This window comes from Cynocephalus volans, chromosome X (genome assembly GCF_027409185.1).
Source record: "Cynocephalus volans isolate mCynVol1 chromosome X, mCynVol1.pri, whole genome shotgun sequence".
NCBI lineage: Eukaryota > Metazoa > Chordata > Mammalia > Dermoptera > Cynocephalidae > Cynocephalus > Cynocephalus volans.
Window position 1 is genome coordinate 26,007,733 of NC_084478.1, and position 72,089 is coordinate 26,079,821.

General features: G+C 38.1%; 1 protein-coding gene across 1 annotated transcript; it reads left to right on the top strand.

Annotated features, from left to right (window-relative positions):
• Positions 1-26,496: 26,496 nt before the first annotated feature.
• Positions 26,497-52,441, top strand: BEND2 (BEN domain containing 2). Its single transcript, XM_063084511.1, is given in 11 exon segments — positions 26,497-26,520; positions 26,679-27,123; positions 28,771-28,896; positions 31,104-31,229; positions 32,557-32,706; positions 39,305-39,442; positions 40,953-41,153; positions 42,234-42,355; positions 44,050-44,260; positions 46,460-46,663; positions 52,272-52,441. Coding segments are annotated over 11 exon segments (1,917 nt in total).
• The last annotated feature ends 19,648 nt before the right edge of the window (positions 52,442-72,089 follow it).

Genomic DNA, 72,089 nt, shown 5'->3' on the forward strand with positions numbered 1-72,089 from the left:
TTACTATGCGTTTATCCAAAAGCAACCCTTTTGTAAGTTGAGGAGCATGTGTACACACCATTCTATCAAAATAGTGAAAAATTAGGAGCATATAAATATCCCACCATAGAAAACAGATAATATAAACTGTGGGTATCTGTAAAATGAAAGATTATGCATATATTTAAAAATCTTTTAAAAAGTATAAATGACATACAAAATTGTTCAGTATGATTCGAATGAGATAAAATATATACGGAGTATGCAAAAGAAAAGGAAGTATATCGAAAGGCTGTGATATTTGTTGGTGATGTCTTATTTAGATTCTTAATTTTATGTAAGGAGCTTAATATTTTTAGATAAATTTTTTATAAAATTCTATAACATAAAAATATGCACAAATCATCAATATACAGCTTAAGTCACTTTCAAACTAATATACATATGTAACCAGCACCCATACCCCAAAATACAAGGTATAAGCTTTCCAGAATCCACTTCGATTGCCTTCTATTCTCTACTCCCTTGCAAGGTAATCACTATCCTGACTTTTCCCACCATTCATGGATTTTGCCTCTTTTTCAGCTTTCTATCAATTGAATCATATACTACATTATCTTTTGTGTCTGGTTTCTTTAATCAGTGTTGTGCTTGTGAGATTCATCCTTGTCGTGTGCAGCAGCAGTCCGTTTCTTCTCATTGCTATGATTCTTCCTTTGTTTGAACACACCACAATTTAATTACTCATGGCTTGTATTAGTTTCATAGTCAGATGAAAACCCTAACAGTTTTGGTTTTTTTTAAAATAAGATTTGGTTGAAGTTACGGCTCAAATTGGAGGTATTTTATAACTTGAAAATTTTAAACAACATTTGTCTGCATTTATCCAATTTGAGGGTTAATTCTCCCATCTTCTTTACCTCCTTTTGATTTTTTTCCTTTGGGGCCTTTGGTCACTAGTCTCTCTACTGTAGAATGAAAGGGAAACCAGAAAGAGATGAAACCTGAATCCCCTAATTGTGCCTCTCCTTACTGCTGTGGCTCAGGATGGATGAAGTGAACTATCTCTTTCATTAACCTGCCCCTCCCAGTCACTATGAGGCAGGCGTTCAAATCAAATCTCTAGTACAAGATATAACACGATATTGTTGCAGTCAATGTCTTTTTCTAGTTCCATCGTTAAATGACTCAGAGCCATAACTGAACCTTCATAATTCTAGATTGTTTGGCTTATATTTCACATCCATTGATTTAGATTTAATATAAAATGTAACTAATAAAGCAATCATAATTTTAGACCTGAAATGGATCTTAGAGATAATCTCAACTGGTTTTCACCAGGCAGACGAGGAGGTGGTGTCTATAGTGGTCTGTCCAGTACACATAGTGAGGCCCATTTCAGAATAGACTCCTGGTTTACATTTTGGGGGCGTGCTGCCTCCCTAAGAAAAAGCCTTTTTGAACTTCCTTACTAAAGCAGTTAGCCATTGTGTTCTCTTGTTCATTTGTTTCCAGCATCGACCTTGCAGACATTAAGTGGCAAAGCATTCGCTTCACAATTTAGAATTGTGTTTGATTCTTATTTCTGCTCACGGGCAATATAACCCTTCAATTTTTAAAGACTTATTCTAAATCACTAATGGAAGAATTCTCGTTTTGCCATTCTCGAAAATTCAACCAGGACTCCAATTTGAGGTAGCAGTCTGAGAGCATATCCATACTAAGTATATTAAGGTAGTAATGTGTGTGAAATAACTTTTTTATGTGTTGATTTACAGGAGCTGAAGGTTTAGGAGTCCAGGGTGGCCAAGCAGTTTTACAAATGAACCATCCAGCGAATTTTAGAAGATACAACCCCAACTCAGTCGAGTTTATCCCATTGAACAGAGAAGGACAACCATCTACTGTAAAGGAGAATAATACGGTTTGTGCATTAAAGTGAAAATTTTTGTTTTTTTCATTCTGCTATATTTCCTCTTGTAAAGTTGAGTTTAATTTCATCCAGTGAAAAGCACAGAGCTTAAGTGTACAGTTTAATGAGTTTTGCTAAACATGTACACCTGTACCCCATCAAGACAACAAGCATTTCCCTCACCCCGGAGAGTCACCTCATGCCTCTCCCAGCAGGTCCCCATCTCTGTTAACCTTGGGAGTAATAACCTTCCGATATTCTTTCCTCCTAGCTTATTTTTGCCTATTCTAGAACTCCATATAAATAGGATCGCACTGTATGTACTCTTTTGTGTCACAGTCTCTTTTCCTTAGAATAATGTTTTGGAGGTTCATTTTGTAGTAAGATACTGTGTTTATAAATATTAATCTATATTACAATCTCATATAATTTTGTTTCCTAATATGTTCATAATGCAGGTCTAATTCAGGTATTTTTCTTCATGTATTTTCAAACAAAGACATTGATAACTACTTCTTATGATCATATTAAGATTATTCTTACAGTCCATAATTCATCCTTCGAATAAAGAGTTATTATATTGAAATATAATAGTTATCAACTATTTACTTATTTATACCTTGTCTTCTTCCAAAAAAATGTTTTAGGGTGATTTAGAGGTTGGGTAAAGGTATAAAGACATATCACAATTTGTATGAATGAATATGCTAATAATAAAAAATAAAAATTTGAGAAAAATTTTTAAAAGAAAGAAAAATAGGTGGTTAAGTCTTTCCTATCTGGTCCATGGTGTGTCACTGTTGGATTATTTGAAAATCAAAAGCCATGTAACAATTGGTTCTTTGTTCCTGGTTAGAAATATTTGCTTTTTAAGTCAGTTCTGGTGCTAGTTACTGGAAGACTAGCCTTTTTATCCTGAAGTACATAAGAGGTGAAGCTGGATGGAAAGTGGTGTCATGGGTTGTGCAGTGTAGCTGGGTTAATGAGAACACAGCTCTGCAAGTGCACCTTTTCATATTGCTGTAGTATCTTCAATGGGCAAAGGTCCTTTGACATCGCAAATAAGCCTTTGGCACTTCCTGAAAACAAAATAGAAGTCCTGAACTTTTCCTTCAATTCTTTTTTCCCTATTTCCTTCTGGTTTATTGATAAATCTTCCTAAACAAGGATGAAAACCTGATTGGAAAGAACGTGGACATGTCATTAATGAGTGTATATTAGACTTTGAATATTCGCATAAAATTGTTTTCTTGTGGGGTAGGTTGTGCGGAGGCGGGCGGTAGGAGACAGAGGGCTCTGCTTTGAGCGGGGCTCTCCCTGGCCTGCCTTAGCTTTACCTAAGTGTCCTGGAGGCCGAGGTCTGCACTGCTCAGCCAGGGGCCCCCTAGGCAATTGTTCCAGCTCGGGTGGGGTCAGCATCTGGGATAAGGAGGGCCGAGGTTCCAAAGTCACACCCTGAAGTGGGCCATCACGGCTCCTGTCCCTTCTTCGAATAGGCTGGCTCTGTCCTTCCTCCACCTCCTTCCAAACTACTTCAGTGTTGTCGTTTTCTTCTTCCCTCAACGGAGCGTGGCATCCGCTTTAGTCCACCCCAGCCCTGTACAGGCTGGGAGCAGAGGGGACGACGTCCTCCTGTGCGGGCTGTCCCCTGCCTGGTAACCCTTCACCAGCCTAGACAGTCCCTGCTCCGTGAGCTCCACACCCTCAGTCCTGCCTCTTCTTTTCTGGAGGCAGTCACATATCTGTTTGGCATAGAGATGATGTGTCCTTAATGGTTTTGTAAGGTTAACTGTAGAGTGCATGATTTTAAAATACTTTGAAGACAAAAACCACGTTTAGCTTAATGTTCTTTCCAAAGTAGAGTACTCAGTCTTCTCAGGTCATAAGTCATGACAGTCATGTGCCACATATTGACGTTTTGGTCAACAGTGGGCCACGTATTAGGATGACAGTCCTCAAAGTTTATAATGGAGCGGGATGTGTGCAGTAGGCTCTGCCATGGAGGTGTGCGTGAGTGCACTCTCTGATGTTCACGTACGGAAGAAATTGCCTAATGATACGTGTGTCAGAATGTGTCCTCACTATTAAGGGACGCATGAGTGTATATGAAAAGGGACTTTTTGTCCTTTTAGCACATTTGAAGATTTCTTTCCTAAAATAGCACCTTCCTTGGTGTGGAATATTCCCATCATAAAGGTGATGATTGTAGGAGCTGTGGTACCTTCACTTTCCAGCATCACAGCGTTTTAAAAAGTCTACGTGGAGTTGAAGAGCAGGGAAAAAGTTGGGGTTACTCATCACAGCCAGTTTGGCTCTGTGTCACCTACAACCAGGCCTAAAGTAGGAAACAAAACTTCTCTGATGGCTTGAAAAATTTCATTTTATCTAGGAGTTAAAATTTGGCTTAATGGTGTTTTCCTTTTAAAAAAAAAATGATGACTGGTAAGGGGATCTTAACCCTTGACTTGGTGGTGTCCGCACTGTGAATCCCGAGTGAGCCAACCGGCCATCCCCATACAGGGATCCAAATCCACGGCCTTGGTGTTGTCATCATCACACTCTCATAGTGAGCCACGGACCGGCCCTGGCTTAACGGTGTTTTCACATATGTTCCTTTTCGTTTTACATAGGAACTACTAATACCTTGTATTATCATAGGGCGTACGTGAAGCTATTCGAAACCTGGACAGGAAACTTGATGTCATTCATGCAAAGGTTTCAAAACTCCAACGTCTCCATGCGAAATCAGTGAGGCAACATCGGGTAAGTGTTATAAGCACTATTCTCACAACTCTGAAAAACCTCTGGTTTCTAAAATTGCCAATCTGCTACAATTGATAGAGAACTAGTCACTCTGTGAGATTAGCGAGGCTGATCGATACTTGCTCTAGTAGCAGATGGCGACTAAGGCTCTGCTGGAAGAATGCTGAAGTTTAGGTCCGATAAATGCATGACAGTGACCATTTTCATGTTTCTAACTGTAATGTCTGGAATACAATTAAAATGTAGGGTTGAAGAGGCATAAAACTTCATTATATAATCAAAATAGAGCCTTTATTTTTAATAATACAAAGCAATGTTGCATGGAAAATAAATATTAATGTGTATGTACTAATTTTATTTCCTTTTTTCCTCACTGTTAATTTATGGTGGGTTTTTGTCATTTCAGAAGCTATTTGGATTTGCTTTCAGAAATTATAAGTACCGGCTGTCTAGAAGACGTAAATTCCAGAGAATGAGGAAGAAGGGGCCTTCCAGTTCATTCTCCTACTGTGAAAGTTCTAGCCCAACTTCACCAGTGGGGAGCCAGGAGATTGATTCCCAGAGCATCCCTGAAGGGGGATTTAATCAGTCGGAGGAATCCCAGGAAACAGATCAGGAGTCACTGCTCAGGGAGCAGGAGCAGAAGCAGAAGGAGCGGGAGCTGATGCTCAAACAGACTCTTCTACTCTTGTCTGCAGATTCATATCAGCCTCCTATCGTGCCTGATAACCCTCTGCCGGGCACTTCTTTAATGCCCTCCTGTACCAGACCAGGGGCAGCTAACAACAGCATCCTTCCAAATGCCCCAGCTTCCGGGGCAGCACCTGCAGCCCTGCTGACCCAGGGAGAGTCCAGTTCAGTGTATACCCGTGAAATGAACAGTCACTCAGTCTTCCTGGGGAATAAACATACTGTACCATCTATCTACGGCCCTTCTGGTTGTGGTGAGTTTGAAGTGACACATATTACAAATAGCACTATTTAACCGTATTCATCAACATTCTTGATGCAAGGTAGTGGAAGCTGTGTGTTTTCTTTTGAGGGATGGTTTTAGGTGATATTCGTAATGATAACTAACTTTTATTGAGTGCCTGTTATGTGTGAGGATTTAAGGTAACCTCTGAAGCTGCTTCTGTTGTTTGGGGAAGGTCAGGTGGGACACTCCTGTGCAGCCATCCTTACATCATCTTTACACAGGCTTTCACTAGATTTTGCAGTTGGAGTCCTGAGTCCTTGCTGGGGTATTTTACAGAAGATTCGAGGAATGAGACTGTTACTCCCTACCTAATAATATCTCTTCTTTCAGCATAATGAGCAGGTCAAGTATGATTTGTCTTTCTTTCTCCCCATCGAAGCTACAAGTTCACCAGTGGAGCCTGGCCCCTATGTCTCTGAGGACCCTTCAGCCTGGTCCGTCGATGAAGTGATCCTGTTTCTGCAACATACAGATCCTCAGACATTAGGCCCCCTCGCCAACCTCTTCAGGCACCATGTAATGTATCTTTTTCTCCAGTTTTGTTACCGTAATGCCTTTGAATGACCTCTGCGCAGGCCTTTCAGCTGGATACAGAGTCGTGTGGATGGTGGGGGCTCCCCATCAACTGATTTTTCCATATGTGAGAAAGGTTAGATCCTTAAATGGTAGGTTAACGATCTGTTCTTTCAATGGGTGTCCTAGTGTCTACTATACTACACGGCCTCAAGTTCTCAAAAGGTGATGATTCAGCTTCGCCACCCTCAGGTGGACCTCCCTTTTGTGATGACAGATACAAGGGTCCCCTGCCCACACACACACACACACACACACACACACACACCTGCTCCCAGCTCAACCCCAGGACCATGAGGAGGAGGGGGTGACCATAAGCGGTAACAGGGTGGCCTTCTTGTTATGACACCCAATGAATCCAGCAACTGATTCCATTGCCTCTGTTGACCTTATATGGTTATTTACCATTTGTGATGCCGATACCCTCCTGCTTTGCAAAGAAAGCTCATGGTCTACGTTTTTCCAAGTTCTCTTTTCTTTAAATTTCTTGTTGTACTTGGTCGGAAACGTATAGAAGTTGCGTGACAAAGGAGGTGTCGTAAGGGATTTCAGGTCTTTTCAGACAGTGATACATGATTAAGTAAAGGTTTATTTTTAAACTGGAATTTGTGAAAACCCAATAATATGCTTCAGCAGCAGAAGTTGGTCCATTAAAATAAGAAGAACTTTTAGGAGGATGCCTTGTGACTATCAAGTAATATTTTGACAGTGTGTCCTGGAGTATAAAGTTACTGGCCACATGCCTGATGTACCATTTTCAGTATGGTGAGAAAATCAGTAACTCGTTTTAGTATCTAATTAGCCTCGGACAACTGACTGGGTTTCAACATAAGGACAGCTGTGTATAGCACACTCACAGTTTGCATTGATGTGGATTTACTCTTATTGCCAGCCCTGCTCAGAAAGTTGACTGTCTGAAATTCATTTCTACCACTTATACTTGTTCCTCTTTGTTGGAGATATGTAGTATTTTATTCAGAACTCAGTTTTTAAAATTAGGTAGTTTGACACAGTTCATTTTTTAAGGTATTAAGGTTAAATGTCCTTTATCTTAAAATTTGAAGTGAATTTCTAAATTATCAAATGATGCGTCACTGTCCAAACTATATTTTTAATAGTTTTCATAAAGTAGATGCATATTCCAAGAATATACTTGTGAAATGAGCTGCTCTCTACTTTGTTTTACATGTTCTTGTATATAAAGAAGGAACCTCTATCTGATGAAATATGAAAGCATTATTAATTATTATAATTTTATTTTCTCTGTAGGGGATTGATGGACAGGCCCTGCTACTACTCACGAGTGACAAAATGATGAAAGATATGGGGCTGAAGCTCGGGCCAGCCATGAAGCTCTGTCACTATATTGAAAGTTTAAAGAAGAAAAATTCTACAACAATTGAAGAAAATGTGTCAGTTTAGATGGGGCTTATTTCTGGGGGGACCAGTGCCTTCTTGGTGTGAAATCACTTTTTTGCCCTTACTAGTTTTTGTTTTGTGTAAGTATCATCTTAAAGATGTATTATCACCACAAGTTCAGTCTAGTTCTTTAAAATCCACTTAACATGTTAGTATTTGCATAGTTAAGTTGGAAGTTCATCCTTTATGTCTGTTTATTGTTTTCGGTGCATAATCTACAAATATACTTCATGTAGGAAATAGTGAAAAACCTATGACTTTGGTTCATCTTTATATCTGGAACCAAAACAGCTAAAAGAGGAAATATCAGGGATTGACAACTTCTATGATTAAATCCATGAGAACTTTTCCTCAGAAGAGAGTTTAAAGGTGCACGTGTAGATATCATCTCTCTCTCATGTGTTTTGTGTGTCTGATGCGACAGTGTCCTGTTCATGTTTTACCAGCTTATAGAAAGGGAATAGCCATAGAAATTAATTTCCTTTCGTTTATCATTTCTCTGTTGGATTCAAATTTAGAGGGAACAGAAACAAGTTTATAAAGTTCCATGAAGTGTTCTTACCCCTTTTTGGATAAATTATAGGATAGATAGAATAGATTTATGTGAGAGATACCGTACTGTAAGGGTGGTTTGGATAGAGTCCGACTGTATTTTTCACAAAGAAATACAGAGGGGCGCTGGTGTGCGGCGCTACTGCGCAGCTGCAGAAACTTTTCTAGGCAGGGAGTTTTGCGCCCGCTCTGTCTGGCGCCTCAGTCTAGAGCGAACGCCGCGCGGGCACAGTCGCTACCTGACTGCAGGGCAGACGCCGCGCCTCAGGCCTCAGAGCCTGCACCAGCACCTCAGCATGTCAAACTTTGAGGACCACGGTAAGGGGCCCTCACTGCAGCTGTCCCCACTAGCTTCTGCCTCTGGCTCTGAGAGGGTTGGGACCGTGCCCACTTAGACGGCCTCACGGGCTAGTCCGATCGGCTGTTCAACGGTCAGCGCGTGGCCGCGGTGCCTCTGAGCTTCGGCCAATGGCCGCCGGCCTCCACCTGCTGACGGGTCAGCGGTGCTGTCCCCACTGTGTAGATCGCTTGTGGGGACCCCGGCACCCATATCGGGTATGGCCCCAGGTCCAGGGCTGCTCAGGGACTCAAGGTGTCCCTGAGAATCGATGGGAAACTAGGGCTTCTGGTGTCTCAAGGCTGGAGGTGACCCTAGGGCTTGCAGCGTCACGGGGCGTGAGGTGACCATATGTTCGTTTCGTCTCGGGGATTGAGGTGACCCTAGATTCCCTTCGTCTCGGGTCTTGAGGTGACCCTAGGGCTCGCGGCGTCTCGGGGCTTGAGGTGAGTGTAGGGCTCGAGGCGTCTCGGGGCTTGAGGTGACCCTAGGGCTCGTGGCGTCTCGGGGCTAGAGGTGACGGTTGGGCTCGCGGCGTATCGGGGCTTGAGGTGAGGTTAGGGCTCGTGGCGTCTAGGGCTAGAGGTGAGAGTAGGGCTCGCGGCGTATCGGGGCTAGAGGTGAGGGTAGGGCTCGCAGCATCTCATGGCTTGAAATGACCCTAGGGCTCGTGGCATCTCAGGGTTTGAGTTGATCCTAGGTTCGTTTCGTCTCAGGGCTTGAGGTGAGCATAGGACTCATGCCGTCCCTTGGCTTGAGGTGACCATATGTTCGTTGCGTCTCTGCTCTTGAGGTGACCCTTGGGCTTGCCGCATCACAGGGACTCCTGGGGTCCCAGGATCTTCTGGTGACCCAAGGACTTGCTGTTTCGCAGGGTCTTCAGGTGACTCTAGTACTCACGGAGTCTCTGAGTTTGACGTGACCTTAGGGGTTATGGTGTCTCAGAGTTGGAAGTGACCCTAGGGCGAGCAGTGTCTAGTGGCTCTAGGTGACCCCAGGTCTTGCAGTAATCCTAGTGCTCGTCGTTTCCCAGGGGCTCAAGGTGACTAGGGCCATCGACGAGCACAGTTCAAGAGAATGGGCCTGGTTTCCAGCATCCAGGACCCACGGATTTTTCCAGAACGAGCCTCGAGGGCCCATAAAACATTCCCAGCAGTCACCGAGAGGGGGAGACTGCGCCAGCACGAGGTGTTTCTGGCGTCCTCTCGAAGTTCGGCGTGTCAGGCTCTGGGGTCTGGTGCCAAGGCAGGTCTGTCCACCACACTTTTTTTTTTTTTTTTTTTTTTGAGCACAGCCATGTTAAAGCCGTAAAGCGATCTGGCTTCTGGGCTGGGGCGCTCCTGGGAGGAGCGATCTGCTTGGCGGGAAGAGCGAGTCTGCACTTTGCAGCCTCAACTTGCAGCGGCGCCGCGGCGTGGTGCACTGGGTGCTTCCCAGGGCTCTCCTGGGACGGCAGCACGTCCCTGTGAGTGTGAACTTTTTTTTTTTCATCTGTTTGTTTTAAAAATTAATGTTATTTTAATTGACAACTCATAATTATATACCTTTAAGGGGTGGCAATGTGATGTTTTGATATATGAATACAATGTGGTATGATTAAATCAAGCTTTTTCAAGAAGGGTATCAAAAATGCGGGGTTTTTTTTTTTGTTTGTTTGTTTGTTTGTTTTCTTTTCTTGGTGTGTGTGGGGAGGTCCTGTATTTTCTTTTTGGATTTGGCCACTTACTAGGTAGTACTGGCTTTCTGCGACGAGTTGATCCGTTTCCATCCTTTCTCTTCCTTGGTGCAGGAGGTTGGGGCACGGAAGGATCCAGACTCTCAGACTTTGAGTTTTGAGAATTGACAGACTCTCGAATTGATTCCTTTAATGTCTTTTGAGATTGAGACGTCGATTTGGGGACTTTGATGGTAACCGCGTTTGATCAAAGACAGTGGAGCTTCGCTGTTACATTGTAAATACATACATGAGGAAGGAAATAAAGGTGTAGGGGTGTTGTGGACAAGTCCCCGCCTATAGATCCTGTCTTTTGCTTGAAGAGGGCAGATGCCAGAGTCAGGAAACGCTTCAAAATGTGGGGATCTCTGTAAAGCCGGGGAGCCCTTCCGTGCGAGCTCCAGGGCCCAGCCCGCCTGCTGAACAGGCCTTTGATAGAAAAGGCTCTACCTTAGGTCAGCAGGAGGTGGCTTCCCTCCCGCCTCTATCCTGCTCTCCCCAGTTCGGACTGCTCTAGGGTTCATAACATGAGGTGGCAAACTGGTTTAATGTTTCCAATTAGCGACTTTCCCAACAAGTTTTCTGCAGGGCGTGCTATAAAGCAAGACACCAGCTAGATGCACTTCCCAAGGTCACTTGTCTGGCCTGCAGCACGTGCTGGACGATGGGATACAATTTTGGCTGCAGTATCGCCCATTTTAGAGACAGCACTTGGTGTCTCTAAAGTTTGACACGACAATGAAAGGGCTGCTTTTTAGAGTCCTGCAAGAAGATTCAGAAAGGGATTGGTCAGTGTATTAATATACAGTATTTTATTTTATGTTTTGGTGGCTGGCCAGGATGAGGATCCAAAACCTTGACCTTGGTGTTGTAACAGTGTGCTCTAACCAACTGAGCAACAGGTCAGCCCTCAGTTTTGTTTTTTTAGAAAACTGGAGTGTACTGGCTGTTGTGACAGGTTGCTGTGTATTCCCTGAAGTGGTCCTGTGGTGAAATGTCCTCATCATTGTGAACCATGCCTTATCTGATAAGTTGTACGCAGGTGAATGCTATGCACTTTGGGAGCATAATCTTCCAGAAACTTCTAAATGTTATAATGCCTTTAAATTTTGATTAGGAGGGTTATGTGTATACCTAAAGAAATTAATTGGAATTTTACACATTTATTGAGAAACCTTAATGGAGTTGTCAATAGTTTTAACTAGATGTTGTTTGAAAAATCTGTTCATGTATAAACGCTCGTTTAAAAAATAAATTTTCAGCTACCTTTGTAATTCAGCTACCATTTCATTCTGATGATAAAGTCTAAAGTTCATTGTAGAGAATCTACACGGAAATCTAATGAAGATAATAATTTTGCTGTTCAGAGATAGCCACGTAGATAACCATTGATGTTTTCTTTAGCTCTCAAAGTTGGGATTGTACTGTATTTCTGTTTTGAATCCTTTTTTCCACTTTTAACATTATATCACAAGCATTTCTTACATCGGTAAATGATTTTTGAGAACAGGCTTCTCATTGGCGTATGTTTTATCTTAGGGAAATGCCATAATTTACTTAAACTTTTATTTATTAAACCATCTTGTTTAGGTAATTCGGGTAGTTTCTAATGTTCTATTCCCCCCCCCCCATAAGAATATTACGTAGAATTCACAGTGGCTCTTCAAACACAACCCCACTTGTTATCAATGAGTTAACAAGGGGAAGCAGTGGATGTCTCTGGCCCAAAGGGCGAATTGGGAACTTCATTACATGATTTCTAATTTAGTACCATTTTCATACCACCACATCCCCCTCACACTTGCTAATTGCCTTATTCTTCTTCTTTGGTCTATTTGCAATAAGTATAGTGAATCCAAGTTATGATGCAGTGTAAACGTGATCTGCGAGTAAATACTTCAAGTTTAAATATGTTCTTTTTCAGGCCAACTTTAAGAAATAAGCCCATGTAGATATCAGACATTTTGCATACTGGGTTGTTTTCCCTATATATGAAAATGGTTTACTGAGTTGATATTTCACATCTAGTTTATTTGTGGTTACCTATTTCAAGGTCTCTGAGATTCAAACTGAATTTCATTTGTTTTATAGCAACATTTAATTTTGCACTTTATTTCGGCATTATTAATCATTATAACCATTAATACTAATTTTTAGAGCACAAGTTTGGAAGTTCATGGTCACCACAAGTGTGGCTGTGTAACACCAGTTGCATCATTTAAAAGTTAAAGCATATCAGTGAACGCATTGGAGCATGGGCCAGGTGGTCACAATTCTTAAATGAGAAAAATTCATTGCTCTACAAAATTGAAAGTAATAGAAATAATACCCTGCCTGTGTATACATGCATACATACATATATATGTATCTTAAAACTTCATTCTAAACAATTGGTTTGTTAGCTGATCTGTAATGATTATAGATTTAAAAATAATGTAATTTTTCCAGCTAAAATATGTTTTTTAAACAGTCAACATTATAAGGTAGTTTCTTCTAGAAACTGTTTATTTAATGTGGTAGCCAATCTAAACTTTCTCTTTCCTTATTCTTAGATTATATTCTTGTACCTGTTGGAAACAACTGTGACAGTACGAACAATGACAATGATGTCATCATAATAGAAGATTCTGAAATAGAGATTACTGATGACATGCTGACTGTACAACCAACTTTTGAAGGCCTCAGTGATAACTATCAGCAGCCATCCCGAAAGTCATATGGTAATTTTGTTAAATTTCCTTCTGGGCAAAATTTCCCTTTCTGGTTCCCATTTTCAATGAGTTGCTGAAATATTTCTATAACCTTTACATTAATAACTTGTTAGCAGAGGGCCAAGTTTTGTGATAGTACCACAGAGTTTGGTTGTGCTTGCATTTTCCCTTCACTTAAGCTTTGCCATGTTCCCTTTTCTGTTTTTGCTCTATGGGAAAACAGCCTCAGAAAGCATTGGGGAGAGTACATTCTCTGTCTCTGAAACTTGTTTATATCTGACAACTATAATTATAACTATTTGGTGACAGAGCAAAAGTGAAAAGCTAAAATTGAACCTATAGGAATAACAGCTTGGGTCAAGAGTCCATGCAGCAGATGACATGACTATTTGGGTAGAAAGTCTCAAAGAATCAACAAAAATCTCCTGGGATTAGTAAGCGATTATAGCAAGGTTGCAAGATACAGGGTTAATAGACAAAAGCCAATCACTTTAATACATCCCAGCAATAAACAATTAGAATTTCAAATTAAAAACTTAATACCATTTACATCAGGGTCCAAAACAATTCATGGAAAGTGGAGTCCTGCAGCCAGAACTGCTAGAGCTACTTGTCCTTCCAAGAGTTGCTTCCCAACCACAATAATGAAAGAAATGCAAAACCATTCATATTCTCACTTACACATACCCCTTGGAATATTTCTTCAGTAGCTATATGACAATTTGTTCTCCACCCTTTGCTTAGAGATTAGGGTTTCCTAGTTTATAATACATTGAAATGTTCTTGCTTAGGTTGGAGATTGGTACACTTTTTCTGGAAGGGGCCAGATATTAAGTATTTTAAGCTTTGCAGACTGTAAGGTCTCTGTCTCAAGTATTTAACTCTGCTGTTGTAGCATGAAAGCAGCTGATATGTAAACAGATGGGTGTGGCTGTGTTTCAGTAAAACTTGATGGACACTGAAATTTGAATTTTCTATAATTTTTCCATTTTATAAAATACTCATTTTTTCCCATTCATTAAAAAATGTAAAAAAAACCAAAAACCCAACATTCTTAGCTTGTGGACTATACAAAAACAGGTGGCAATGTCGATTTGGTCCACAGGTCGTGGTTTGCTTACACCTAATCTAACTGATACCAAAAAGTCATTTGTTACCACCTATCTGTTCTGGTTTTATAACTATGTGCAGGACCAGCAGGATACTCCCTTAATGTGTTATAGAACATCTGGCTGACTCCAATAGCCGTCTTTTAGTGGAAAAGATTTGGAGGAGAATTTTCAAATATGGATACCCTTAGACCCATTTTTTCTACTTTTAGGAATTTATCCCATAGAACTGCTTGGAGAAATGCAAGACTGTTCAGCAGTGTTCTTTGTAAGAGTAAAACTTTAGAAGCAACTTAAATATCCAGGAATCGGGGGCTGGTTAAATAAATTATAGCTTACCTGCAATGATAGAAAACTAAGGAGTTGTTAAAGTGACCTCAGTATATCTAAAGGTATTGGTTTGGAAAGACCAATTTTAGCCTAAAAAAGAAGATGCAGAGAAATACTTATTATAGTCTGATCTCTTTTATCTAACTGATGGAAAAAACTAAGAATAGGAGATTTCTGGAAAGGTGATTAGGTATTTTTTTTTATTGTATAAAATATACATAACATCATATTTATAGTTTTAACCATTTGTATGCGTAATATTCACAGGCATTAGTTACATTCACAATGTTGTATAACTGTCACCCCTAGCTATACCCCAAATCCTTCCATCATCTCCAACATAAACTCTGTACTCATTAAATAATAATCCCTCCCCCACCTGAGCCCCTGGTAACCTTTTTGCCTCTATGAATTTGCCTGTTCCAGGTTCCTGATATATGTGCATTCATACAATAGTTTTCCTTTTGTGTCTGGTTTATTTCACTCAGCATAATGTTTTCAGGGTCTATCCATGCTGTGGCATGTATCAGAATTTCATTTCTTTTTAAAGACTGAATAATATTCCATTGTATGTGTATACCACACTTGTTTGATCAATTCATCTGTTGATAGAAATTTGGGTTGTTTCCACCTTTTGGTTATTGTGAACATTGTACAAATATCTGCTTAAGTTCCTGCTTGCAACTAACTGTTTTGGGCATTTACCTTGAAGTGGAATTGCTGTATCATATGATAATTCTGTTTAATTTTTTGAGGAACTACCATGCTATTTTCCACAGCAACTGTATCACTTTACATTCCTGCCAGCAGTTCATGAGGGGTCCAGTTTTTCTACACACTCATCAGCACTTGTTATTTTCCATTTTTAAAAAATTATAGCCATCTTAGTAGATGTAAAGTGGTATCTTATTGTGGTTTTGATTTGCATTTCCCTAATGACTAATGATGTTGAGCATCTTTTCATTTCCTTATTGCCCATTCGTAGATCTTCTTTGGAGAAATGTCTATTTATAAAGTTCTTCATCTATTTTTGAATTGGGTTATTTGTTTTTTGTTGTTGAGTTTTAGGGGTTCTTTATATTCTGGATATTAATCCTTTATCAGCCATATGATTTGCAAGTATTTTCTGCTGTTCTGTAGGTTGTCTTTTGGTTTTCTTGATAGTGTTGATGTGTGTTGATGAAGTCCAGTTTAACTATTGTTTTCTTTTGTTGCCTATGCTTTTGGTGTTCTATCCATGAAATTGTTGCCAATTCCAATGTCATGGAGGTTTTCTTCAATGTTTTCTTCTAAGAGTTTTAGGGTTTTTTTTTTTTTTTTTTTGGTAGCTGGCAGGTGTGGATCTGAACTCATGACCTTGGTGTTATAAGGCTGTACTCTAACCAACTGTGTATTGTTTTAGTTCTTATGTTTAGGTCTTTGATCCCTTTTAAGGTAATTTTTATACATGATATAAGGTAAGGGTTCAACTTCATTCTTTTGCATACAGATATTCAGTTTTCCCAGCACTATTTGAAGAAAAGACTGTCCTTTCCCCACTGAATCATTTTGGCATTCTCATTGAAAATCAATAAAGGGTTTATTTCTGAACTCTCTATTCTATTCCATTGGTCTCTATACCTGTTTTTTTATGTCAGTACCACATTGTTTTGTTTACTGTAGCTTTGTAATAAGTTTCAAGGTTCAGGAGTATGAGTCCTCCAAATTTATTCTTCTTTTGCAAGATTGTTTTGGCTATTCAGGGCCCTTTGAAATTCCATATAAATTTGAGGATTGGCTCTTTCATTTCCAGAGAAAAGGCTGCAGGAATTTTTATAGGGATTACATTGAATTCGTAGATTGCTGTGTGTAGTATTGCCCTCTTAAAGACATTAAGTCTTTCTATACATACACGGATTGTTTTTCCATTTATGTAGGTCTTCTTTAACTTCTTTCAGCAATGGTTTTTGTAGTTTTCAGTATATAATTCTTTCACCTCCTTGGTTAGATTTATTCCCAAGTATTTACTTCTTTTAGATGCTACTGTAAATGGAATTGCTTTCTTAATTTCCCTTTGGATTGTTAATTGCTGATATGTAGAAACACAACTGATTTTTGTGTATTGATCTTATACCGTACAACTTTGCTGAATGGATATATCAGCTCTAGTAGCTTTCTTGTGGATTCTTTGGGATTTTCTATACACAGGATCTTGTCATCTGTGAAGAGGGGTAGGTTTACATCTTCCTGTCCTAGTTGGATGCCTTGTTTCTTTTTTTGCCTAATTGCTCTGGCTAGAGCTTTCAGTACAATGTTGAATAGCAGTGGTGAAAGTGGGCATCCTTATCTTGGTCCTGATCTTTGAGGGAATGCATTCAGTCTTTCATCACTGAGAATAATGTTAGCTGTGGGTTTTTCATAAGTACCTTTTTTCAGATTATGGAATGTTCCCTCTGTTCCTAGTTTGCTAAAAATTTTTATCATAAAATGGTATCGGGTTTTGTCAAATGTTTTTCTGGATCAATTGAGGTGATTTTTTTTCATTCAATTAATGTGATATATTACATTGATTGTTGTTCTTATGTTGAAGCACCATTGCATTATTGGGACAAATCCCACTTGGTTATACTGAATAATCCTTTTAATATGCTGTTGGATTAGATTTGTTAAACTTTTGTTGAGGATTTTTGCTTCTGTATTTATAAGGGATATTATGAGAAATACAAAATAACAAACTTTAAACTTTCATGTATCAAATTAGGAATTTTTAAGAGGTAATGTGAGTAAAAGTGATAATTGAGAAAAACCATTGCATTGCACTTCTCTCAGAATCTAAATTAATATAACTTTTCTGCACATTTTGGCAGCACCCATCAGGAGCCCCCCAAATGTTCATAGCCTTTGACCTAGTGATTCTTCTAGATACCCAATGTAAGGAACTATTCAGAGCTGTACAGAAATATTTGCATTTGAATGTGTACAGACAGTTCCTGATTTATACTGGTTTGAGTTAACAATTTTTCAAGTTTATAATGGTGCAAAAGCCATATGCGTTCAGTACAGTATTCAGTAAGTTACATGAGATATGCAATAGTTTATTATCAAGTAGGCATTGTGCTAGATGATTTTGCCCAACTGTTCTGAACACGTTTAGTAGTATAGTCTAAGTTATGATGTTTGGTAGGGTAGGTGTACTAGTATTAAATACATTTTTGATGTGATATTTCCAACTTACCATGTGTTTATCCAGATGCAACCTTATTGTAAGTTGAGGAGCATGTGTACATATCATTATATCAACATAGTGAAAAATTAGGAACCATATAAGTATTCCACAATATAAAACAGATAACATAACCTGTGGACATCCCATAAAATGAAATATTAGGAATGTATCTAAAAATATTTTTTAAATTATAAATGACATACAGAATTGTTCAGAATAGATGTACAGTATGATTCAAATGACATAAAATAAATATGGAGTAAGAAAAAGAAAAGGAAATATATCGAAAGGCTATGATATTTATTGGTGATAGATTATTTAGATTCTGAATTTTTTAATAAGGAGCTTAATATTTTTAGGGAAATTTTTTATAGAAGTTTATTACATTTTTAAAATACTCAAATCATAAATATACAGCTTAAATAATTTTCAAACTAATATACGCATGTAACCAGCCCCCATGCCAAAAAATACAAAGTTATGAGCTTTCCAGAATCTACTTTTATCTCCTTCTGGTCTCTACTCCCTTGCAAGGTAATCACTATTCTGACTTTTCCCACCATACATGACTTTTGCCTCTTTCTGAGCTTTAAATATATTGATTTTTACCTTTTGGGCCTTTGGTCACTAGTCTCTCTACTATGGAATGAAAGGGAAACAGGAAAGAGATGAAACCTGAATCCCCTAATTGTGCCTCTCCTTACTGCTGTGGCTCAGGATGGATGAAGTGAATTAGCTCTTTCATTAACCTGCCCCTCCCAGTCACTATGAGGCAGGCGTTCAAATCAAATCTCTACTACAAGATATAATATGATATTACTGAGGTCAATGTCTTTTTCTAGTTCCATCGTTTAATGATTCAGTGCCATAACTGAACATTCACAATTCTAGATTGTTTGACTTATGTTTCACATCCATTTATTTAGGTTTAATATAAAATTTAACTAATAAGGCAATCATAATTTTAGGCCTGAAATGGATCTTAGAGATAATCTCAACTGTTTTTCACCAGCCAGATGAGGAGGTGGTGTCTACAGTGGTCTGTCCAGTACACATAGTGGCAGAGGCCCATTTCGGAACAGACCCCTGGTTTACATTTTGGAGGCATGCTGCCTCCCTAAGAAAAAGCCTTTTTGAAATTCCTTACTAAAGCAGTTAGCCATTGTGTTCTCTCGTTCATCTGTTTCCAGCATTTACTCTGTAGACTTTAAGTTGCAAAGCATTCGCTTCACAATTTGGAATTGTGTTTGATTTGATTCTTATTCCTGCTCACGGGCAATATAACCCTTCAAGTAGGACATGCTAAATCACTAATGGAAGAATTCTTGTTTTGCCATTCTTGAGAATTCAACCAGGACTCCAATTTGAGGTAGCATTCTGAGAACATGTCCATATTAAGGTTATTAAAGTAATGTGTGTGAAATAACTTTTTTATGCATTGCTTTATAGGAGCTGAAGGTTTAGGAGTCCACGGTGGCCAAGCAGTTTTACAGATGAATCAACCAGCAAATTTAGAAAGATACATCCCCAACTCAGTGGAGTTTATCCCATTGAACAAAAACGAACGACCATGTACTGTAAAGGAGAAAAATGCGGTATGTGTATTAAAGTGAAATTTTTGTTTTTTTCATTCTGCCATTTTCATTTTGTAAAATTGAGTTTAATTTCATACAGTGAAATGCATAGATCTTAAGTGTACAGTTTAATGAGTTTTGATAAATATGTACATCTGTACCCCATCAAGATAACGAACATTTCCCTCACCCCGGAGAGTCACTTCATGCCTCTTAGACCCAGCAGGTCCCCATCTCTATTAACCTTGGGAGTAATAACATTCTGATATTTTTTCATCCTAGTTTACTTTTGCCTATTCTAGAACTCCATATAAATAGAATCATGCTGTATGTACTCTTGTGTCACAGTCTCTTTTCCTTAGAATAATGTTTTGGAGGTTCATTTTGTAGTCTCAATATTTCACTCTTGTTTATTGCTGAGTGGTATTCTGTTGTATGAATATCCATTGTCGGTTTATCCATTCTTCTTCTGATAGACATTTGGGTTGTTTTCAGCTTTGGGTGGTTATGAGTAAAGTGGCTACGAATATACTTATGGAAGTCTCCTTGTGAACTTATTTTTACAATTACTTTGGGCAAATACCCAAGAGTGAAGGTCTTGGGTGATGGGGTAGATGAAAGTTGAACTTTATAGGAAACTGTCAAACAGTTTTCTGAAGTGGTTGTACTATTTTATATTACCATCATATTCAGTCGTGTTCTTGACCTGTGAAGTTGAGTAAAATAGACTATTAAACTGTATATACTTTGGCTGAACAGAAAATTCATTTATTTACTTGCATAAGGATGTGGATATTAATGCCACATAAGTAACATAGGCAGTTCTCAACTTCTGTTAGTCCCAATAGTTTCATCTTCGGGGATAATATTAATTGCTCATCAAGTGTCATGTTTTCTGACATAATTACGTGAAAGCACTTTGAAAAGCATGAAGCACTCCACAGGGTAAGATAGTAATATTGTGTTTTTAATTATTAACCTATATTATAATTTCATATAATTTTTGTTCCTGATATGTTCGTAATGCAGATCTAGTTCAGGTATTTTTTTTCATGTATTTTGAAACAAAGACATTGATAACTACTTAGTATGATTATATTAAGGTTATTCTTATAGTCCATAGTTCATCCATTGAGTAAAGAGCTATTATATTGAAATATAATAGTTATTAACTATTTACTTATTTATACCTGGTCTTATTCCAAAGAAATGTTTTAAGGTGATTTAGAGGTTGGGTTAAGGCATAAAGAAATATCACGGTTTGTACGAATAAATATGTTAATAATAAATAATAAAAATTTGAAAAAAATTTTAATAAAGAAAAAAAGGTGGTTAAGTGTTTCCTATCTTGTCCACAGTGTGTCACTGTTGGATTATTTGAAAATCAAAGGCCATGTAACATTTGGTTCTTTGTTCCTGGTTAGAAATATTTGCTTTTTAAGTCAGTTCTGGTGCTAGCTTACTGGAAGACTAGCCTTTTTATCCTGAAGTACATAAGGGCTTAAGCTGGATGGAAAGTGGTGTCATGGGTTGGGTAGTGTAGTTGGGTTAATGAGAACACAGCTCTGCAAGTACATCTTTTCATATTGTTGTAGTATTTGCAATGGGCAAAGGTCCTTTGATATCACAAATAAGCCTTTGGCTCTTTTTGAAAACAAAATAGAATTCCTGAACTTTTCCTTGAATTCTTTTTTTCCTATTTCCTTTTGGTTTAATAATAAATCTTCCTCCACAGGAGCATGAATACCTGATTGTAAAGAACGTGGACATGTCATTAATGAGTGTATATTAGACTTTGAATATTCACATAAAATTACTAATTGCCAAATATGTTCACACTTACCATCATAAAGAAAATCATTTAGATTCTTTTTCAACCCTCATATACTGTGGAATTACTCTGAACTCACGCTCAAGGAAATATTTCTCTCTCCTGAATTTGTGTGCTTCTTTTCACTTGACAATAAGCACTTAACCATTTTCTTTCTTTTCCTTGTCTAATAGGAAATGCAAAGCATTTTTGTACCCTGTTTCATTAGCTTGTCTAGTTTTTGAAATAATATTTGATTTGTCGAAGAGCTGCAAAAATATTCCAGAGTGCTTGTATATATACTTTACATAGCTTTCCTTAATATTTATTTACCTCTATAACTTGAAATTGTGGTAATTGTATAACCAGAGTACAGTTACCAAAACCAGGAAATTACATTGGTATAGTATTGCTAGCTAAATTAATGTCCTTATTTGAATTTCACCATTCCCACCTGCCCCCCTGTCTTTTTTCTATTCTGGGATCCAATCCAGTATCCCACATTGAATTTGGTTGTGTCTCCTTAGTTTCTCTCAGTCTGTGACAGCTTCTCATTCCTTCCTTCTCTTTCATGACCTTGACACTTTTGATGAGTACTGGTCACTTATTTTGTAAAATGTCTCTCAATGTTGATATGTCTGATATCTTCTCTTGAATAGATTGAGAGCATGCATTTTTGGCAAGACTAGCATGCAAAATGACATTATCTCCTCATTGAATCATATCAGAGGGTGCATGGTGTTGATATGTGTTTTTTATTGAAGATATTAACATTGATCACTTGGTTAACATAGTGTCTTCCAGATTTTTCCACTGTAAAGTTACTATTTTTCCCTTTGTAAATGATAAATATCTTGAGTGGAAGAATACTTTGAGACTATGCTAATATCCTATTTTTCCTCAACCCACTGAATTTAGTTGGCATCCATGCATGGATTTTACCTGCCGCAATCATTATTGCGGTGTTTGCCTAATGGTGACTCTCTCTTTTTCTTGTTCCTTCTGTATTTATTAAGTGGAATTCATTTCCAAGGAAGATCTGTCCTTTACCTCGCACTTATTTATTCAATTATATATTTTTATACCATTATGGACTCCTGGACATTCGTTGTATTATACGAGTTATAATCCAATATTATAATTCTTTATTTCATTGATAAAATTTTCCACCTTTGGCTACTGGGAGCTCCTTTGAGTTGGCTCCTGTGGCCTTTTGACCTTCCCCCACCCTTTTTTGAGTACTTCCTTATTTTCTGACATCACAAGATGTTCTAGGTTTATCTGAACTTTCCCTGCCCCTGCCTTGGAATTCAACTTCTCTTGAAGGAGCCCTGGTTCCTTTTTATGGCAGAATGGCATTTATAAACCAAGATCTGGACCCTGGGTGTGTTCATTACTACTCTTGTGTTATTGATCCTAGGCCCTCTAAGTGGATAGAGCTAGAAAATAAATGTATGTATCCAAATCCATGCATACACATACATCTATATTTCTGTATCTATCTTCATTTATTTTGAAAACTGTGTATTCATACAAATATTCAGTAGCTTTTTTTAAACCTAAGTTTTAATATAATAACTTCTTTTCTTATCCCCTTATTAATCAGCTTTTTTCCTAAGAATAAAATTCTTATTCCTGAGAATAAAAATTCTCGTATGAATGTGGGCTTTGGTTCTACTTTGTCTCTGTTTTATATTATGAGTCTTCTAAAGTCCTTTGGAATGTAGGTGAAAAATAAGAACAATTAAAACAGATAAATATTTAAATTTTCATTTTTTCTAGTGCTAAATTTGGCTCCTAGTGATGTTAAGCATTTACTACTTATTTTTATAATAGTAACAGGGGAGCAATATATCTGAAGTTTCCTGTGAGAAAAATAATCAAAACCAATTTACAGAACTCCAGCACTATTGTGAGGTATCAAAGTTCTATCTCTCAAATGTAGTTTTCTTTATCACATTTAATGTCATTATACCATTAATGGAAATTTTGCTCTGTCAAGTTCTGTATGATTATCATCCCACTGTGATACACATTAAAAATTTCTAGTTAGAACAATATCCCAAGGTGAAAAATTTGAAATGAAAATATGGTATTAAGCATTTTGTTTACAAAAAGACAAAAAACAAACAAACAAAAACAAAAAAAAACCCCATTACTGATGTAATATAGTTAAGTCTCTTTCATCTGGATTGTTAGATATTTAATTTCTCCAATAGAATCATTTAAGGAAATTGGCTGAGTTGGATGAAATTTAGTATGTGCCTAAACGCATATGAAGATATCTCGACTGAAACAAAATACCAGCCAACCAATGGGTTTTAGAGTATTTCTTACATAGTTTCAAGGTGCTTTTTTTGTTGTTGTTGCTTTTCAGTTAGCATGTTGGTAGAGACTGATAGAGGTGTGTGTTACCAGGAATTTTGTGAGTTGCATACCCCAAAGAGAACGAAACTTTATAAAAAAATAGATGTTTCTTACCATATAAAATTTCGTGAACAAAACGCGCTACATACTTTGCAAAGTAAAGGTGTTGGGGTGAGTGTTCAGCAGTATTCTTACTGAGAACAGAAGTGGAGTGCTGAGCAGGGGACACGTGTTTTCTTGTGGGGAAGGGTGTGCGGAGGCGGGCGGTAGGAGGCAGAGGGCTCTGCTTTGAGCGGGGCTCTCCCTGGCCTGCCTTAGGTTTACCTAAGCGTCCTGGAGGCCAAGGCCTGCACTGCTCGGCCAGGGGCCCCCTAGGCAATTGTTCCAGCTCGGGTGGGGTCAGCGTCTGGGATGAGGAGGACCCAGGTTCCAAAGTCACACCCTGAAGTGGGCCATCACGGCTCCTGTCCCTTCTCCGAATAGGCTGGCTCTGTCCTTCCTCCACCTCCTTCCAAACTACTTCAGCGTTGTCGTTTTCTTCTTCCCTCAACGGAGCGCGGCATCCGCTTTAGTCCACCTCAGCCCTGTGCAGGCTGGGAGCAGAGGGGACGACGTCCTCCTGTGCGGGCTGTCCCCTGCCTGCTAACACTTCATCAGCCCAGCCAGCCCCCTGCTGCGTGAGCTCCACACCCTCAATCCTGCCTCTTCTTTTCTGGAGGCAGTGGAGGGCCTGGAGCAGTAATCCCTTCTGAGTCCTGATTGCTGTCCCCATAGTCAGCAAACTTGCCCCAACCCATCCTTCCTCTGACCCCCTTCCCGACCAGTGAAAAGGGAAAGGGTCCTGCGCTGTCTTGGGCTGAGCTCTCACTGGTGTCTGTGTCTGGCCCTCTTCCCTGTGCTCAGACACCTGCCTCCATCGGGCATCTCTCTGTGTCCAGCCCTGTCCGTATCATCCTTCCCCTCAGCTGACTTTCCCACAGCTTTAAACACAGAACCACTTGTCCTGGCCTCCCACCCTCTGTAGCCATCGCCCTTGCTCTTCTCCCCTTGATAACCCAGCTCCTTGAATGTCACTTATATCCGCTGTCTGAACGCCTGGCTTCCGGCTCTCTTTCTGTTTGGGTATTTCTGAATATGCTGCTCCTTCTGCCCTGTACGCCCTTCCACGTGTCTTCACCAGGCGAATGCCTTCTCATCTTTTATTTCTCATTTTCTCTGAAATCCTCCCGTGACTGCCAGCCTGTGGTAGGTCTCCTCTTCTGTGCATGTGTAGCCTCCTGTTCTCACCTGTGTCCTAGCCCTGGTAATGGTAATAATAATAATATGAGTAGACTATTGAGCACCATTGGACCAGTCTTCATGCAGTAATGTTATAGTATTAACATAATATAGCAAGGTTCTTGTCCTCAAAAGAACCCTGAGAGGTATTTTTCTCCCGATTGTGGACATGAGGAAATTGAAGCACAGAGAAGTTAAGTAACTTGCCCAAGGTCACACAGCCAGAACTCTAGTATTTGAATGCAACCTTGTGCCCTAGAGCCTGTACTGTTTGCCTCAGTGCCGCAGCCAGTGGTTCTCACACTTGAGCATGTATCAGAATCCCCTTGGGGGGCTTGTGAAAACCCAGACCACTGCCCCCACTCTCAGAGCTCTGCAATCAGTAGGTCTGGGGTGGAGCCCGAGAGTTTGCATTTCCAAGAAGCTTGCAGGGGATGTTGCTGCTGCAGGTCCGGGGAACACACTTTGAGGACCCCTGTTCCAGGCTGTCAATCACTTTCTCTACTGAAATTGTCTGTTGTCTCTGTCCCCAACTAAGATGAGAGTTCCACCAGGACAGGAGCTTTTTCTCCTTTATGTCCATGTTCCCAGAACCTAGGAGAGTAGTTCGGACAGGTGGTATGACCTCAGTAAATGTTTACTTGAATGAATGAATGAGGAAATGTTTCTGACCTGTTATTCAGGTGTGTTTTTTGCCTGAAATTTCTGTGTATTTCAAGAAGAAATCTCAGATTTTTATCAGTCACATATCTGATTGGCGTACAGGGGACGTGTAGTCAATAATTTTGTAAGGTTAACTGTTGACCGCATAATTTTAAAATACTTTGAAGACAAAAACCACGTTTAGCTTAATGTTCTTTCCAAAGCAGAGCACTCAGTCTCTCAGGTCATAAGTCATTACACTCATGTGCCCCATAATGACATTTCGGTCAACAGTGGACCACATCTTAGGATGGTGGTATATAGAGGATAATAGAGCAGGATGTGTGTGGTAGGCTCTATCATCTAGGTTTGCGTAATTACACTCTATGATGTTCACGTAAGGAAGAAATTGCGTAATGATACATTTCTCAGAATGTGTCGTCATTGTTAAGTGATGCATGAGTGTATATGAAATGTGACTTTTTGGCCTTTTAGCAGGTTTGAACATTTCTTGCACAAAATAGCACCTTCCTTGGTGTGGAATGACTCCATGATAATGTGATGGTTAGAGGAGTTGTGGTGCATTCACTTTCCAGCACTGAGGCTTCTTTCTTCTTTCAAAGCCTACCTGGAGTAGAGGAGTATCAGAGACAGTTGGGGTTACTCATCACAGCCAGTTTGGCTCTGTGTCACCTACAACCAGGCCTAAAGTAGGAAACAAGACATTTCTGATGGCTTGAGAAATTTCATTGTGTCTAGGAGTTAAAATTTGGCTGAATGGTTTTTTCACATATTTTCTTTTGAAATAGGAATTGCTAAAAAATTTTTTTATTACAATAGGATTTAGAAGAACTTGTTCAAACCGCAAATAGTCAGGTTAGCAAGCTTTTTGGAATTGTTTCAAATATGGAACAATCTTGGAAGAAGTCACCATTGCTAAAATGTTATAAAAGTGTTATAAAAACATTTTTACAACTTTGATAAACTACTTGTTCCTCAAGATAGCTATCAATTATAAGTGATAGAGAACTAATAACTCTGTGAGATTGGCAAGGCTGATTTATACTTACTTTAGTAGCAGATGGGGGACTAAAACTCTTTCGGAAAAATGCCAAAGTTAGGTTTGATAAATTATGACACTGAGTATTTTTATGTTAGTAATCATAAAGTATATAATGTAATTAAAATGTAGGGTTGGAGAGGAATAAAAGTAATATCATCAAAATGCAGCATTTATCCTTAACAATGGAAAATGATGCTGCAAAGAAGGTAGGTATGAATGTTTTTACCAACTTTTTAATCCTCATTTTTACTTGCAGTTGATTTATACTGATTCATGTCATTTTAGAGGTTATCGAAAAAATTTTGATTGTATATCTTATGGATAAATTAAAGCTGAACTCTTTCTGTTCTCTTACCCTTGATAGGGAAACAGTAGCCCATCTATACCAGTAGGAAGGAAGGAAACCCATGCCTGGGCCAACACTGTAGGAACATCTCTTGCTCAGACCAATCCTGTAGGAACGTCTCTTCCATCGGCAGCATGCCTGGAGCTGCAGCAGCCAGACCACAGGAAGAGTCCACCGCTTTCCAAAATTGTCTCCTCGTATTCATTGCAGCATTATTTCACACAAGGCATCCCATTTCCTCAGATTGCTATGCTACCCTACTCTTTCAACAAAGGTGCTGGAAGTACCGAGAACGCCATCTCATCTGCCCAAGCTGCTATAGCAATACCTGTGGCAGTTCTGCCAAAGGGAGAAACCAATCCGGCAAATAACCCTGATATGGTGAATTACTCAGCTTTAGTGGAAAATGACAGCAGGAACCCAGCTGTTACCTCATCATCTTTCTGCATCCCTCCCAATTTGGGTGAGTTTGAAATGATACATATTATAAATAGCATCCTTTAATCTAGATTTAAAGACATTCTTAATGCAAACTAGTGTTTTTAAATTAAAACTTTTATCTTGAGATCATTGTAGGGTCACATATAGTTGTAAGAAATACTACAGAGATACCTTTTACTCAATTACCCCCAGTGGTGACATCTTATAAAACTATGGTTGTATTCATTTGTGTATAGTCATTTGTGTGTCTGTGTATTTAGTTTTATGCAGTTCTATCACATGAGAAGGTTTGTATGTTTATCACCATAGTCAAGATACAGAACAGTTCTATCACCAGAAGGTTCACTTGTATTGCCCTTTTATAACCAAACCCATCCCCCTCTGGCAGCCCTTTCCTTCTCCACTCAGGTAGCCTTAATTCTGGCAACCACTCCATCTCTATAATTCTGTCACTTCAATATTGTTACATAATTGCACGTGTATAGTATGCACCCTTTGGGTATTAGTTTTTTTCACTTGACGTTATTCCTGGAGATTCAACCAAGTTGTGTGTATCAGTAATTCCTTCCTTTTTATTGCTGAGTACTGTTTCACAGTATAGGTGTACTGTGGTTTAACCATTCATCTGTTGAAGGAAATTTGGGGGGTTTTGTCCAGTTTTTGACTATTAGCAGTATGACTGCTATGAACATTCATGCACAGGTTTTTGTGTAAATATAAGTTTTTATTTCTCTGACACAAATATCCAAAGTGCAGTTGCTGGTTATATGTTAATTGTATGTTTAGTTTTTTTGAAAAAATTTCTAATGAGATAGAAATGATGTCTTTGTGCACCATAACAAAATGTCACAGACTGGGTAATTTATAAAGAACAGAAATTTATTTTCTCACAGTTCTGGAGGCTGGGGAGTCCAAGATCAAGGCACTGGTAGATTGAGTTGCCTGGATAGGGCTGCCTCCTCAGGAGGGAAAGAACACTGTGTCCTCATATGGCAGAAGGCGGAAGGGCAAGAGAGCCGAAGGCTGTATGAAGCCTCTTTTCTAAGGGCCTTAATCTCATTCACGCAGGAGGAGCCTTCATGGCCTAATCGCCTACTAAAGGCCCCATCTCTTAATACAATCCCATTGGCAGCATCTGAATTTTGGAGAGGATGCATTCAAACCATATCAATCGATATGAAAAAAACTGCACATATTTGTTGTACGCAATTTGGTGGGTTTGGACATATGCGTGTTTAGTTTTATGAGAAACAGTCTGTTTTCCAGTGTGGCTGTACCCATTTTACATTCCTGCCAGCTATATATGAGTGATCCAATTTCTCTGTATCCGTAATTCTGCTCTTTCTGTTATTCTTTCTTCCTGATGCTCCAAGATTCCTTCTTTCATCATATACTTTTTTTATTGAACATGATTGATTGTACATATCTGTGAGATACAGCATTGAATATCAATACCTGTGTGCGATATATTCATTGTATACTTTTTTGATTGAAGGTTTTTCTTTAACCTTTTTTTAAGGATAAGTCTGCCGGGGACAAATTCTTTTAGTTTTCTTTTGTGTGCGATGTTTTTATTTCCCCTTCGTTCCTAAAGCATAGTTTTGCCTGGTATAGACTTTGCAGATGAAAGTTCTTATATTACAGCACTTGAAAAACTTTTTGTTTTTAGAAATGCCAGGAAAAGCAGAAATCAGCCTTGAAAACAGCACTGAGACAGTACATTACCCAACTTTACTGGAAAATAAGAGTGGCCAAGATATTGCCTCTCCGTTTGTCTCCATTCCTCCCAATTCTGGTGAATTTGAAATGATACATATGACAAATAGCATTGTATAGTCTAGATTCACCAACATCCTTACTGCAAGCTAGTGTGACTCTTTAAATTCAATTTTTTACTTTGAGATAATTTTAGATTCACATGCAGTTGACCGAAATAATTCAGAGATCCTGTTTATGCTTTAGCTATTTCTTCCAATGATAATGATCTTTAAAATTATAGTAAAATATCACAACCTAGATATTGACATTTATACAGTCCACAGATCTTATTGAGATGTCCCCAGCTTTATTTGTATTAATTTGTGGTGTGTGTTTACTTCTATGCAGTTTTATCACGAGTAGGTTTGATGTCTACCACCACGGTCAAGATACAGAACAGTTCCATCACCACAAGGATGCCTCATCTTGCCTTTTTATAACCACAATCAGTTCTCTCATGTTATCCTTCCCTTCCAAACTTCCCCATTCCTAGCACCTGGAAACTATTGATCTGTTCTCTGCTTATAACTTTGTCACTTCAAGAATATTACATTAAGGGAATCCTACAGTACATAATTCTGGGGAATATGTTTTTCACTCAGCATAATTGTCTGAAAACTCATCCAGGCTGTTGCATGTATCAACAGTTCCCTCATTTTTATTTTTGAAGTGTATTCCATGGTATGGATATACCATAGTTTGTTTAACTATTCACCCATTGAAGGGACATTTGGTTTTTTCAAGTTTTTGGACATTATTAGCAAAGCTGTTATGGACATTCATAAACAGGTTTTTGTGCAAATGTAAGTTTTCATTTCTCTGACATGAATGCCAAAGGGTTCAATTGCTGGGTCTTATGGTAATAGCATGTTTAGTTTTATAATACACTGCTAAACAGTTTTTCAGAGAGTATGTACCATTTTCCATTTCCACCAGCAACGTATGAGTGATCCAGGTTTTCTACATCCGTATTTCTGTTCTATCTATTGTTTTTTCTTTTTTCCCGATGCTCCAAATTTTCTTATTTCATTAATTTCTTTCTGTTTGAATAATTTTCTCTAGCCTTTCTTTAAGGTTCTTTTAGTTTTTGTTCATGTGAAGATGCCTTTACTTCCCCGACATTTTTCAAGGATAGTTTTGGTGGGTATAGAATTTACAGTTGAGAGCTTATTTTCTATCAACATCCTGAATGCAAGTCAATGGTAGCTCTTTTTTTAATTAAACTTTTTTTTGAGATCATTTTAGATTCACATATAGTTGTAAGAAATTATACAGAGATCCCACTTATGCTTTACCCATTTTTCCTAGTGATAACATCTTGCAGAACTGTGGTAAAATATCATATCCAGGGTATATTGACATTGGTTAAATCCACATGTGTGTATTTAGTTGTATTTGATTTTATCATATGAGTTGGTTTACATGTCCACCACTATAGTCATGATGCAGAACATTTCCATTATCATCACGAGGATCCCTCATATTGCCCTTTTATCACCACAGCCATCTCCATCTGGTCTCCCTTCCCTCCCACCCTGCCCCATCCTAACCACTGACTATCATTGATCTGACTTCCCTTTCTATAATTTTCTCACTTAAATATTGTTATTTAAATGGAATCAAACACTTTGTAACCTTTTGGGCATGGCTTTTTTTCACCAAGCATAATTTCTTGGAGGCTCATACCAGTTGTTGCATGTATCAGTAGTTCCTTCTTTTTAATTGTTCAGTACTCTTACATGGTATGGATATACAACTGTTTGTTTATCTGTTCACTGAATAAATGCCATCTGGGATGTTTTCATTTTGGGGCTATGACGAGTAAAGTTCTATGAACTTTCATGTACTGGTTTTTGAGTAAACATAAATTTACATGCAATTCTGGGTCATATGGTAATCCATGTTTAATTTTATAAGAAACTGCTAAAAATTATTTTCAGAGGGGTTGTTCCATTTTACTTCCTCACCAAATAAATGAGTGATCCAGTTTCTCTGCATATTATTTCTGCTCTATTGTTTTTTCTTTCTTTCTGATGTTCAAAGGTTCATTCTTTCATCACATCCTTTCTTTGAGAAGATTTTCCTTTTGCCTTTTTTAAGGGTAAGTCTGTGAGGGATAGGTAATTTTAGTTTTCCTTCATGCGAGATTGTCTTCATTTCCTGTATGTTATTCAAGGATAGTTTCACTATGTATAAATTCATGGTTGAGAGTTCTTAAGCACTTGCAAAATGTTCTTTCTGTAGGTATGCCAGAAAGAGCAGAAACCAGCCTGGAAAATAACTCTGACGCAATGAATTATCCACCATTTTTTGTACATGGCAGTGGTCAATGCTCTTCCACTTCATCCAACTGCATCCCACCTAATGTTGGTGAGTTTCAGATGATACATTATAAGTAGCACTATTGAATCTGGATTCATCAACATCCTTAATACAAGCTTGTTGAAGCATTTCTTTAAATTAAACTTTTTATTTTGAGATAATTTTAGATTCACATGTACTTGTAAAAAATAATACAAAATGATCCCCTTTGCACTTTATTGTCTTCTCCCAACAATAACATCTTGCAAAACTGCAGTGAAATAATACAATCACGATGTTGACATTGATATAATACACAGATGTTATTGAGATGTTCCAAGTTTTACTTGCAGTAATTTGTGTGTATGTTTTTATTTCTATGTAAATTTCTTACGTGACTAGGTTTGATTCCCACTGCCACAGTCAAGATATAGAACCTTTCCTTCACCACCAAGCTGCCCCATCTTGCTCTTTTATGACGACATCTACCTTTCTCAGGTCATCCTTTCCTTCCCCACTGCCTGTACCCTAACCCATGGCAAACACAGGTCTCTATAATTTTGTCACTTTAAGAGTGTTATATAAAGCAAATCTTATGTTCGGTAGGGTTTTTTCTCTCTAGTCAGCATAATTCCCTGAAAACTTGCACAGGTTGTTGTGTGTATCAGTAGTTCCTCCCTTTTTATTGTTGAATAGTTTTCTATAGTTTGGATATGTAAGAGTTATTTTTAATCATTCACCCACGGAAGAACATTAGTTTTTCTTTCCAGTTTTTGTATTAGGAGTAAATTGCTATGAATATTCATGTACTGGTTTTGTGTAAATATAAGTTACCATTTCCCTGTCATGAATACCAAGATGCAATTGCTGGGCCTTATGGTAATAGCATGTTCAGTTTTACAAGAAATTGCCAAACAGTTTTCCAGAGAGGCTGTACCATTTTACATTCCCAACAGCAATGTATGAGGGATTCAGTGTCTCTGCATCCATATTTCTGATCTTTCCATTTTTTTTTTCTTCCTTCTTGATACTCCAGATTTCCTTCTTTTATCATATTCTTTCTGTTTGAAGATTTTCTTTTAGCCTTTTATACGGGTGAGTCTGCTAGGGACAGATTCTTTTAGTTTTCTTTTGTTTAAGAATGTCTTTATTTCATATTTTTCTGGAAGGATAGTTTCGCCTTCTGTTGTGTTCTGTTGTTCTTTCTTCCTTCCTGATGCTCCAAGATTCCTTCTTTTGTAATAGCCTTTCTGTTTGAAGATTTTCCTTTAGCCATATTTTAAAGGGTAGATCTGCTAGGGACAAATTTTTTTAATTTTTGTTTTTGTGAGGATGTCTTTATTTCCCTTCTTTCTTGAAGGATAATTTCATTCAGTATACAATTCTTGTCTTTCAGTATCTGAAAAAGTTATGCTCATAGAAATGCCGGGAATAGCAGGAATCAGCTTGGAAAACAACTCTCAGAGAAGGATTTACCCAATGTTTTTCGTAGATAACAATGGGCCAGTTACTACCTTTTCACCTCTCTCCATCCCTTCCAATTTTGGTGAGTTCGAAATGATGCATATTACTAGTAGCACTGTTTAATCTAGATCCGTCAACATCCTTAATGCAAAGCTAGTGGTAGCTCTTTTTAAAACAACTTTAAGTTTTATGGCAATTTAAGATCCGCATGCACAGTTGTAAGAAATAGTAGAGACACCCTTACACTTCACCCATTTCTCCCAATGATAACATCTTGCAATATACTGTATTACTACCGTGATGTTAACATTGATACAATCCACGTATCTGATTAAGATTTCCCTAGTTTAATTGTATTGATTTGTGTGTGTCACTTAGTTCTATTCAATTTTGTCATGTGAGTAGGTTTGATGTCCACCACCACAATCAAGATACGCAGCATTTCCATTACCACCAGTATGCCTCATCTTGCTCTTTTGTAACCGTGCCTGCCTCAGCATAATTCTCTGGAGATTCATCTGACTTGTTGCATATATCAGTAGTCCTTTTTTACTGTTGAACCATTCCATGGTATGGATGTACCATGGTTTGTCTATCTTTTCACCCACTGAAAGACATCTGATTGTTTCCTGTTTTTGGCTGTTAGAAGTAATGCTGCTATGAACACTCATGTGCAGGTTCTTGTGCAAACATAAGTTTTTATTTCTCTGAGATTATGCCCAAGAGTGCAATTACTGGATCCTATGGTAATTGTATTTTTAGTTTTATAAAATATTGCCAAGCTGTTTTCCAGAGTGGCTGTACCATTTTCTATTCCCACCAGCAACATATGAGTGATCTAGCTTTTCCACATGCATATTTCTGCTCCTTCTGCTGTTCTTCCTTCCTGGTGCTGCAAGATTCCTTCCTTTATCATATGCTTTAGGCTTGAAGATTTTTTTAGCATTTCTTCATGGGTAAGTCAGCCAGTGACAAATTTTTTTAAAGTTTTCCTTTGTCTGAGAATGACTTTATTTTCTGCTTCATTCCTAAAGTGTAATTTTGCCTGATATAAAAAATATGGCTGAGATTTCTTGTCTTTCAGCAGTTGAAAATGTTTTACATATTGAAATGTTGTTCAAAACAGAATCCAGACCAGAAATGAGTTCTGAGACAATGAATTACCCAATTTTAATGGGTAATAACAGTGGCCCAGATAATGATTCAGCATCTCGCTTCCTCCCTCCCAGTTATGGTGAGTTTGAAATGATACATATTACAAGTAGCACTCTTTAATCTACATTCACCAATATTCTTAATATTAATTATTAATGATAACTTTTTAAAAAATTAATTAAACTTTTCATTTTGGGATATTTCAGAATCACATGCAGGTGTAAGAAATAATACAGAAAGATTTTGTGTACTTTTTACCCAGTGTCCCCCAATAGTAATACTTTGCAAAAATATAGTAAAATATCACAATAGGGATTTTGACATTGATAAAATGTACAGATCTATTCAGATGTCCTCAGCTTTCCTTGTACTTGTGTGTGTGTGTGTGTGTGTGTGTGTGTGTGTGTGTGTGTGTGTGTGTGTGTGTGTGTGTGTGTGAGAGAGAGAGAGAGAGAGAGTTTAGTTCTCTGCAATTTTATGACATGTTTAAGTTCAGGCATTCACCACTACAGTCATTATACAGAACTGTCCCATCACATTCAGGAACCCTCTTGTTGCCTTTTTATAACCACACCCTCCTCCTTCATGTCATTCCCTCCCTGGCCTCATCCCTAGCTCATCCAACTACTAGTGTGTTCTCCCTCTTCATAATTTTGTCATATGCAATAATGTCATATAATGTCATTGTCATTATAAATGTTATATATAAAACTCATATAGCATTTAGCCTTTTGGGACTGCCTTTATCCATGCAGCATAATTGATTAAGGTACAAGATTCATCCAAGTTTTTGTGTGTATCAGTAGTTTCTTTTTTATTGCTGTGTACTATTTCATGATATGGATATAGCATAGTTAGCTTATTCATTCACCCTTTGAAGGACATCTGGATTGTGTCCAGTTTTTGGCTATTACAAGTAAAGTTGCTTTGAGCTCTGGTGTACAGGTTTTTGTGTTAGCATATGTTTTTCATTTCTCTGTGATGAATGTCCAACAGTGCGATTAATTGTTGGGTGGTTCTTGCATGTTTAGTCTTATAAGAAACCGCCAAACTGTTTCCAGAGTGGCTGTACCATTTTATATTCCCGCCAGCAATACGTGAGTGATTCAGTTTCTCTGCGTTCTTACCAGCACTCTGGTGTTTTCACTATTTTTTATTTTAGCCATTCTGGTAGGTATATGGTAATACTTCATTGTGGGTTTAATATGCATTTCCCTTTGGATAATGATGTACATCTTTTGATGTGCTTATTTCCATCTGCATGTCTTTTTCTCTGAAATATCTGTTCCTGTCTCATAGTAATGTTTATTACTGAGTAATATCTGCTGAGTTCCGAGAGTTACTTAGATATTGTAGATACTAGTCTTTTGTTGGATACGTGGTTTGCAAATATTTTCTTCCTGTCTGCAACTTGCCTTTTCATCCTCTCGGGAGTGGGTTTTTTTGTTGTTGTTGTTGTTTTTTGTTTTTTTTCAGAGAGGTGGTTTTTAATTTTCATGAGGTCCAGTTTATCAACTTCTCCTCTTTATGGATTGTGCTTTTGGTGTCAAATCTATGAACTATGCCTAGTCCTTGATCCTAAATTTTTTCTTTGTTTTTTTCTTAAAGTTTTATATTTTCGTATCTCACATTTAAGTTGTCACCCATTTTGAGTTTTCAGTTTTGTATACAGTGTGAGGTTTAGGTTGAGGTGGTTATTATTATTATTGTTGTTGTTTTTATTATTATTATTATTTTGCCTATTGGTATCCAATTGCTGCAGTACCACTTTTTGAATGGCTATCTTTCTTTCATTGAATTGCTTTTGTATTTTAATCAAAAATCAATTAATTAGGCATATTTATGTGGATCTATTTGTGGGTTCTCCACTGTGTTCCACCGATCTATGTTTCTATTTCCTGCCAAATCACACTGTCATGATTACTGTTGTTATACAGTAAGCTTAAGATCAGGTAGAGTGATCCCTCCCTCTTTATGCTTTTTCAAAATTGTGTTAGTTATTCTATGTCAAAATTGTTTTACTTATTCTAATTGTTTCAGTTATTCTATGATTTTAAGATAACCTTGTTTATGTTTTCAAAAACTTTCTGGGATTTTGATAGGAATTGCATTAAACCTACAGATTGACATCTTTAGTACTTTGAGTCTTCTCATCCATTCATTGTATGTCTGTTCATTTATTAAGGTCTTCTTTGATTTATCAGCGTTTTGTAGTTTTCAGGATACAGGTCCTGCACATGTTTTTGTAAGTTTTTACTTAAGTATTTCATTTTCTCAGGAGAGGTTGTAAATGGTACTATTTTTAATTTTGGTTTACACGTTCTCATTGTTAATATGTAGAAATGAGCTGTATTTTTGAGTGTCGGTCTTATATCCTGTTACATAGCTGAACTCACTGATTAGTTCTAGGAGTTTTTCTTTTTTGCCAATTCCTTGGGATTTTCTGCATAGCCAATTATGCCATTTGCAAATAGGGACCATTTTATTTCAGTCTGTCCAATTTGTATGCCTTCTTGCCTTACTGCAGTGGCTACAGCTTGGTGTTATGTTGAATAAGAGTGGTGAGAGTGGGTATCCTTGCTGTCCTTGCCTTGCTTTTGATCTTAGGGGGAACTCACTCAGTCTTTTGCCATTTAGTACGATGTTAACTACAGGTTTTTGGTAGATGCTATTTATTAATTTGAGGTATTTTCCCTCTATTCCTGACTTGCTGAGAATTTTTACCATGAATGGGTATTGGATTTTAGCAACTGCTTTTTCTATGTTAGTGTTCACATGGTTTTTCTTCTTTAGCCTGTTGATACAGCAGCTTATATTGATTGGTTTTTCAATGTTAAACCAGCCTTGCATACCTGGAATAAATCCTAGTTGGTCATGGTGTATATTATTTATTTGGTTCGCAAATATTTGGTTAAGGATTTTTATGTCCAAGTTTATGACAGATGTTGGTCTATAGTTTTCTTTTTTTCTTTTTTTAGACCATCTTTGTCTGGTTTTGATATCTGTATACTAGCCTCATAAAATGAGTATATAAGTGTTCCATCTTCTTCTGTTTTATCAAAGAGTATATGAAAAATTGGTGTTAATTCTTTAAGTGTTTGGTAAAAAATATCTAGCAAAATCACCTGAGCTTGTAGACTCCTTTTTGGGAGACTTAATTACAAATTCAATTTATTTTATAGTTGTAGGACTATTTAGATTATGTATGTCATCTTGGTTGAGTCTTGATAGTCTTTAGTTTTGGAGAAATTTTTCCATTTCTTCTAAGTTATGGAAAATATGAGTGTAATATGATGTGCAGTATTCTCTATTATCCTTTTAATGGCTGCTGGATATGTAGTGATATTGATGATTCATCTCATCTCTTTTTATTTTTGCCTTTCTGGAGGTTTATTAGTTTTATTGATCTTTTTGAGGCATCAGCTCTTTGCTTTATTGATTCCTTATACTTTTCGTATTTTCCATTTCATTGATTTCTGCTCTTTATTATTTAATTCTGTCTGCTTATTTTGGGTTTATTATTCTTTTCCTAGTTTTTTGGTGTTGGAACTTACACATAGGTTTGAGAACTCTCCTTTTTTTTTTAAAGGAAGTAGTTTTTTGTTTTTTGTTTTTTGGTTTTTTTTGGCAGCTGGCCAGTAGGGGGATCCGAACCCTTGACCTTGGTGTTATCAGCACCATTCTCTACCAAGTTAGCTAACTGGCCAGCTCTCCTCTTTTCTAATGTAAGCATTTTAGTGCTATAAATTTCACTTTAAGTACTGCTTTGGCTGCATACCATATGTTTTGATGTGCATTGTATTTTCATAAGTCCTACATACTTTTGAATTTTCTTGGAGACTTCCTCTTTGACACATGGATTATTTAGGACTGTTCTGTTTAATTTCCAAATATTCAGAGATTTTTCTCTTGTCTTTCTATTATTGATTTCTAGTTTGGTTTCATTATGGTCAGAAAATATTCTCTATGTGATTCCAATTCTTTTAAATTTGTTGAGGTTTTTTCTCTGGCCCAGGATGTGCTCCATCTTGGTGAGTCTTCCATAGGCTTTTGAAAAAAATATGCATTCTGCTTTTATTGTGTGGAATGTTCTATGATGAGAATCCTGTTGGTTGATTGCATTATTCAGGTCTTCTGTATCCTTGCTGATTTTCTGTCTGGTTGTTCTGTCTATTGACAGGTGGGTGTTGAGGTTCTCAACTGTAATTGTGGATTTGCCTATTTCTCCTTTCAACTCTTTCAGTTTTTGCTTCATATATTTTGAGACTCTGTTGTTTGGTGTGTATAAATGAAGATCATATGTCATCCTGGGGGTTAATCCTTTTATCATTATGTAATGTCCTTATTTGTCTCTAGTAACTTTCTTTGCTCTGAAGTCTATTGTATCTGATATCAATATAGCCACTCTGCTTTTTTTCTGGATTAAAATCTGGTATATATTTTTCAGCCTTTTACTTTCAATCTACCTATGTAATTGAATTTGTAGAGTTTCTTATAAACAACCTATAGTCAGGTCTTGTTTATTATTGACTTTGTCAAGTGCTTCTGTTTAATTGGTGTGTTTCGACTATTTGCATTTAAGGTAATTATTGATATCACAGTGTTTAAGTCTTTCATTTATTTTTCTGTTTTTTTCCTGTTTTTCATTGCTCTGTTTCTCTTTCTTGCATTCCTGTAGGTTACTTGAACATTTTTTAGTATTTCATCTTGATTTATGTTTTTGAATGTATTGCTTTGTGTAGTTTTTCTAGTGGTTGCTCTGGGTGTTACTATATACAAATGTGACCTAACACGGTGTGCTGATATCAACATTTTACCATTTAGAATGAAGTGTTGAAACTTTAATTCTGTTTAGTTCCCTTTGCCCTCCTAACTTTTGAATATCATTGTTTTGATATCAGGTGGTGTTTTTATTTTTGTTTCAGTTTTCCCATACGATTTAGAAAACTCATGATAGTTTTATATTTATCTATATTTCTGCTCTTTCTCTTCCTTTTTATTGCTGGATAGTAGTCTATGGTATGGATTTACCGCAGTTTGTTTAACCATTCACCTATTGAAGGACATCTTGGTTGTTTTCAGTTTCTGGCTATCACAAGTAAAACTGATAAGAACATTCATGTGCAGGTTTTTGTGTCAACACGAGCTTTTATTTCTCTGAGATAAATACCCAAGAGTGAAATTTCTGGGTTATGTGATAATTGCGTTTTTTTAAGAAACTGCCAAACTGTTTTGCAGTGTGGCTATTCCATTTTATATCTCCCCAGCAATGTATGAATAATCTAGTTTCTCCACATCATATTTCTGTTCTTTCTATTCTTTCTTGCTTCCCGATGCTCCAAGATTCCTTCTGTCATCATAACCTTTCTCTTTGAAAATCTTCATTTATCCATTCTTTAGGAGTAGGTCTTCTGGTGACAAATACTTTTAGGTTTCTTTTGTCTGAGAGCGTTTATTTCTCCTTCATACCTGAGGAACAGTTTTGCTGGATACAGAATTTGCAGTTGAGAGTTCTTTTCTTTTAGCACTTTTACCTATAGAAATATTGGTAAAAGCAGAAACCAGTGTGGAAAACATTCCTGACATAATGAATTGCCCAACTTTGTTGGAAAATGACAGTGGTTAAGATTCTTCCTCATCTGTCTGTATCCCTCCCAATTTTGGTAAGTTTGAAATGACATATATTACAAGTAACACTATTTATCCTATATTCATCAACATCCTTGATGCAAGCTAGTTGGAAGCTGTTTGTTTCCTATTTTGAGGGCTGGTTTTAGGTGATATTCATAATAATGACTAACATTTATTGAGTGCCTATTATGTGCAAGACACTGTGCTAATCAATTTACATGCCTCTTCTCCACTTATGCTCATAATGACCCCATGATGTTGGTACTTTCATTACCTGCATCTCCAAGGTCACAGAGCTGGGTGAGTGGCACTTCCAGAACTCTACCCCAGTTCTCTTTGACTTTAAAGCTTGTGTTTCTTACCAGTCTGATGTACTGCCTACCAAGCCACAGTGGTAGAGATGAGGGGCCCCCAGGCTCTGTGGCCTCTAAGGGCAAGCCTCTTTTATAGTTCCTTTGTGTCTTGACTTCTAAGCAGCTTATCGCATATTAATATCCTAGAGACAGGAAACTTTTTCTGTAAAAGGCTAGATAGTATTGTTAGTCACAACTACTCACCTCTGCTGTTGTAAAAGGAAAGTAGCCACAGACATAGGTAAATGAATGGGCATGGCTGTGCACTGGTACAACTTTATTTACACAAACAGGAGGCGGGATTGGCCTATGGATTGTTTGCTGACTCCTGTCCTAGAGGAGAGCCTTTTCCTATAAATTATTTTGTTACCCAAACTAGAAGAAACTTCAGAAATTGCTCTCTTTGTACTGAAATGGGCACTCTGATGCACTGTTGTTAAATGTATGAATTGATGCAAACTTTCTGAAGGGTAGTTTGTATAAAAATTCATAGAAGTATTTATACTGGTTGACTCAATAATCCCACTTCTATCTGAAACCATAATAAAAAAATTTACATTAAAATTTTGGTACAAGAACATCCTTTACAGAATTATAAAAAATTGGAAACAAACAAATAAGCAACAATAGGGAATTAGTGAAATGACTTCTGGTAGATCCCCAACATGTGAGGCAGGAAAACATAACGGTTAAGAGCATGGGCTCTCAAGTCAGACTGCCTGGTTTGAATCCCAGCTCTGTGTCTTATTGACCTTGTGACCTTCAGCCACTTTCCTATCCTAAGCATTAGTTCCTTCAGCTGCGAAGTGACAAAAATAATAGTACCTACTCCATGTAATTGTGAGGATGAAATGGCACAACGCATTTAAAGCTCACTAATGCATCGCCCGTAATGTAAGTGCAACATAAATGTCACCTGTCAGGAAAATGTTGATGACAGGGATGCAGACTTAAAAAAAAAAAAAAGGGAAGAAGAAGAAAACAGAAATGCTCAAAATATAATGTTAACTGAAAAAGCAGGATGCAAACTGTATATAAAGTATGATTTCAATTTTGTGTTAAAAAAAGAAATAGAGCAGAAGGAGAATTTTTCAGAGCACTTGGCTTATATAGAGACAGACTTGTGCACTTTCATGGTAGCCTTGCATTTAAAAAATAAGGATTTTCCTTTTTCCCTATTTTTTTAAAGGATATCTTGGTGATCCAAAAAGAAACGTCAAGATTCTTAATACTCATTTGGTGGCCGCACAAAAGAAGACCGAACCTAAGCATGCAGCCCGCTACTTGATTGGTGTTTTGTTCTCAAAGGAAGTCCTGATTTACAGCTCAGTTGGTGCCAATTCCCTAGGCTACTACCACCTAGATCCAAACAAAATGGCTGCAGTGAGAGGTATGTGAAGTTATTATGGAATCTTGTTTTTATCATCTTTTGGTCAGACGATGAGTGTTATTGGCAGTTGAAGAAATAATGAAGTCTTTGTAACTCTTAAAACCGCTCACTTTTTTCACCTGTCTGACCCTGATTTTACAATTTAATAATGTATAATGGGCAACAACTTCTAGCGAATAAAATTTGTCCATAGACTGATGGAATAAGACAAGGCTTACTGACTATAGTTGCTTATGGTTAGTACTAAGTCAGATTTTTAGTGCTGAAACTTGCTACTAAAAAGTAAAGTGGGGAAAAAAGGTGAGGTAATAAAACAGACTTTTCAGTGCTAGTGACTGGCAACACAAAAATAGGGTCTTGTGATTAATCCACATTAGCCTGCTGCCTTCCTGCCTTCCAGAAATGTGTATTGAAGTCCTCGAACTCATAGGTACTGAGGATACCACAGTGAATCAATATTTCTGCCCACAAGGAGCTCACAGTCTAGAAAGAGACAAGTTGATGGAAACATAAATTCCAGTCTAGTTTGGTAGTGTGGGGGAAGCTCAGAGAGTGGAGCAGCTGCTCTGAGGGACTTTGGGAAGGCTTTGCTAAGGACAAGACATTTGAGCTAGATTCCAAGGACTCCTTAGCTAGGTAAAGGGAATGGGAGGGGTATTTTAGGCAGAAAGAATAGCTTATGGGAAGATAGACATGATAAGTATACAAATAAATAGACCATGGTGTAATAATGTTTGCAATAACGCTAATTTCTCTTTACAGATTTCCTTTTTCTTTTTAGTTCTGATTTATCCATCAGGTTATTAAACGGTCTTAGCACCTTGAAAGAGTTGACTTTTGGTTACACACTTCTTTAAAATCACCAAAACCTCTGTCTTGGCTCCCTAGGTCAATGTTTTAGGCAACCTCATGTTAGAGGAAATTCAGCAAACTATCCTCATTGGGTTTAATTTCTAAACTTTCAGAAAGAGAGGAAAAGAGTGACAAGAGAAAAAGTCAAGTATTTAAATAAAAAATTTCTTGTTAGTTCCTTTGTTAATTTCTTTTCTAATTTTTGTGAATACTTTCTGCTGTTTGTAGAATTTCTAGCAGCGGTTTTTCCCGACTATGATTTGAGTGAATGTGGAAAAGATTGGAAAGCCTGTGAATCCAATATCAGTGCTCTGATCTGCCGTTTAAGATTTGAAGCCAAAAGAATGATAGTGAGTTGTTTTTCATCTAAATATGGTAACTGCTGCTTAAGTCCATAACTGTATACAACTCCAGAACTGATAGCGTGAGGTACGGGATCTTCAGGCCAGGTGCAGAAAATTTGGTTTACTTTAGGAGGCAGGGGATGTTCTTTCAAAAGCATACTGCCTGTTTATTTAACTTTTTTTATAATATGCTCTATAAAAAATATCCTAAAGATAAATCAAATATTGAGTTATAATTAGTATATTTGAAGCCAAGGGCTGTACCAGAAAAAAGTTTCAGCCACAAAGGTATTTGGCAAGTCTTTTTCAGTATTCCACTGATTAACACAAAAAAGAGCCAACTGTGTGTATTCCTTGGCTGTTTCAGTGACAGCAGAGGATGGTGCAGGAGAAAACGCAGACACTTCATTAGTTGTTAACTCTCAGTGATGGCAGAACCTGGTGAAAATAATGCATGTCATGAGGTGAAACTATCACAGATATTGGCTACTCTGTATAGTTATATGTTAACAGGAATCTGCTTTCTCTCTCATCCATTCTATCTTCAAAGTACAGTAGAGATTTTCTACCACTAGGGAAGTGTCATATCTGTTGTCTTCTCCTGATGAAGCATTTAACTTAATGATAATTTACAATTTCCACCAACCTCTCTAAAAACCTCATTTTATTTTCACCAGGTCTAGTCACTTCTGTGTCTCCAGAGTAAGTTTATGAAAACTATTTGCCAAGAATATTTGTAGCTGAGCTTGTTTTCCTGGTGAACAGCTTGATTTCAGTGATAGCTCAAGCACCATCTGTCTGAAACCAGATCTGCTTATTTTTAACATTCCATTTTATAGACTTCAAAAATTGCACCCGAAACAATTTGAATGTAAAATTAAGATGCTGCCTGGAAAATGGTAATTTGCGTATTTGCTTAGGCGTGAGAAGAGAAGCAGCATCTGCCAAGGGCCTGCTGTGTGTTTGACTGGGAATAGGATAGGTCCTTTCCACGGAAAGTGGGTCCGCAGCCCAGGAGCAGCACCCCTGAAAGCTTGTGAGAAATGCAGAGTCGGGTTCCCGCCAGACTCACTGAGGCAGAATTTGCATGTTAGTGAGGCCCCCAAGTGATTTGCATGTACATTAAAGTTTGAGAAGCTCCGACCTGCAGCAGTAGTTGTCATCCCTTGGGTGCCCATTAGAATCACTGGAGACACTCTTTTAAAAAGTCACTGATGCCTGAACTCCCTCACTCTCACCACCAGAGGTTCTGGTTGAATTTGCAAAGGGTGGGGTTCAACACAGCTTTTTGAAAAAAGACCCTTAGGGTAATTCAAATGTGCAGCCAGAATTGAAAGCCACTGGGGAAAGAGAAAACAAACAAACAAAACAGTAAAGACAAACAAAAAGTTGTCATCCTCAAAAACTCATTTATTAGTTTATTCACTCAATGTTTATTATGTATTTATTTTGTGCCAGCAGTTCATTACACTGAGCTACGGAGTCCCCCGAGAAGCAGCCAGACATGGCAGTTTGAGTAAAAATCCACACCCGTACCTCTTTTCAGATAGTGTCGTGGCACACGATATTTGTATGGCTTTAGCTCACCTCATAAGAGACAGTTGCTTCCCTACCAACCTGGGGGGCCTTGGTAGATGATGGAGCATGTGTGTATCTTCACACCATGGGATTTTGTTTCTAGATACACTTTTGTGTTTCAGCAAAAAACTGTTCACAAAGATAAAAAGCCTACCACGCCTAATACACCAAGGTCTGCAGATTTGAATGATGAAAGCGTTGGTGATGGCAGTGAAGGCAGTTCTCAGTTATCTCAGGGAATGAGTGCCTCAGAAACAAGAGAAAACAGGAATTCTCAGCAGGCCAGTAATGCTATCTGTGAAAGAATGGAAGGACCCTCCAATGAAATACTGGGTGAGTTTTAAAAATAAGTTCTTTTGCTGTTACGTGTTGAATCGGACAATGCATTGATGGAGTTCATTGTATTATTCTCTCTACTTTTACGTATGTATGAAAAAGTTCATAAGAAACCGAGACAATTTAACCTCTGATGTTAATGAGTTAATGAAATAGAGATGCCAAGCCTGAGACAGTTTTTAATGGAAAGCTGAATCTGTTATTTTTCCGGAGGGAAGCAGCTCTTGGCTGATTATCTGACCGGTCTGGGCTCTCTGCTGTGCTCCGTCCTGCTCCACAGGTGAAGGAGGAGGAGCTGCAGTTGGGATGAGCCAGGTCTTGTTCTCTGTGTGCCTGGCACACTGCAGCTGCTCACTAAGGATCTGGGGGATGAGTTAATGAATCCTATTCCTCAGAACATTGTGCTCCCACTGCTAGCTGTCAACCAAAGGTCCATCCTGTTTTCATTAGTCTCAAGTGGCAGTGGTCCAATAGGTGACTGAGCCACCTGCTGCTTCTGCTTCCCAGTGCATCCTCCCCAGGATGCTGGGGTTTAGCATCACTGCTACTAATGAGTAGCACCTGAGGTAGCAAACTTTTCTCTACCCTGCCCCCATGTCAACCCTAAGTAGAATATTACCTGGGATCCTTTTCAAACAAAATCATTGACATGATTTATCTTTCTATTTTTTACATTACAAAAGTAATCTAAATACTCTATTTGTTAGGGATGTATGTTATAGAAACAGACTGGCTAAATGAAACAACAAAAATCACCAGACCAACAGCTCCTTTAGTTAATGAAGCAAAGAACAAACTGAGCTTCAGGCAAGCAGGAGCCCCAACATAGTGGGAAAGAGAAGGAATCTCGTCTAGGGAGCTTGGGCCACAGTTCTCTAACTCTGACTCTTTGAGAGGACAGGGCAACTAAGTGCATTGTGAACCAGGTAGCCACCATGGTTTGTGTGTAGTCTGTTACACTATTTCATTTAAAAAATTGGAAAATTTTTAAGAGGGGGGGAAAAAGCTCTCCCAATCAAGATAACTTAAAAACCTATTGTGGGCATTTTCATTTTCTTCCAGTTTCTTTTCTTATGAACATTTTGAAATATTACAGTCTCCATATAATTACTCTCCTTCTCTAATATTAATCTTTGCTCTTGACAGGTTTTGTAACATTCCATTGAGTAAGTGTACCCCAATTTATTTAACTACTTCCCTCTTTGTTTTTTGTTTTGTTTTGGTTTGAGGTTCTTTTGGAAAGGAATCATAAATCACACTGCAAAAAGAAATCTTCATTCATATAGCTTTTTCCATATTTTGAATTATTTTCTTATGTTAGGTTCTCAGAAATTGAATTACTAGGTTAAAGAGTATTAACTTTTTTTCTGACCCTTGATAAATATTGATAGGTTAATCTCCTAGAGTTAAGACTTTGGATCCATTGAATGAGTTTCTAAATAATTTAATCTTTCTTGCTAAGTGTCAAATCTGGGTGTATAAACAATTTATACTGCCATCCATTAAACAGTGGATGTTCCAAGATGAAAAAATATGCTTGTTGACTTGTGAGAATCATATCATATTTCTCTAATATATTTTCTTTAAGAAATAATTCTTTATTATATGTAAAATATAATATTTTTAAAATATGGTTAATTTGAATCGCTGTGGACTAAAGAAAGATGATAATGATTAAGCTGTAGAGGTGAGAACTAAAAGCAGGCTTAATATTTATTTTTCAGTTCAAAAAAGATATCTAAAATACAATCTTTAAAATGAATCAGCAGCTTGTTGAGTTTTAAATGATGAGGTTAAGTCTAAATGGAAAACCTTTTTAAAAATTATAAATATTTTAGTAAGAATCATGGTGCTTTCTTTTGAAAAAGCCTTTCTTTATAAGTAGGGAAACAATGCATTAAAATTACTTAGGATTTTTTACTAAATAATTTTAAAACTTACTGTATCCTAAAAGGTAGAAGAATACTAAATCTTTCTCTTGAACAACAGGAGCATGTGTAATCACATTAGCAGTGATTTCTGCCTCATTTCTCAAGCTGTCTTATAATCCATTAAAAACTTAAGGTTTTAATTCTTTTAACCTCTCAAATTCTTGAGCCTAAAAATTCAAAAATATCAACCTTCCTGTTACAACCTTTTACAGAATGTAACCTAACATCTGCCATGAAAATTGACATCTTTATCTTTTGCTTCTAGAATGTTTTGGAAATCCGTGTAGAAATATACAAATGCCACGTTCAGTACTGGATATAGCAAAAGGGAAGCCTTGCCCAGAGCTGTCAGCCAAATACCTTATTCGCAACCTGTTCTCAGAGGAAGTCCTGGTCAAAAGTAACGTCTATGGCAGTATGGGGCATGGCTTGTGTGCCCTTAACTCCAACAGGATTAATGCTCTCCGAGGTATGTTGCATGTAGACTATGTCAGAGTAAAGAAAAGGCAATTGTGTTAGAGAAAAAGGGCAGAATTATGTATGTTCTGAGGAGAGGTGGAGCCCAAACTAAGTCCCTCATTAGGGTATAACAAGGAGCAGTTTCTTGAGCTGTGTTGCTATTTGCACTTGGGTTCTTGAGGCAAATCTCTCTCTCTTGAATGGCTTTGCTAGAACAGGAAAGGCATTATTGACTGTGACTCCCGGCTATGGACTGCCAGGTGTATGAAAACTCAAGCACCTTTATTGACTGAGGATCGAGGTCAAAGCTGAAGGGCCTTGTCAACTTGCAGAAGTGTCAACAATGTCACAGCAGGTTTAATTTGCTAATATTTTTCTTGTGCATGTTAGCATAGTGTGGTCTCTGTGACATATGTAAATGAAATAATAAAGCTTCCAAAACCAATTCTGTGAAATCTTAAATTTGGACAAAGCAGGAAGCAGATTGTTTCTTACTTGTGTCACTGATACCCAGTGAAGACACAGCTCCAAACCCCAACCTGGACTCAGTTGGTTTCTCTTTGGTTTCTGCCTTTATATCACACATTTTCATATCCAACAAATTTGAACAGCATTGTCATTTCAGACTAAACTAAAGAAACCTGGCTGGCAGCTCCTTTTGTAAGCATTTGCTATCATCTAACCCAATTGTTTTCAAAATTTTTTAAAACTGCAACCCATAGTAAGAAATAAATTTTATATTGTGACTCAGTGCGTGCATGTGTGTATGTGTATTTGTATGTATGTGTGTATGTGTATTTGTATGTATGTGTGTATGTGTATTTGTATGTATGTGTGTGCAAAACTGAACCATGAAGACGTAGAAAATCTGAACAGACCAATAACAATAAAGGAGATTGAAGCTGTTATCAGAAGGTTCCCAATAAAGAAAAGCCCAGGACCAGATGGATTCACAGCAGAATTTTACCAAACATTCAAAGAGGAATTGACACCGATTCTTTACAAACTATTCCAAAAGATTGAAACAGACGCAAATCTCCCAAACTCATTCTATGAAGCAAACATCATCCTGATACCAAAACCAGGTAAAGATATAACCAAAAAAGAAAACTACAGGCTGATATCCTTGATGAATATAGATGCAAAAATCCTCACTAAAATACTAGCAAACAGAATACAGCAACACATACGTAAAATTATTCACCACGATCAAGTGGGATTCATCCCAGGGATGCAAGGTTGGTTCAACATACGCAAATCAATAAATGTGATACACCATATTAATAAAGTCAAACACAAGGACCATATGATCATCTCTATAGATGCTGAAAAAGCATTTGATGAAGTTCAGCACTCATTCATGACAAAGACCCTCTATAAGCTAGGTATAGAGGGAAAGTATCTCAACATAATTAAAGCCATATATGCCAAACCCACTGCCAATATCATCCTGAATGGGGAAAAGCTGAAAGCTTTTCCTTTAAGAACAGGAACTAGACAAGGATGCCCACTCTCACCACTCCTATTCAACATAGTGTTGGAAGTACTTGCCAGAGCAATCAGAGAAGAGAAGGAAATAAAGGGCATCCAGATTGGAAAAGATGAAGTCAAACTGTCCCTGTCTGCAGATGACATGATCCTATATATCGAACAGCCTAAAACCTCTACAAAAAAACTCTTGGAGTTGATAAATGATTTCAGCACAGTAGCAGGATACAAAATCAACACACAAAAATCAGTAGCATTTCTTTTCTCCAATAGTGAACATGCAGAATGAGAAATCAAGAAAGCCTGCCCATTTACAATAGCCACCAAAAAAATAAAATACTTAGGAATTGAGTTAACCAAGGATGTGAAAAATCTCTATAATGAGAACTACAAACCACTGCTGAGAGAAATTAGAGAGGATACAAGAAGATGGAAAGATATCCCATGCTCTTGGATTGGAAGAATCAACATAGTGAAAATGCCCATACTACCCAAAGTGATATACAAATTCAATGCAATCCCCATCAAAATTCCAAAGACATTTTTCTCAGAAATGGAAAGAACAATCCAGACATTTATATGGAATAATAAAAGACCACGCGTAGCCAAAGCAATGCTGAGCCAAAAAAATAAAGCTGGAGGCATAACACTACCTGACTTTAAGCTATACTACAAAGCTATAATAACCAAGACAGTATGGTACTGGCATAAAAACAGACACACTGATCAGTGGAATAGAATAGAGAATCCAGAAATCAACCCACACACTTACCGCCATCTGATCTTTAACAAAGTCACCAAGCCTATTCACTGGGGAAGGGACTGCCTCTTCAGCAAATGGTGCTGGGATAACTGGATATCCATATGCAGGAGAATGAAACTAGACCCATACCTCTCACCATATACTAAAATCAACTCAAAATGGATTAAGGATTTAAATATACACCCTGAAACAATAAAACTTCTTGAAGAAAACATAGGAGAGACACTTCAGGAAATAGGACTGGACACAGACTTCATGAATACGACCCCAAAAGCATGGGCAACCAAAGGAAAAATAAACAAATGGGATTATATCAAACTAAAAAGCTTCTGCACAGCAAAAGAAACAATTAACAGAGTTAAAAGACAACCAACAGAGTGGAAGAAAATATTTGCAAAATATACATCTGACAAAGGATTAACAACTTTACAAGAAAAAAACAAGCAACCCAATTAAAAAATGGGCAAAAGAGCTAAGTAGGCATTTCTCTAAGGAAGATATACAAATGGCCAACAGACATATGAAAAAATGCTCAACATCACTCAGCATCCGGGAAATGCAAATCAAAACCACACTGAGATACCATCTAACCCCAGTTAGGATGGCTAAAATCCAAAAGACTCTGAACGATAAATGCTGGCGAGGTTGCGGAGAAAAAGGAACTCTCACACATTGTTGGTGGGACTGCAAAATGGTGCAGCCTCTATGGAAAATGGTATGGAGGTTCCTCAAACAATTGCAGATAGATCTACCATATGACTCAGCTATCCCACTGCTGGGAATATACCCAGAGGAATGGAAATCATCAAGTCGAAGGTATACCTGTTCCCCAATGTTCACTACAGCGCTCTTTACAATAGCCAAGAGTTGGAACCAGCCCAAATGTCCATCATCAGATGAGTGGATACAGAAAATGTGGTACATCTACACAATGGAATACTACTCAGCTATAAAAAACGAATGAAATACTGCCATTTGCATCAACATGGATGGACCTTGAGAGAATTATATTAAGTGAAACAAGTCAGGCACAGAAAAAGAAATACCACATGTTCTCACTTATTGGTGGGAGCTAAAAATTAATATATAAATTCACACACACACACACAAAAAAAAAAAACGCAGGGGGTGGAAGAAGATATAACAACCACAATTACTTGAAGTTGATACGACAAGCAAACAGAGGGGACATTGGTGGGGGGTGGGGGGGAGGGAGGAGGGAGGGAGGTTTTGGTGATGGGCAACAATAATCAGCCACAATGTATATCGACAAAATAAAATTTTAAAAAATAATAATAAATAAATAAATAAAACATACAGAAGTGTACAGAAAAGAATATAATAATATAATCAACACCTGTCTACAGATTATCTATATAGACATTTTGCCTTTTGTGCTTCAGGTTTTTTAAAAAAAATTATAAAGCATTACTGATATAATTAAAACTCCAACCCATCATTCCTTTCCCCTCTCCTCGTCCCCAGAAGTAATTACTGTCCTGGAGTAGAAGATATCATTCCCATGCATAGTTTATTCTTTTGCTACCTCTGTTAATGGATCCATAAATAATGTATAATATTGTTCTGTAATTATTTTAATGTACATAAATGGGGATGTAAAGTATGTATCCTTTTGCACATTTTTTTATCATTCAACGTTATGTTTCTGAGGCCTGTTCATACATTTTAGCTGCTTATTAGTTCCATTGAATGAACAAACCAATTTATTCTTCCAATATCATTTCTTACCTTAAAATTTTGTTATTTGGGGGGAACTCTTGTGAAAATTAATAGTCGAAGGTAAGTATGTCCAGTAGCCAAAGGTGTTGATCCCGTATAAAGAACTATTATTTGATGCTGTCTGACAATAGTTTAGTATCACTTTAAGGGTTCTCTAGAAAATAGTTTATATGGAGAAAGTTAGTAGGCTGCAGATTTGCAATCAGCGAAAACACTCATTCCTTTCAACCCCTCTGTGTCTTCATATTACAGAACTGTAAAATCTTAGCAATAGGAAGTTCTTTACAGGCCCTCTGATACAGCGTCCCACCCAGAGTGGAATTCCCATCTCAGCTTTGACACAGTGGCCTCCCCTGGGCTCGAACACTTCCATTGCTGAGGCACCCTGTCTCAGTGAGGCAGTCCACAAGTTTGTAAAAGAGCTCCAATTCATGGGAAAGTTCTTCCTTCTAGTGACTCAAAATGTACCTCCCAGTAAGGCATATGCATTTGTCCTAATTATCCCCTCCAGAGCTAAATAGAGTCAATCCCATCACTTTTCACATGCTGGGCCTTCAGGTAGTTGAAGACCACTATTCCTGCTGGAGCATTAGGAGATACTAAATATGCCCTCTTTTCCCCTCCACCCCCTGCAAGTTCAAAACCAACTGAGAGAGAACCACTTGAATCAGGCAAGTGGAGATCAAAATGGCAGCTTTATTCTTGAATCATACATGCCCAGTTCTTCTAAACTTTCCAATGTAGTGATCTGTCCACATGAAAGCATGAGGGTTGGAGAAGAAATATTCTACCCAAACTTTTCCCTCTTAAATCTTACACTTTTACAGTTAATTATCTTCATTTCCTTCTATAATTCCTCACATAAATGTTTTCCTGATCCTTCATAATCTGCTTCAATGACTACCTTCAGATGTGCTCAAATCAACCCAGAATACAGTAGTACTATTTATTACCTATTAGACCATTAATGCACTCTACAGTGGCACCTGCCATTTTAACTTTTTTGGTCAACTAAGACCCCTTGATCTTTTTGTCTATATACTAACATTTATCAGTACTTAACATTGTTAGTATTTAGGCTGTTACCATTTATACCATAGAAGTATAGACTTGTAGAAGTCTTCCCATAACTGCAAGATCTATAGACCCTCACTCCTTTTGTCAGAGACAAATCCAGAGACTTTTCCAGAGATAAATACCAAAAAAAATTAGCAGTTATAGCTTCTTGCCTCTCAAAGTATGAAGATACTGCAGCCTCTTGTGCATTACAGAGGCTTAGTGTGTCTCTATTTGAGATAATGAATAACATGCTAGATGTATGTTTGATACATTTAAGAATGAGAAAATTTGACTTTGGGTACTCAATGCAGCAGAGGACTTCTATTCTGGTATGTAGCAAGATCATGGGAGATTGTTTTATTGTGATTCAAGAATGGCTCTATTTCATATTATCCTTTTAGTTTAAAATATTTGTTCAGCTAGTTTAATAATGGTTATAGTCCACGTGTCTTAATTAAAGTCTTAAAGACCCTTTCACAAACACAACTGTAGAATTAAGGTTGAATAAGTTCATTTCTCTGAGAAGTGATTTCTAAGTAACTGCTATGTTTTGTGATTTTACTGCCAGAGTTTCTCCAAGACATCTACCCAACTCGTGATCTATCGGAAAGTGGATATGGCTGGAAGTTGTGTGTGACAGCTATGAACAGTTGTATCCGTAGTATTAGATATCAATTCAAGAAATCCACAGGCAAATTGACAGAGTCAGAGCCAAGAGATACCAACTTAACTGACTGAAGTACTTGGATGTCAACCGTCCCACTTTTTTTTTTTAACTGTTACATCATTCTGTAAGTTTCTCAAGTTATAATTCCAAAATTAGCCTGTTGTAGTAGCAGAGTAGTTTTGCATTCACACCTGAAGAAATAGCCAAAGTTCTTTTTCTGCCCACAAAGGAGACAGAATTGCATTAGGAAGATAGGTGATATTTTGTCTCCAGAGCAAAGAGGTGGGTAGTATTCTGATAAGAACCTCTGGTTGAGGGACTGCTAGTAAACTCCTAACGGTGGTTTTCATTGCTGTTTGAATGTAGGATGAGAATAACACACTGGGCACTTAGTGACAAATGAAATCTGTGTAGTCAGATTAAATGAAATCAAATGTAGTCAGGTAGAGAGCTGTGGTTGGAAAGGCAAACCACAATGCCAAGCATAGTGACTTGCACGTAGGAGACACTCAATATTTGTCAAGTGAATTGTGATTACAGAGCTTAGGTCTAAAATTCTGCTGATTTAGAAGAGAGATACCGTTTACATATAACCAGAACACCCAGGGTGGCTTTCTTATACGTCCACCATAATCATACAGTTGACATCACATTGACCTAAGCTATCCAGAGAGGACATCTATGTTCTTTTGATTTACTACTGATAAGAACAGCATTCTTCTTTTTATTGCCTCTTGTTAACATTTTAACATTTTAACAGATTAAAAATGTTTATTTATCTCTAAATAAGTAATTTGACATAGTAGTTAGCTTAGCTTAAAGCCATAGTAGTTCAGCATACATCTTTATATGTTTAGACCATGCCTACAAAAGTCTTAAAAAGTGGGTAATTCCAAAAATCTTGCATAAAAAATCTTCCATAGAGGGCAAAAGGGTTTTGACCAGAGTTATTCAGATTAATCCATCTAAGATAGTCTTTGGTTTCACCATTCAATTTCACAAAATAATTTTACAAACTACCAGTAATAGACCTAATATGAAAAAGTAATCTACATTGTAAACATATATCAAATCACATTGTATCCCATAAATATGTACAACTGGTATTTGTCAATTAAAAATGAAATTCAAAAAAAGTAAAATTATATCCTAGGCAAGAGTAAATTTCAAATTGTATATGCAGATTTCAAATTTGATTTGTATTTTGTGATATCTGAAATATTTCCTGGACCAGAAGCAAAACCACAAAAAACAAACTTTATATTTACAAAAAATTTTCAAAACTTATATGATTAATTTTATTATGGTGGTTACTTATATGAATTATTCAGATCAGCCCTGTCCAGTATAACTTTCCACAATGATGGAAATATAAATAAATATAAATGTTTTTTTTAATTTACATTGTCCAATGTGGTAGTCACTAGGCACACGTAACTCTCAAACACTTGAGATATGGCTGATTAGACAGAGGAACTAAATTTAAAGTTTTATCTCCTTTTAGCTAATTAAAATTTAAAATTCAATAGCCACATGTGGATGGTGGCTACTGTGTTGGGGGGCACAGTTTAGAATGCCCTTTACTTTTTTTAAAAAAGGATTTAAAACAACCCCCATGGTTTGAATCACAATAATATACACATAACTTCTTTTAAATCACATTTTATTGAGCAAAATAAATTTTATAAAGGTATTTTGTTTTAAACTAGATTGGACCTCTTCTGTCTTTCTGTTATTGTATAAGTCCATTGTTAAACATTTTAAATGCCTGTTCATAAGACTTGTTTTGATAAATACATTTATCTTTAATGTTTTGTTTTGTTTTCCAAATAAATATGATCAATACAAATTTTAAATGTTCTTAATAAAGGTGTTTAGGTTGTTTTTTTAAATGAACTCACTTTACAGAACTTTTACTAATGTAATTTACAGAGTTTTATGATAATGATAGCATATATTTTTCAGCCAGTTTCATAAATGTGGCACAGCTAGAATATTTGCTTTCTTCCTTAATAAGAAAAACAGAATAGATTAACCCAGTATAATAATTTACCATAGCAGATGTAATTGAAAAGCTATTGAAAACTTTGGAAGAGCTTTGTCCTTCCTGGGTAAAATAAGGTGTTATTAAAGCATAATGTCATTTTTATGCTTTAATATTTATATAAATATATGTATAATATATAATATATATAATATATTTATATAAATATAAAAAATAAAAATACGTATTTTTATTTTGGCCAGCAAGGCTAAGATTTTTGGCTCTGGTTATCAGTTTTTATAGCCCATACTTGCATCTAGCAAAATAAATTCTCTGTGGTGCTGCTCTACTTGTCACTCCTTCTTTCACTCTATCTTATTTTAACTTACAATATATTAAATTTGCAATGACCTTTTTCAGTATTCTGGAAAAAAATTGGTTCATCCATTTTAAGACGGAACCATTGGTAATCTTAAATAATTAGTAAAGTCAATTTGGAAGATTGATTGGTGGCAGATACAAATCTCAGTCCCCAAACACAGGTGGGCAAGAAATATAACTTTATGTTTCTAAAACAGCTCAATTTCTGTTTTGAAGCTCCATTCACTGGGAGTAGAAACTTAACCATAGTCATCTGAGGCTTTTGTTTCCTCAGAAGGCGAGGAAACAACCCAGGGCATGAATGGAGGGAGGTTTGGGACAATACCAATGGGTGGTGTTTTCATCCTTTTCTCCAGACTCGCCTCTAAGTTTTAGGGTCTTATACAATGTCAAGCTGGGGAGAGGGGATCAGAATTAGGATCTTGTCATTTTCCTTAGCCATGATCAGCTGAGATGTCCCTTTGTCCCATCTAGTCTCAGTCATTGACCCACAGCCATTCTTAGTCCTGTCCTCAAGACCCATTCAGATGGAGCAGCTCCTATCTCTGTTTCTTCCAGGACTCCCTCAAGTTCATGGGAATTGTTTTGCTGCTGCTTCATTACTTTGTGTCACAGGAAACAGGTTTTGTCCAATTCTCCATATACTTCCATGCAGGACCAGCTACATAATTTGCATGCCCAGTACAAAATGATGAATTCACTGTTGATACTATTTGGATAGCACAGTCTTTTATTTTTTATCTTTTTATTTGGGCATAATTTTGGACTTAACAGAAGAGTTGCAAAAATAGTCCAGAGTTCCCATATACCCTTCACTCAGCTTCCCCAACCATGGTACAATGATCAGAACTCAGGAGTTAACATTGGCACAATACAGTTAACTCCAGGCTGTCTTCATATTTCACCTGATTTTCCACTAGAGTTCTTTTTCACTTCCAGGGTTCAATCCAAGATTCCACCTGGCATTTAGTTCTCATGTCTCCTTAGTCTCCTCCAATCTGTGACAGTTCCTCAGTATTTCCTTGTTTTTCCTGACCTTGACACTTTCAAAGAGTATTTGTCAGTTGGTCTGTAGAATGTCCTTCCATTTGGGGTTGTCTGATGCTTTCTCCTCATCAGACTGAAGGTATGCATACTTGGGAAGAACACCCCAGAGATGATGTGTTCTCAGTATCTCAGCCTTTTGAATTTTTCAATAAAATAGTTACAAAAAGGTTCAGTCATTTGCCCAAAATCATAGAGCTGCTAGCACCAAGGCCAGGACTAGACCGTTTTTTTTTAATGCTTTGCTTTGTTTTTATTGGTTATGAATATTCGTGGGGTACAAAGCAAATTGTCACTAACAACAAAAACAATAGCAGCAGAGACCCACAGGTGGTGAAAATTCTGATAGAGGAACCTTCTCACCTAGTCAGGGTAGTTGTGGTTCAGGAGGGTGGCCCAAACCACCCTGGGCCCTCCACACCTTTGGTACTGTAGAGTCCTCCCCATTGGCACTCCACCCACCTTCAACTGATGTTCCAGCCCACAATGGGCACTGCAGGTGGTTAGGTTCTGTCTCATCCATCTGTTCAGTGTCCTGCTCAAACATCCTTCATGGACCCTTAAAGAGTAGATGGGGGTAGGTGTTTGTCAGTTCTCTGACTTCAGTTTGTATTTTTAATTTTATTATGTAAGAATAAAAACAAAAGGGAAAATTACAGTGAACCTAATAAAAGCATATTTTTCCAGATAAACCTGTATACCTCCTTTGTTCAGAAGTACAAGTTAAGTAAGACAGGGTTCTAGAAGTAACCAATGAATTGATCCACAGCTAGAAACAATAAAGCTCTTGCCAGAAACTGTCTTTTTTTTATTTTTATTTTACTTCTCAACATACATTGTGGTTGATTTTCATGCCCCTTTACCCGTTCCTCTCCACCCTCTCCCCACCCCACCCCCACATCATATCTGTTCACCTGACTTAAAAAGTTCAAGGAATTTTTGTGGTTGTTGTGTCTTCTTCCCCCACCCCCACTGTTTACTTGTTTGTGTGTTTGTTTGTTTATTTATTTATTTATTTATTTATTTATTTATTTATTTATTTATTTATTTTTTACCTCCCACAGATGGGTGAGAACGTGTGGTGTTTCTTTTTCTGCGCCTGACTTGTTTCTTCTCAGCCTTGCTTTCTCCTTTAGCCCACAACTCAGAAAAAGGGGGATAATCATAACACGATAGTTTCATTACAGCCTGAACTCATGTTTCCCAGAGAAAGAGGCAGGGGTACAAGCTGACATACACTATAATTTTGTGTTGTGGGTTTTTGCTCACAGTGAATCACACTTTCTTTAATGGAGGTAATAAAAGATCAAAGAATATTTGAAAGGGCAAAAAAAAAAAAAAAAACAAAGCAAATTGTCACCACTTGCACCTAAGATGTGATGGCCAGATCCATACTGGCAGCATGTCCATTACCACAAATTGTGATTATACTGCATGTCCCTCAGCCAATTATCCCCTCAATTATCCGCAACCTCCCTCCACACCCCCTTTCCCCCTACTCCACTTTGTGTCCTTAGGTATGTTCTCTCCCTCTGCAAGTCCAATGCACCACTGTGGTATTTCTTTAGTTTCTTCTTTATCTCTTAGCTCCCACTTATGAGAGAGTACATACAGTAGTTACCCCTCTGTGCTTTGCTTATTTCACTCAACATAAGTTTCTCCAAGCTCATCCATGTTGTTGCAAATAGAGCATTTCATTCTTTTTTATGGCAGAGTAGTATTCCATGGTGTATATATACCACAGTTTCCTTATCCAATCATCCATCAATGGACATTTAGGTCAGTTCCATATCTTAGCTATTGTGAATAGAGCTGTGATGAACATGTGAGTGCAGTTATCCCTTTGATATGATGATGTCTATACTACCCAAAGTGATCTACAGATTCAATGCAATCCCCACCAATATAAAATGACATTCTCCACAGAAATGGAAAAAACAATCTCAACATTCATATGGAACAACAGAAGACCTCGAATAGCCAAAGCAATCCTGAGCAAAAAACATAAATCCAGAGGCATAACACTACCCAACTTCAAATTATACTACAAAGCTATCAAAGCCAAAACAGTATGGTACTGGCATAAAAATAGACACTCGGACCAGTGGAGCAGAATAGAGAACCCAGAAATCACCCCTCAGGCTTAGAGCCATCTGATATTTGACAAAGGGAACAAAAACATGCATTGGGGAAAAGATAGCCTCTTCAATAAACGGTGCTGGGAAACTTGGATATCCATATGTAGAAGAATGAAACTAGACATGCACCTCTCACCATATACTAAAATCAACTCAAAATGGATTAAAGACTTAAGAAAGCATAAGACCTGAAACTAAAATTACTAAGGGAAAATATAGGTGAAACACTTCAGGAACTAGGTCTGGGCACAGACTTTACAAACATGAGCCTGAAAGCACAAGCAACAAGAGAAGAAATAAACAAATGGGACTCTCTCAAACTAAAAAGCTTCTGCACAGCAAAGGAAACAATCAACAGAGTGAAACAACAACCTACAGCGTGGGAGAAAATTTTTGCTAACTATGCATCTGACAAGGGATTAATACCCATAATATATAAGGAACTCAAGCAATTATGCAGTAAAAGAACAAATAACCCAATTTAAAAATGGGCAAAGGACCTGAATAGACATTTTTCAAAGGAAGACATACAAATGGCCAATAGGTACATGAAAAAAATGCTCAACATCACTAGTCATCAGGGAATTGCAAATTAAAACCACATTGAGATATCATCTTACCCCAATTAGACGGGCCATAATCAAAAAGAATGAGAACAACAAATGCTGGAGAGGATGCAGAGAGAAGGAAACACTCCTACATTGTTGGTGGGACTGTAAATTAGTACAACCACTGTGGAAAACATATGGAAGTTTCTCAAACAACTACAGATAGATCCTCCATATGATCCAGCAATCCTACTTCTGAGTATATACCCAGAGGACTAGACCTTGAGTCTCACTTTCATGCTAGTGTTGTTATCACTAACCCATAAATCCTTTTATATTTCTTTCATTACTACTAAATCATTCAGCAGTTGTCTTCTAGGTTGTGACTGCCAATTCCTTGCTTGGGTTCAGCACAATGAAATGGGGGCAAGGGGAGGCTGGACAGTGGATGAAATCCTGGAAGAAAAATAGTAGTTTCAAACATTGTGAAGTTAAGTGCTTGCTCAGTATCCCTGCTGCTTCATAAACAGTGACGATGGTGGTCACCCCTTACTAAGCCCTGGCTGTGTGCCTGGCACTATGCTTTCTATGTGGTCCAGACTGTCTGGCCTCCACTTAGTATCACCACTTCCCCCTTCTAGAATCTTTGCTTTGCAGAAGAGAAGCACATTTCCCTGAAGCCCTGCCTCAGTGTGGTTCTGGTTTAGAGTTTGTCAATGAGAGGAACTTGCATGAGATTTGAAGGCAGAAGAGAAGGGGAAGTGATTATTCTCCACAGCAACACACATGGGCAGATGTGAGATTTATACAAGTTTCCTGAGGAACTCATGAGAATCACACACTTCACAGCTGCAGACAGGAATGGGGTTAGGGGGGTGGGATTTTTAGAGATTCTTGAGAACTTCAGCAGCTTCCCAGTAGTCTTTGAGGATTTTTCACTTTGGTGCCTCAAGCTGAGTTCGCCAGCGTCTGCTTCCCTCATCTTTGGTGGCACCTTCTTTGACCTTGTCTTTCTTTTAATAGTCCTATAAAGCACTAATTCTTATGTTAAAATCCTTTCTACCTGGAGTACATAGCATGGCTTCTGTTTTCCTAACTGACCCCTGATGTAGTATAACATGTGTTAACACATTTGATCCCCATCACCACTCCAGGAGTCCATGCCATTAGAAACAGAGGACCTACAAGTCAATTGTGCCCATACCCGCCGCCTAGCAGATAATCTTTATTATCAGAATATGTGTTCTTATGTGAAAAGAATGAAGATCAAAATTTAATTTCTTTGTTTTATCTTCTAAATATAAAAGGCCATTTTCATATAAAAGCATTTCTGGGCATTCTGAAAGCATTTAGAAACAATAACCTGAGGAACAGAGATTGATAAATTCCCTTTCTTCCAGTTGCTAGTATTGGAGCACACAGAGCCTGCCTTAACATCACTTACTTTCTTAGTTATTTGTCTTTGTCATTAGCCTGAGCTTCCTGAGAACAAATATTGTGTCTTCAGTGTCTAACTCGGTGATCTGGGAGTAGTAGGTGCTCAATAAACCAAAGCATTCCTCATTCACCCTGCCTTACCATGCCTGAAATTCTATCAGGAATTTTATTTCTTTGGTTTGAGTCTAATTTGACCTTGTCCCCTTTAAAAATGTAAGTTCTGTCTGTACTCATCCCTTATGCCTTCATTAAGTTTTTAAATCCATTCCTCAAAGTTGGTTTGATTTGGAGTGTGAAGAGAGCGTGAGGACTTCTTAGTCTTGAGAGAGACTTCTACATAAAGATAAATGTGCCATAAGGGCTGCAACATCCTCTGTAAAAGGAAAAATATTTGAAACAGTGTGTTAATTTTTTGAGAAAAGGTAAAATAATGGCTGTCTTACAGATATCGAGCAAACAAACATATGTTAGAGATTTTATTTAAGTCATTGCTAATGAGGGAACTAATAAGATGTTACAACCATTTCAAAATATAATCCAAAGAACAGGCACATGTATAAAATCAGGAATATTAAAATGAATGTGCAAATGGAGGCAAAATTATTTTTTTCCACAGTCAATGAATCTCCACTGGACAATTTATTTACATGTCTATAGATAAGAATTATTTTGCACTGCTATCAGTTATGGAATCCCAAAATGCCTCCAAGAAAAGGAAAAGTGCAGACTCAGAATCAGATTGACCCAGAACCCAGAAAGGTGTGCTCTAAACAATGCAGTTTTCCACCACAGCACATTATTTTTCCTATAAATGTAAATATTCATTAATAGAGGACTGGTAACATAGATTAAGAAACTGCCACTACAATGGAGAAATATGCATCCATTAAAGAATCTGGCTGATATTAAAGAGAAAGGCAGGCCATAGATTGAAAATATTCACAATATATATGTCTGATAGAGGACCTGTATTCATTTTATATATTAAAAAAAAAATCCTACAAATCTATAATAAAAAGACGACAACCCAACTAAAAAATGGGCAAAATTCTTGAATGAGCACTTCATAAAAGAAGATATAGGAATGGCTAATAAGCACATGAAAAAGTGCTCAACATCATGAGTCATCAGATTAATGCAAATTAAAATTGTAATGAGAAGCTAGTGTACACTCGTCAGAATGGCTAACATTGTAAAGACGACTGAAAATACAAAGTGCTGGAAAGGCTGTGGGATGACTGGAAAGCCATAAACTGCTGGTAGGAAAACGTTTGGTAGTTTCTAATAAAATGGACAGTACCAATGACCCAGCAATTATAAATATATTCCCAAGAGAAATGAGTGCATATGTTCACAAAACGACTTGTACAAGAATGTTTGTAATAGCTTTATTCCCAAGAGCCCCAAACTGGAAACAACCAAAATTGTGGTGGGAATACCACTCAGTAATAGCCACAACAAAAACCCAAAACTACCAGTCCATGTAAAAATGTGGGTGGATCTCCAAAATACTATGATGCATGAAAGAATCCAGACACAGAAGAATACCTACTATAGGAGTCTATGAATGTGACATTTAACAGGCAAACTACTACATAGTCAGAGGGGAGTCTGTGGGGGTGATTGACTGGAAGAGGCATGAGGAGAACCTTCTGGGGTTATGGAAATGGTTTAGATCTTGATCTAGGTGATGGTCACACAGGAATATATACATGTAAAAAGTCCTCAAGCTGTATTTCAGTTATGTGCATTTGACCACATATAAATCATACCTCAACAAAGTACTATTAAAAAGCAGAATGCATCCAATCTAGATAAACTGAGTTGAAAATCATGTCCTGACTTGCAAAGACATATTTGTTAAATTCAAACAGCAAGTGACAGAACAGTAAATGGAATACAGTTCCAGTGATATTATTAAAAACCACGTGTGTATTTATATGTAATATGTAAATGCATCACATGAGGTAGAGGATAGTTGTCCGGATGTTTAGTGTGGTTGCTTCTGTGGGGTAGAAAGGAATAGATGTGGGGAGGCATTATTATTTGAGCCATTTATAATGTACATGAATGCATAATTTAAAATAGGCTAATTCTAACTCAAGTAACAGTAACAGAAAATGGAATAACTCATCTAGAAGAAGAGTACTGAAAGGGGAAGTTACAGTCGAGCTGGGGCTGGTCCTGAGATCTCAAATGGACATCTTATGAGAGAAAGTTCCTTTGGTTAAAAAATGGGATTTATTTCTAAATCCGTAGCCAAAGGTCCTCTGCAAATCCAGTTGTCTTGGTCCATTTGGGCAGCTATAATGAAATACCATAAACTGAGTGGCTTATAAACAACAGACATTTATTTCTCACAGTGCTGGAGGCTGGGAAGTCCAAGATCAAGGTGCTGACAGATTCAATGTCTGATCAGAGCCTGTTTCCTGGTTCATAGATGGCGCCATTTAGCTGTGTCTTCACATAGTAGAAGGGGTGAGGGAGCTTTTTGGAGTCTCTTTTACAAGGGAACTAATCCTATTCATGAGGGCTTCACCCTCATGACATAATCAGTTCTCAAAGGCCCCACCTCCTAATACCATCACCTTGAGCATTAGGATTTTAACATGAATCTTGGGAGAACACAAATATTCAGACCACAGCAGCAGTCTAGGGCAAAAATACAGTTCTGGTCTCTGCCCTCTAGCACTGTCTTTCACACTGCAGGTCATTTCCCTTCAGTGGGTGGGGAAATCAGTTTGAATTGGGACTAGCATTAAAAAAAAATGAAATAGAATAGAATGGAAAGTAGCAGAAGACAATATTATTTTGGAAAACTTTTCTGTTTCATAGATATACTGTATGCAGGAACTGGGTCGCCATGTAAAATGTATTTCTTATTGAGTCATAATCCATAATCAAAAAATATTTGAAGGCTACTGGCCCTAGGAACCTGAGCTCTTCCATGCTCAGCTTGCTGTGTTGACATGCACAGTGTGACTAGTTTTTCCTTGCCCTGTAATTGACAGAAACCTGGGGGCTAGTCCATGGGAATGGCAATGCTTTTTCCTCTGGTTACAAAGAGAGCCCTAGCCTCCCTGAAGTCAGCCACAAGTGATTCCTTCAGAGTGACCTTTCTCATCCAGATGGGGCTTGGGTAGCAGGGGCTGAACCACCGTGGGTTATGTTTAGTAGAGTGGACTTCTCCAGCCTTCCACTCCACCCCCTACCCTTTAAAATCCTTGTTTTTAAATACTTAAAAGACTGTCGTTGTTGTTTTTAAACCAAAGCTATTTCAGGTGTCTGTTTAAAGGAAATGCCAGCCTTCAAAATGTAGGCAAGTGTAGGAGTGTAGGTTTCTTTTCTTTTCCCCTCTCAAACACAGGAAGAGTGGTGTGTGTGTGTGTGTGTGTGTGAGAGAGAGAGAGAGAGAGAGACAGCGCACGTGCCAGAGGAACATATATATGAATATTCATGGTTTCATGGTTCAGTATATTTTCCTTATTCCTAAATGGCCAGATAAGAGTCCTAGTTAATTGAGATAACCATTCAAAATCATAAAGGCCTTTTACTCGGACTTAAGCAGGACAATCCAAGCCCAGCCCAAGACAAGGCAATTGTACATTTGCATCACTTATATGCTCCATTTCCAAAGAATGTTTTTAATGGCACCACTTAAGTGAATTTCCAAGTAAGTCACTTTCTTAAAAGTGATATTCCTGAAATAAATTTTACATCTTAGTGGATATCACTTTGCACTATTAGCACTTGTATTTTCAACCTAATTGTTGGTTTACTTAAGTGATGAGTGCTGTCCTTTTAAGGAAAATCTAACACACTGATGTTTTTGCAGTGCCTGGCAATGCAGTATGCTGTACTTACACTCACTTACTGAGTTCCAGGAATAATTATTGTTTAAACACCCTTTTGATCTACCTAAGAATACCAGCCTAAAAAAAAAAAAAAAAAAAAAAAGCTGTTACCAAATTTACAAACCATGGGCCTGAGAGCAGAAGTGTTCACCTAGGTGCACTTACCAGCTTGTCAAATATGAAAAGATATTAGCCTGATGAGTGGGTCTGTATATGCAGGTGAGTACTATAGTGTGTGATGATGGGCTTGATACCACAGCAGCAGGATTCAGCTGGGGGGTGGGTGTGTGACCTTTGGTGAGGCAGCTCTCTCTGGCTGAGGACAATCGTGACAACTGTCAGCCTCTAGCAGCTGGGGTATGGGTGTGTTGGGCCTGAGGGAGGGTCTGGGTGGCATTGCACAGCACCCACCACACAACTTTTCTTTATGGCTTGTTAAACTACTTACTGGAGTCGCATTTTTATAAATGTGTCATTATTTTGAAATGGTACAGCCTTGTCATCTTTTTTATTTTTTGGTAAATCAAGCCTGTGGATTTATGCTCATGTAAAACACTATCCCAACTCATGTTTACTGCAGTCAATTAAGTGTCACGGTCCCCAAATAATGAGTCGTGTTGTGTCAATATCATATTATACACAGTTGTATATATGCATGCTTTCTTTCCTTTTCCTTTCTTGCCCCCCCCCTTTTTTGGGTAAGGTTTGGGTGCTTCTTATCTGACTTAAAAGTTGTAAAATGAATTTTTTTTTTTTTTTTTTTCTGTTCTGTTTAATTATGAGTTTTTTTTTTTTTTTTAATTTTATTTTGTCGATATACATTGTAGCTGATTAATGCTCCCCATCACCAAAACCTCCCTCCCTTCTCCCTCCCCCCCCTCCCCCCCAACAATGTCCTTTCTGTTTGTTTGTTGTATCAACTTCAAATAATTGTGGTTGTTATATCTTCTTCCTCCCCGCCCCCCGGTTTGTGTGTGTATGTGTGTATGTGTGTGTGTGAATTTATATATTAATTTTTAGCTCCCTCCAATAAGTGAGAACATGTGGTATTTCTCTTTCTGTGCCTGACTTGTTTCACTTAATATAATTCTCTCAAGGTCCATCCATGTTGTTGCAAATGGCAGTATTTCATTCGTTTTTATAGCTGAGTAGTATTCCATTGTGTAGATGTACCACATTTTCCGTATCCACTCATCTGATGATGGGCATTTGGGCTGGTTCCAACTCTTGGCTATTGTAAAGAGTGCTGCGATGAACATTGGGGAACAGGTATACCTTCGACTTGATGATTTCCATACCTCTGGGTATATTCCCAACAGTGGGATGGCTGGGTCGTATGGTAGATCTATTTGCAATTGTTTAAGGAACCTCCATACCATTTTCCATAGAGGCTGCACCATTTTGCAGTCCCACCAACAATGTATGAGAGTTCCTTTTTCTCCGCAGCCTCGCCAGCATTTATCGTTCATAGTCTTTTGGATTTTAGCCATCCTAACTGGGGTTAGATGGTATCTCAATGTGGTTTTGATTTGCATTTCCCGGATGCTGAGTGATGTTGAGCATTTTTTCATATGTCTGTTGGCCATTTGGATATCTTCCTTAGAGAAATGCCTACTTAGCTCTTTTGCCCATTTTTTAATTGGGTTGCTTGTTTTCTTCTTGTAAAGTTGTTTGAGTTCCTTATATATTCTGGATATTAATCCTTTGTCAGATGTATATTTTGCAAATATTTTCTCCCACTCTGTTGGTTGTCTTTTAACTCTTTTAATTGTTTCTTTTGCTGTGCAGAAGCTTTTTAGTTTGATATAATCCCATTTGTTTATTTTTCCTTTGGTTGCCCGTGCTTTTGGGGTCGTATTCATGAAGTCTGTGCCCAGTCCTATTTCCTGAAGTGTTTCCCCTATGTTTTCTTTAAGAAGTTTTATTGTCTCAGGGTGTATATTTAAATCCTTAATCCATTTTGAGTTGATTTTAGTATACGGTGAGAGGTATGGATCTAGTTTCATTCTCCTGCATATCGATATCCAGTTATCCCAGCACCACTTGCTGAAGAGGCAGTCCCTTCCCCAGTGAATAGGCTTGGTGCCTTTGTCAAAGATCAGATGGCAGTAAGTGTGTGGGTTGATTTCTGGATTCTCTATTCTATTCCATTGGTCAGTGTGTCTGTTTTTATGCCAGTACCATACTGTTTTGGTTATTATAGCTTTGTAGTATAGCTTAAAGTCAGGTAGTGTTATGCCTCCAGCTTTATTTTTTTTGCTGAGCATTGCTTTGGCTATTCGTGGTCTTTTATTGTTCCATATAAATGTCTGAATAGTTTTTTCCATTTCTGAGAAAAATGTCTTTGGAATTTTGATGGGGATTGCATTGAATTTGTATATCACTTTGGGTAGTATGGACATTTTCACTATGTTGATTCTTCCAATCCAAGAGCATGGAATATCTTTCCATCTTCTTGTATCCTCTCTAATTTCTCTCAGCAGTGGTTTGTAGTTCTCATTATAGAGATTTTTCACATCCTTGGTTAACTCAATTCCTAAGTATTTTATTTTTTTGGTGGCTATTGTAAATGGGCAGGCTTTCTTGATTTCTCATTCTGCATGTTCACTATTGGAGAAAAGAAATGCTACTGATTTTTGTGTGTTGATTTTGTATCCTGCTACTGTGCTGAAATCATTTATCAACTCCAAGAGTTTTTTTGTAGAGGTTTTAGGCTGTTCGATATATAGGATCATGTCATCTGCAGACAGGGACAGTTTGACTTCATCTTTTCCAATCTGGATGCCCTTTATTTCCTTCTCTTCTCTGATTGCTCTGGCAAGTACTTCCAACACTATGTTGAATAGGAGTGGTGAGAGTGGGCATCCTTGTCTAGTTCCTGTTCTTAAAGGAAAAGCTTTCAGCTTTTCCCCATTCAGGATGATATTGGCAGTGGGTTTGGCATATATGGCTTTAATTATGTTGAGATACTTTCCCTCTATACCTAGCTTATAGAGGGTCTTTGTCATGAATGAGTGCTGAACTTCATCAAATGCTTTTTCAGCATCTATAGAGATGATCATATGGTCCTTGTGTTTGAGTTTATTAATATGGTGCATCACATTTATTGATTTGCGTATGTTGAACCAACCTTGCATCCCTGGGATGAATCCCACTTGATCGTGATGAATAATTTTTCGTATGTGTTGCTGTATTCTGTTTGCTAGTATTTTAGTGAGGATTTTTGCATCTATATTCATCAAGGATATCGGCCTGTAGTTTTCTTTTTTGGTTATATCTTTACCTGGTTTTGGTATCAGGATGATGTTTGCTTCATAGAATGAGTTTGGGAGATTTGCGTCCGTTTCAATCTTTTGGAATAGTTTGTAAAGAATCGGTGTCAATTCCTCTTTGAATGTTTGGTAAAATTCTGCTGTGAATCCATCTGGTCCTGGGCTTTTCTTTGTTGGGAGCCTTCTGATAACAGCTTCAATCTCCTTTATTGTTATTGGTCTGTTCAGATTTTCTACGTCTTCACGGTTCAGTTTTGGGAGCTTGTGTGTGTCCAGAAATTTATCCATTTCCTCCAGATTTTCAAATTTGTTGGCGTACAGTTGTTTGTAGTAGTCTCGAATGATTCCTTGTATTTCAGATGAATCAGTTGTAATATCGCCTTTTTCATTTCTAATTTTTGTTATTTGAGTCTTCTCTCTTCTTTTTTTTGTTAGCCATGCTAATGATTTGTCAATTTTATTTATCTTTTCAAAAAACCAACTTTTTGATTCGTTGATCTTTTGAATTGTTTTTTGGTTTTCAATTTCATTCAGTTCTGCTCTGATCTTAATGATTTCTTTCCGTCTGCTAACTTTAGGATTGGATTGTTCTTGTTTTTCTAGTTCTTTAAGGTGAAGTGTTAGGTTGTTCACTTGCCATCTTTCCATTCTTCTGAAGTGAGCATTTAATGCAATAAATTTTCCCCTCAATACTGCTTTTGCAGTATCCCACAGGTTTTGGTATGATGTATCATTGTTTTCATTAGTTTCAATAAACTTTTTGATTTCCTGCTTGATTTCTTCTTGGACCCATATGTCATTAAGTAGAATGCTGTTTAATTTCCATGTGTTTGTATAGTTTCCAGAGTTTTGTTTGTTATTAATTTCTAGTTTTAATCCATTGTGGTCTGAGAAGATACATGGGATAATTCCAATTTTTTTGAATTTATTGAGACTTGATTTGTGACCTAATATGTGATCTATCTTGGAGAATGATCCATGTGCTGATGAGAAGAATGAATATTCTGAGGTTGTTGGGTGGAATGTTCTGTAGATATCTGCCAATTCCAATTGGTCTAGAGTCTTGTTTAGATCTTGTGTTTCTCTACTGATTCTTTGCCTAGATGATCTGTCTAATATTGACAGTGGAGTGTTCAGGTCCCCTGCTATTATGGTATTAGTGTCTATTTCCTTCTTTAGGTCTAATAGAGTTTGTTTTATAAATCTGGCTGCTCCAACATTGGGTGCGTACATATTTATGATTGTTATGTCTTCTTGATGGATCAGTCCTTTTATCATTAAGTAGTGTCCCTCATTGTCTCTTTTTATGGTTTTTAGTTTAAAGTCTATTTTGTCAGATATAAGAATAGCCAGTCCAGCTCGTTTTTCTTTTCTGTTTGCATGGTAAATCTTTTTCCATCCTTTCACTCTTAGTCTGTGTGAATCTTTATGGGTGAGGTGGGTCTCTTGTAGGCAGCATATAGTTGGGTCCTGCTTTTTGATCCAGTCAGCCAGTCTGTGTCTTTTAATTGGGGAATTTAAGCCTTTAACATTAAGAGTTGTTATTGAAAGGTGTTGATTTATTCCTAGCATTTTATTGGTTGTTTGGTTGTCTTAGGTGTCTTTTGTTCCTTGCTTTCTGATTTACTGTTTGGTTTCTTTGTTTGTTGGTTCCTTAGGTTGTAGATAGTGTTTTTGTTAGCTTGTTTTCTCTTCATGAATGCCATTTTTATTGTACTAGCGGGTTTAGATTTTTCTTAGGTTTTTATGGCAGTGGTAGTTATTTTTCAGGAACCAAACCCAGTACTCCCTTGAGGATTTCTTGTAAGGGTGGTCTTGTGGTAGTGAACTCCCGCAGTTTTTGTTTGTCTCAGAAATATACTATTTGCCCCTCATTTCGGAAGGATAGCCTTGCAGGGTAGAGTATTCGTGGCTGGCAATCTTTGTCTTTTAGTATTTTGAAAATATCATCCCATTCCTTTCTAGCTTTTAGGGTTTGTGATGAAAAGTCTGATGTTAACCTGATTGGGGCTCCCTTATAGGTGATTTGACGCTTCTCTCTTGCAGCTTTTAAGATTCTCTCTTTGTCTCTGAGTTTTGCCAATTTGACTATGACATGTCTTGGAGAAGGCCTTTTTGGGTTGAATACGTTTGGAGATCGTTGAGCTTCCTGGATCTGAAGATCTGTGATTTTTCCTATACCTGGGAAGTTTTCTGCCACTATTTTTTTGAATATGTTTTCAATGCAATCTCCATTTTCCCCCCTTCTGGAATACCCATGACTCGGATATTTGAGCGCTTGAGGTTGTCTGATATCTCTCTCAGATTTTCTTCCATGTCCTTGATTCTTTTTTCTTTCTTTTTGTCTGCTTGTGTTATTTCAAACAGCCCATCTTCAAGTTCAGAGGTTCTCTCTTCAACTTCGACAAGCCTGCTGGTTAAACTCTCCGTTGTGTTTTTTATTTCGCTGAATAACTTCTTCAGTTCAGCAAGTTCTGCTACATTTTTTTTCAGGACATTGATTTCCTTGTATATTTCCTCTTTCAGATCCTGTATACTTTTCCTCATTTCATCATGATGTCTAGCTGAGTGTTCTTGTATCTCATTCAGTTTCCTTAGAATTATCACTCGAAATTCCTTGTCAGTTATTTCAAGGGCTTCTTGTTCTATAGGATCTAGAGTATGAGATTTATTAACTTTTGGTGGTGTACTTTCTTGATTTTTTGTATTTCTGGTGTCTTTTTTTTGGTGTTTATTCATTGTTGCAGGGGGTTTCACAGTCCACCGGTTTAAGACTAATGACTAACTAGGATGTTGCTGTGGTTGCCAATTTGGTATGGCTCCCACCGTGACTGCTCAGTTGGCCTCTAGTGTCTTGTGTGTGTGGTTGCCTCGGGTCTTGGGCTTCTCCGGGGATCCACCTTTCTGGTCAGCTTGTACTCTGCTGGGCTGGTGGATCACGTACCACAGGGTGTGTGATCTCTGTTGAGCTTTCACTTTCTGTACAGGACTTCTCCCCGTTCCGTGTGCTCTGGCCCAGGCTGTTAGATCGTGCAGTGGCGACCCCACCGGGTGTGTGGTTTCTGTCGAGTCTCCGCCTCCCTGGCCGCACGTCTCCCCCCTCTGTGCACACTGTGCTGGGCTGGGGCGTGTCTTCTGCACCCCTCATCTATCAGCTGGGCCTTCAAGACCCTGCTCAGCACCGCCTCGCCCAGGAAGTCTACCAGGTTTCTGCTAGGCACAGACAACCGGTCTCTCTGGGTGCCTTTGTAGCACTGTGTAGATCTTTCTCGGGTCTTGTTCACCTTTGTATCCCCCCGGTATAAACCGAGTCTAGTGCCTGCCTGCAGCCTGCTCTCCGGCAGGTTCAAGCGGACCTGGGAACTCTCCTACCACACTATTCCCAACCAGAAATTCGTTAGGCTTTTTTCCAAACTGGTGGTCGCAGAGATGGTATCTGCCTCCCAGTAACAGGAAGTTTACCGGGCCGGAGTCCAGGGTGTGGTGGAGTGACAGTCGGCCCGCCCGTACTTCCTAGCCCTCCCAAAACTGGTCGGGACGCCCCACACCCCCAGCCCTGCCAGAGAACCGCGGAGGGAGTGGGAGAGGAGGTCGGCCCGCAGGGTCCGGAAAGCCCCGCGCCAGGCCAAGCAAATGGGCTCAGTGATGGCCGAGCAGGGCGGAGCTGCCCGCACCTGGGAAAATGGAGGCAGCACCGTGGCAATGAGTGGCCTGGTGGTGCAGGCGGGAGCCGCGTGGGCATTCACCCCCCGAACAGAGCTGTGCCAGGGATCACTCACAGTGCTGTGCCAGGTCGGGCGCTCGCTCTGTCTCTGGTTTGTTGCCTTCCGTGTTCTCGGCGCTGCCGCCTCGGGCTGTTCAGTCGCGGCGCCGCTCGGGCGCTCCCAGGAATCTTCTTTAATGCCGGCCTGAAACCTCGAATCCTGAATAGGGCAGCTGGCGGCCTTCAGTGCGGCCCCAGCCTCCGGGATCCTGGCTGCATCCACAGCAGCCCTGGCGCCGTGTTCCCTGTTCCAAGACTCACTTTTGCAGCTAAGAATCAGTTCTTTTCCTGCTCCACACTTCAAAGCTGTTGCCTGTAAATGAGGCAGCCTCTCCTGCCGGGGGCAAAGTGGCGTTGAGCCCCCACGACCGGCCAGCAGCAGCAGTCCTCCCTTAAGAGATGGCCAGAGGAAGGTCCACAAGTTTCCCGGCTGCCTGAGGCCCAGTGGCCACCTTTTCCACCTCAGCTACTCCGCGCCAGCCACCGCAGCCGCCGCCATCTTGAAACTCCTCGTAAAATGAATTTAGACAAATAAAATATCACTTTTAAATCTACTTTATATATTGAAAATTCAAATAAGATTTATTTTGCATAAAAAGGAATTTGCTCCTTGAAAACCATTGGTCTACAATCTCTCGCCCATCTCTAGCCAAGGTGACTTCCAAATATGGAATGGGCAATTAGAAAATAATAAAGGGTAAAAAGAAAAGATTTGTGATGCTAAGCATAACTCGCATCTGACCCTGCTGAGCCATCTCATCCTTGTCATAACTGAGCAAGAACACTTGGCCCTTTCTGCCCACACTGCAACAAAGACAAGAAAGAACAAGGGAAGTTCTCTTCCAGTCATTCTACATACTTGTTTCCTTCTCATTTTCTTATTTCCCTCCTTGTCACAGTTTTTAATAGGAGGCTCATTTATTCAGACAAGGGGACAATATTATCTCACTGGAGATGAAAAACAATAGTCTCAAAAGTAGAGCCCAAAGTCACATTTCCTGGGATGAAGCCTTATTTATCTTAAACTAGATTTGGCCTTTTAAAACATGGATACAAAGCAGGAAGAGGAACATAAATATAACCCCAAAGTCTCTATAAAGCTATTTAAACTAGAGAGTGATGAAGCACGATCTTAAATTCTTGTAGAAAATAAAAGAGCCTTTTGAACTACTTTCTATTGTCCTACCTGTCACTTCAAAGGAAGATTTGGCAAGATCTTTAGAGACTTTCTTCTGTCCAAGGAAGGTTTTGAGGATGCTGGAAGAGGTGATTTGAATTAAGTAACCCACCCACAAACC